The following is a 72,089-nucleotide window of genomic DNA, read 5'->3' on the forward strand; positions in this document are numbered from 1 at the left end:
GATACCGAGCCACAAATCCCACAAATGTCTTTCTTCATTTTCCTCTACCAATAATGCTGTCTCAGATCCTGATACATCTTCGTGACACCCGGATGAATGGAATACCACGAGCTATGGGCCTCTTCTAGAATCAACTCCCAAAGCCCATCCACATTGGGCATACATATCCAGCCATTCATCCTTAATACTCCGTCATCACCAATAGTCACATCTCTAGCATCACTGTGCTGAACTCTGTTCTTTAGGACTATCAAATGAGGATCATCATACTGACGCTCTTTGATGCGATCAAATAAGGAAGACCGAGAAATCACACAAGCCAATACCTGACTAGGCTTCGAAACATCTAACCTCACGAACCAATTGGCCAAGGCCTGAACATCAACTTCAAGAGGTCTCTCCCCAACTGGAATATATGCCAAACTCCCCATACTCACTGCCTTCCAACTCAAGGCATCGACCACCATATTGGCCTTCCCCCAATAGTACAAGATAGTGATATCATAGTCCTTTAGCAGCTCCAACCATCTCCACTGCCTCAAATTGAGATCCTTCTACTTGAACAAGTGTTGGAGGCTACGATGATCGGTAAACACCACACAAGACACACCATACAAATAATGCCTCCAAATCTTCAACGCGTGAACAATGGAAGCCAACTCCAAATCATGAACAGGGTAGTTCTTCTCATGGGGCTTTAACTAATGAGAAGCATAACAATAACTCTACCCTCATGCATCAATGATCAAAGCCTAACCTGCACTACTATTGAGGAGCGAGAGAGGATCGAAGCAGTTTTTACCCGATTTAGGGTTGGGATCGATTTCCATAGAGAGCTAGAAGTTGGATTCAGGTATCTATCTAATTTAGGGTTGTGTATGTGTTCCAAATTACACTTCTAAACATTTTTGGGTTTTTGTTTTACTTCTACTTTTATCAAACTACAATAGTGAATTAAACTAGAATAAGCTAAGAGTAAAATGTTGCAGGTTGCTCAAATGGTTTAAAAGGCCCTAGGGTAGTGACTTCCGCCTAGGTGGTCAATTAACAGATACTTGAGTCGAAGGCATGATTGACATATTTGGGGAGTATGATATAACCGTTGTACGATTTTATCCACTCTACACCTCTCGGTGGTTCGAGTGATTTTTCCCAAATTGACTTTCTCAAGACCAATTGGGTATGCAAAATTGCAAAAGCAATCAAGGTTCAAGTCGGGTATTACTCTCTCTAGGTTTAACCCTTTAATTGGATCTATCAATCTCTCGAGTACGCCCCAATTCCTTGTTGGACCAATTTCAGAGATTCAAGCTCTCTTTCTCAAGAAGATCTCAAGTCAACTAAACACAAACTAGTGTTTGCAACCATTAATTCAACAATTAAACATGAAATTAGCCCAAATATCAAACACCCATAGTCAATCTAGCCCCTAAATACAAGACCCACCAATTACCCATACTAGGGTTGAGCCACAACCCTAGCTTATGGGTTTAGCTACTCATAATTGAAGAAGAAAAGCAAGAAATAGATGAAGAACAACTCATATTAATTAATTACTAAGATAAACAATAAGATTTAATGTTGAAATGTAGATAAAATTTCCCAAAATAGATAAAGACATCGAACCCCCGAGCGTAGCTACAACTAAAAACTATATGATACCCTAAAAATGGGAAAAAAGCTATTTATACTAAGCTAAAAAATCTGGACAAAACTACCCCTGTGGGGCTAGTGCGGATCACACAAAATGGTGTGTGGCCGCACTAAGGCTCTGCACTTGAAAACCCATTCTCTATGAACTCAGGCACTGCAGACCGTAGAGAATGGACTACGGCCGTGGAGGCTTCTAGTGCGGTCCGCATGAAATGGAGCGCGAGCCGCATTGGCTTGAAACTTGGAAGTTGGCAACTCTCTGATCCTTCTTACTGCGGAGTGCACTAAATCGAGTGTGTACGCATTGATCCTAGTCTGGACCGCACAAAACCTAGGGCGGCTGCATTGCCCTTTTTGCCTGAATGCCACCTCTCTGAACCTCCTTGTGTGGACCGCACAGAATGGTGTGTGGCCGCATTGGGCCTGTTTTGCCTAAGCTTTGTCTTGTCTTGGTATTTGTGCAAGTTTCACTCCTTTTGAGCTGATCTTTGACATTTTGTCACTTTGTTGATCAAACTTGCAATCAAGCACAACTTGTGAGCCTTTTGGGACTATTTTATACGAATTTCTAATCAAAACATAAGCAAGAAGGAGTACAAAATGCATCAAAATCCCTAGTTAATCAACTCCCCCAAACTTAAGCTTTTGCTTGTACTCAAGCAAACAAAATATGACCTACTCCTTAAGAGAACAACCAAGAAAATTTCAGCTATCCTAAAGTAACCTCATCTAGCATCAATTGGGACTAAGAATTGCCCTCAATACAAATGAATCATTAACAACTTTTGCTATTTGAAACTCCATGGATTAAGTGCGACACAAGAGCATCAAGAATTGACTCAACACATCAAAGTGCTCTTTCTATTACTTTGGTCATTGTGGAACCCAAACTCACACATCCTGAACTCTCCCTCAGCAAACCTCACTTTTAGAATAGTGGCACTCAGAACGAGGTTATTGGAAATTCACTCATCTCTCTCAAGAAAAATTCACAAGTCCGGCTCTAAGTACCATATGCTTGCTCCTTATATGAGTCACCACTAATGTAAGCTTCATTCAACTCAAGATCATATAGGTCTTTTGTGGAGACATTGTGAAAGCTTTTGGTTCAGGGTAGGAGATGTTTGGTATAAGTAGGTTCCATCTTCCCTTAAACACTTCTTTTGTTTCATTTGACATACATTCACTTCACTCTTTGAGTCATTTCACTTCTTTCTAAGGGGTTAGAGAGACACACTGTCACTCTTTCTTATACATTTCAAACCTTTTCTCCTTTTTTTCAACTTTCCACACCTTTCATTCATTGCTTTTCTTGAGTCCCTTTTTATTCTTTTTCACATTGAACATTCTTTTTGTCTTTTTGCTTTTCTTTCTTTTTCATTGCCTTTCCTTTTCTTCATTTTTGTGATTTTTACCACTTTGTTGCAATCCTCGTCTCTCCCCCCAAACTTATGCTTTTGCTATGTGCTAAAAAGATCGGGTGCCAAGAGAGGGTATCTTTTAGAACAGGTATAGGTTTGTATTATGGGTCTTGAAGGGAAAAGGTCTAAGGCTCAAAAGGGTTGACTAGGGATATTATCATTGGTAGGTTATGGAAGTGTTCAAGCTATCATTTGGACCAAGGAGAGCCTATAATCATGTTTCAAGTCAAAATTCACTTAGGATTTTGCCTCAACAAACATTCAGGGCAAGTTCTAGACTAATAGCTCGAGACTTGGACTTGCAATGCAATTACTCACCACACAAGCTATGGGGTCGCTAAAGACATAGAGTCGGGGGCCCAAAACGATCTTAGATAAGATTTGAGCACACACTGGTCCCGAAAAACCACTTGATGATTATCGGTCAATACAAGAGTCTCAAGGTCACGACTTTCACCATCCTAGACACAACAATTTGTTTTTGACCATAAGATCAAAGGAAAATGTGCTAGGCCCAAGTGAAGCTTTGATTGAGGCACCCTTAACTACTAACTACTAAAAACAAAAAAAGAAAAACGGACTCAAACCCTTAAGAAGGTTGTCACACCATCCATCATTGGGAAGAGCCACCAGGTCACACAAAACTCCACCTTTAGAAAGAACCGTGGCATTAAGAAAACCAAAGGCTTATTGTAAACTTTCAAAACAAGAAGCTACGAATCATAAATAAGAAGCTAAGAACAAAAAGTTGCGGAAAGTAAAATGAATATATACAGGAGGGGATTTGTCGAATATATAATAGATGGGATGAATATGTACAATATAGCACAACTTTATATACAGACCCAAAGTAGAATAAAAGTGCGATAAAATGTAACGAAATGTTAAAATTATATACAACCCAAAGATGAAAAGATAAAGAAAGCATAAAAAGTATCGAATATATATACAATCATCCGAATGAATCCATAAAAGTAGGGCCTACCCCCTCAAATGAAAGTTGGCATTGTCCCCAATGCCAACTAAGCTAAATAAAGCACCAAAAAGAGAAAGGGAAAAAAGATATAGGGAATCCCTATGGCTTGTCTGTTTGCATGGGCTCCTGAGTGGTCCCTGGGTCCTTACTGTGCTCGGGAACCTCAGACTGGTTCCCTGTGGCCTGCTACTGTGCTGTTGGGACCTGGGTCTGGACAGGCTCCTGAGGTGTATCATGTGGCTGACTGAAGAAGGCCTCTGGTGGGTCTGTTAACTGGATGACTGCATCGTCCGCTCTTGGGATCATCCTCTTCCTCTTGGGAGACCTCTGGGGCTGCTCGGGCTGGGGATAAGCTGATGGTGCTGGGTCCTATAGCAATAAGTCCAAAGGCAGATGATTTTCTTTCATTCTGTCAACATCAACCCTCAACGCCTTTACAGACTCCTTGGAAGCCCGCGTCTTTCTCAACTTCTTGTGCTCCTTAGCAAGCTCCTTAGGAGCCTGGCTGTGTGAAGCAACTGCATCTGTGAACACCTTCTGAGTGTCAAGGATTTTCTTTTGGTTAGCTAAAATCTCCTTGAGAGCATCCTCTATGGACTGGGGGACCTGTAGAGGTGGAGGTGCCGACTGAGCCTCTACTGTGGTAGTGAGGGTAGATAACTTGGATGACGCAGTCTGCATCAAGTTATTGATACTGAGAAGAGCCTGGCTCAGTCGGTGGGCAATCACTGGATAGGCAGGGGAAGAAGGGATTTCCGGGTCTGCTGAGGTGGATGGGCCAGGAGGGATATCAGTGGAGGTGGAGGCAGGCTGAGCAAGAGCCACTACCACAACTAGCTCTTCAGCCTTGCCAGTTGGAGCAGTAGTTGTTCCCTTAAAGTTCTTGCTCTTGGAGTTATCATCCCCCTGCATGTTGTACCAAGAAAATGGGGCCTTCGATTTGACGTTGAAGTCGAATGACCTTCTTTAAACTTTTAGGTCTCGGAAGTACATAGTCAGAAAACTAGGGAAATGGTAGTTTCTGTCATGCTCACTGCCCACTATTGTGATTATCCTAGACATAACATTTCCCACATTGATTGGGTACCCGACCATGATCAAAGCCACCAAAAGTGCCCGGTGGAGAGGGAGGGAATTGTCATGAGTCGTGGGGTCCAACCTGCTACATACAAATGTTTCCCACCCCCTTGCCTCAAAGTTTAAACTACGTCTTAGAATCTTGATGCCCACAGTAAACCAGTCGGGGTGGTACCTGGGATTGCCAGATACTGTGCCAGCCAGGGACGGACTTCCTATCCCATTTCCCTCTTTGCCATAAATAATGTCTCATCCTCTTCATCAAAGCCAAGGTAGTCATTTATTATTTTCCCATCAAACAACACCTTTTGATTTCGCACCTTGGTCACTTTTGTGCCCTTTTGATGTGGGCAATATTGATGTAGAATTCCTTGACCAAGTGCTCGTTGGCATTTACACATTCACCCAGAAAGTACTCCCAGTTAATTCTCTCCCTAAACTGCCTCCTTATATTAGGGTTGTGAGGCAGTAGATCTCTATCAACAAAACTACGCTCCGGGATTAATTTCCTCACCGGCCACCATTCCCTGAATTTGTGGTACGCTACCTCACTAACAAACCGGTCTTTCCACACCTTCGGTTTCCTAGTTCTAGCAATACCACCACCACCACTTGAGGTTCACCCCTTTCTCCAACTACTTCTTCTCCTCCTACTTCCTCCTCATCACCTACTACACCCTCTCCAATTAATGAAGCTATGGGAGATGTGGAGTATTCATCCCCACCGCCTTCAGCTGAGCCCTCAGATGACCCAAAAGGCACATTTACTGACGTTTTGGGCAGCATGGGAAGTGGGAGGAGTATCTCTTAGTCTGTTTCTCTCCGGCCAGTCAGGGATGTATTCTGGGATTGAGTCTAAAGATATCTCCCAGGAGGGCTCGTACTCACTCCCAAACATGTCAATGGCCCTATCAGCAACTTTAATCATCTTCCTCATGTTTTTATGTTTTGTCGGGCTTGAACCGTCAATCTTACCATTTTCTGTTTCCCTCCCCGGGAGGATTCTCCTCTGCCTAGTTGTTTAGAGCCTTTACCTCATTGTTTCACCATAGTCTGCAAACACAATCAAATGAGTTTGTTAGTATCAGTAGACAATTGAAAGCAGTGTTACAGAATGAGTTGCAGACTATTGTAGAAACCATACAGTGCGGACCGCATAAAATGGTATGCGGCCGCATATGGGTCAATGCAGACCGCACATAATGGCCATGCCGTCCGCACAGAGGTGGGGTTCAGACTACCCACTCTCTGTATCCAGGCAGTAGGGACCACACAAAAGGTAGTGTGGCCACACAGGGACCACTACGATCCGCACAAAATGTAGTGCGGCCGCAGTCCCCAAAGTTTAGCTTTCAGGACTTTCATCAATGCGGTCCGCATAAAATGTTACTGCAGACCGCACAAAAGCACCACAGACCGCATAGAAGCACCACGGACCGCACTGAGTGCCCAGCTGTGGCACTAAGTTAGGGTACACGAGATTTTGATTTTTAAGCCCAATTTTCACCTAATTAGTGTCCCTACATGTTGCCAAGTGTATTTAACTATAATCTATTTTAATCAATAGATTAACTACCCTAACCTAATCAATAAAGGAAAATAAAGGAAGAAAAGAATAACAGTCAAATAAAACAAAAAGGAAAAGAAAATAACAAAATTAAAATAATTAAAAAGAAATAGATTTACCAGATGTGAGATGAAAAGATGACAGTTAGTTCCGAACAATTAATTACGAGCAAAGGTTTTGATGAACAGTGCTTTAAGGGTTCAAAGAATCAAAGGTTCGAAAAGTGTAAACGCTGGGCCTCAGATACTATTTATAAAAAAAGTTCGAGGGCCTAGATTACCTATCCCAGTGCGGACCGCACAAAATGGACCGCAGTCCCCACTACATAGCCTTTTCAAGTTTTACACAGGCAACCCACTGCGGTCCGCACAAAATGTCATGCGGCCGCAGTGGTCCACCGCGGACCGCACAAAATGCATTGCGGCCGCGGTGGCAATCTTCAGAGAGTTGGACATTTCCTCCTTTACCAGTGCGGTCCGCACTAAATGTAGTGCGGCCGCATCACAACTTCAGAGACCTGAACACTTTTTTCCCACTATGTCCTGCACTCTATCCACACAATCATGTAACATCTCACAACCAGTTAGCCCAAAAATCAATCTAACACTACAATGAAAATCAAATAAAAACAAGAAGAAAAACATATGGGTTGCCTCCCAAGAAGCGCCTGATTTAACGTCGCGGTACGACGCAGGTTACCATCACATCATTTGAAATGAAGAAGGGCCACCACGTGGCTGTCATAAATATTTCTCAAGTAGTGCTTGACCCTATGCCCATTCAATCTAAAAACTTCACCATTTTTGTTCTTTAAATCAAGAGCACCAAACGGAGTCACACACACCACTTCAAAAGGTCCACTCCATTTTGACTTGAGCTTTCCCGAAAACAAACGTAACCGAGAGTTGAACAAGAGATCCAAATCGCCTACTTTGAACTCCTTTCCACGAGCATATTTATCATGAAGGTACTTCATCTTGTCCTTGTAAAAGGACGAATTGGAGTAGGCATGGAATCAGAATTCATCAAGCTGCTTCACACGAAGATTGGCTGCAACATCCCACTCAAGATTTAGCTTCCTCAAAGCCCACATGGCCTTGTGCTCTAACTCGACCGTTAGATGACAAGCTTTCCCAAACACCAATCGATATGGAGACATACCAATAGGAGTCTTGTAAGCAGTCCTATAAGCCCATAGAGCGTCACCCAACTTCTTTGACCAATCGGTCCTATTTGCATTGACCATTTTTGACAATATGCTTTTGATTTCCCTGTTGGAGACTTCAACTTGACCACTTGCTTTAGGATGATAGGGAATAGAAACTTTGTGATTGACACCATACTTTGAACGCAAAGTGTCGAAAGCTCTATTGCAAAAATGAGACCCCCATCACTTATGATTGCACGCAGAGTACCAAACCTTGTAAAAATACTTTTCTTGAGAAATGCAACAACACTCCAGGCCTCATTGTTGGGAAAAGCCACGGTTTCAACCCACTTTGAAACATATCCACCGCCACAAAAATGTAAGTGTTCCCACAATAGCTAACAAATGGGCCCATGAAATCAATGCCCTACACATCAAAAATATCAACCTCAAGGATGGTGTTGAAAGGAATCTCATCTTTCTTTGAAATTCCACCCGCTCTTTGGCATTTATCGCATCTCTTCACAAAATCACCTGCATCTTTGAACAAAATTGGCCAATAAAACCCACAACTAAGCACTTTAGAAGCCGTCTTCGCCCCGCCATGATGGCCACCATAAGGAGAGGAATGACAAGCCTCCAAGATACTCAATTGCTCTTCCTCCGAGACACACCTTCAGATCACCCCATCCGTGCAAATCTTGAACAAGTACGGCTCATCCCAATAGAAATCCAAACTATCCTGCTTGAGCTTCTTCCTTTGGTTAGAAGAGAGCTCACATGGGATTATACCAGTCACAAGGAAATTAGCAACATCGGAAAACCATGGAATATCATTCATCGACACCAAAAGGAGTTGTTAATCGGGAAATGAATCATTGATCTCTAGGCCGTCACGAGGACTCCCCTCTCCCTCCAAGCGGGACAAGTGGTCCACCACTTGGTTCTCACTACCCTTCCGGTCCACAATCTCCAAATCAAACTCTTGAATTAACAAGACCTATCGCATCAGTCTAACTTTGGAATACTTCTTCGTCATCAAGTACCAGAGTACGGCATGGTCGGTATGAATAATAACCTTAGCACCCATAAGATATGGCCGGAATTTTTCCATGGCGAACACAATAGCCAAAAGTTCTTTCTCGGCCACCGTGTAGTTCATTTGAGCATCATTCATTCTCTTGCTCGCATAGTACACCGGATGAAACATTTTGTTCACTCTTTGACCCAAAACTACCCCAACTGCAACATCATTCGCATTACACATGATCTCAAAGGGTAAGCTCCAATTAGACACGGTAATGATAGGAGTGGTGGTCAACTTATGCTTGAGAAGTTCAAAGGCTTGCATACATTTTTAATCAAACACGAACTTAGCATCTTTTTCCAAAAACTTGCACAAGGGATTCACTACCTTCAAAAAGTCTTTGATAAATCTCCGGTAGAACCCTGCATGCCCAAGAAAACTTCGAACTCCCTTGACAGATGTTGGGGGAGGGAGCCTTGAAATCATTTCGATCTTTGCTTTATCCATCTCAATTCCATGCTTCGAAATTTTATGCCCAAGAACAATTCCTTCTTCCACCATAAAGTGGCATTTCTCCCAATTGAGGACAAGATTGGTTTCTTCACAATGGGCCAGAACACTATAAAGATTCTTGAAGAATTCATCAAATGAGTCTCCCACAACACTAAAACCGTCCATGAATACTAGAAAAGGCAAAGGTGCCATATGGACAAGTGAATATGGTCTTCTCTTGATCTTCCGGAGCAATCAAGATTTGGTTATACCCGAAAAAGTCACTCTTAATTCAAATGGCAACCACCAAAGGCTTATACCCTCAAGCTTAACATTGATGGAGATGTTTGTGCTTCTACTAGGGAAGATGGTATATGGGGTATCTTTAGGAACAATAGAGGGGACTGGGTTATGGGCTACATGAAAAGTTTAACTAACACATCTAGTATTGCAGCTGAGCTTCAAGATCTTTGGCAGGGCTTAAGAATTGCTATCAATCGCATGCTCTCTCTAATTGTTATTGATACAGACTCCACTGAGGTAAAAAAATGAAAGTTTGATTCATAACCCTATAATTTATTATTGCAAGTCAATGATCGAGCAGCTTGGAAATAATCGCGACATAGCTGCAGGGACTCCAAGAAACAGTAAAAGACACGCCTAGCAAGTCGATCTAACATCTGATCAAGAAAAGGCAAAAGAAAGTGATCCTTGTGGGTCACTTTGTTAAACTTGCGGTAATCCATGCATACCCTCCAACCGGTGACGGTTCTGGTAGGAATCAGCTCATTTTGTGAATTTGCAACTATGGTCATGCCACCCTTCTTCGGTACACATTGCACCGGTGAAGTCCAAGAGCTATCAAAATGGGATACACAACCCGACATCCAACCACTTGATCACTTCCTTTTTCACAACATTACATTGCCTCATTCAACCTCATTTGATGCTATAAGGAAGGCTTTGCATCACCTTCCAGAATAATCTTGTGCATACAGAATGCGGGGCTTATCCCCGAAATATCAGCTAAAGTCCATCCAATTGCTTTTTTCCGCTTTTGAAGCACCGCCAATATGGCATCAACCTGCAGGTTAGTGAGACAAGAATAAAGAATATCTGGTAAAGTAGAATTTGAGCCTAAGAACTCATACCTGGGGTGTGGAGGCATTGGTTTCAACTCCAACACCGGAGGCTCCTCAATTGAAGGTTTTGTTGGTAGAGTCTTTCTATTCTCGAGGTCCAAAGATAATTTCCTAGGCTTATAAGAATAAGAGCCCATTCCATGTAAAGCATTCACGTACTCCACCCGGCTTGCATCCTCATTGACATCAAGATTCAATAGTGCGGCCTCCCATGGGTCCTCCACATTGATTATTGCACTTGTGTCATAAAATATCACTGTTGTGACGAGGTCAACAAAGAGCACACCTCGGTACTGTTGGGCTGCTTCATCGATTTGCACACATGAAAGACCACCTTTTTTATCACCCACCCGGAAGGTGAGTTCCCCTGCTTCCACGTCAACCAATGCCTTCCCCGTATCTAGGAAAGTTCTTCCCAATATGATAGGAACTTCATAGTCCACCTCGCAGTCCAACATCACAAAGTCAACTGGAAAGATAAATTTGTCCACCCAGACAAACACATCATCAATAATACCCAATGGTCTCTTCATTGTTCTATCTGCCATTTGTAATCTCATAGAAGTCGGCCTCGGGTGCCTGATATCCAAAGTCTTTAAAACGAAATAGGGCATCAAATGATACTAGCCCCCAAATCACATAGAGCTTTAGAAAAATCCGCACTCCCAATGGTGCAAGGAATGGTGAAAGCACCGGGATCTTCAAGCTTTGGGGCCATTGAATGCACTATAGCACTAACTTGGTGAGTCATCTTTATAGTTTCACAATCCATAGAACGCTTCTTTGTAACCAAGTCTTTCATGAATTTTGCATAACCCGGCATTTGTTCAAGTGCCTCCACCAAAGGCACATTAATGGACAAGCTCTTCATCATGTCAATGAACTTTTTAAACTGATTCTCACATTTCTGATTCGCGAGCCTTTGAGGATAAGGTGGAGGTGTCCTTGGTAAACTAGCCTTGGCTTTTGGCACAATCAGCTCCGGCATGTCTATTATGTGTTCCATAAACGGGTTCACATCATTTTGAGTTTCCACCTCGACATCTTGAATATCAATCCTCACTTCTTTGTTCACCTTTTTATCAACGGCATCTTCAACAACCAAAGGGACTTCATCTTCTTGCAACTCAACATCATCATCCAAGATTTGCTTTTGTTTGGAGGCATTCACATCACCGCCTCTCCTACTTCTTGTTGTAACTGCCATAACATGGTTGTTCCCACCATTCGGGTTCACCACTGTATCACTTGGTAGAGAACCCTTATGGCGATTATTTAAAGACTGTGAGATTTGGCCTAACTGCACCACCAAGTTTCTGATAGAGGTATCGTGGGAAGCCAACTGAGCATCCGAGTTTGAATTCTTCTTCATTATTTGTTCGAACATCATTTCAATTCTACCCATATCATTGCTAGAAGAACTAGGACCTTGGGATGGAAATGGGGGTGGATTGTTTGGTTGTTGGTACATTGGGGGCCTTTGAAAGCTTTGCCCCCGGTTTCCTTGGTTTCCGTTGTTCCATCCACCTTGATTGTTATTGCCACCCCAATTGTTGTTATTACAATTCCAATTCCCTTGGTTTCTCTGATTGTTGTTCTGATTGCCCCAGTTGTTGTTTTGGTTGTTGTTCCCCCAATTACCATAGTTTTATTGTTGATTGCCCTAATTGCCTTGAGGTCTCTATTGTTGTTGGTTGGAAGATTTGCCCCGTTGACTTTGATAATTATTTATGTATTGAACCTCTTCACTTTGTTCATCATAACCATCATTTTGAAATCCATCACAGTCATCATCAAATTGCTCAGAATTCTCTTGGTTTTGTTGCCTTCTTTGTCTTCTTTTGTTGACAAGCATATTGACACCCTCCATGGCATTCACTTGGCGAGGATTATGGACTTGTTGCAACTGCGCCTTTGCCAATTGGTTCATAGTAGTTGTCAACTCAGCTATATCTTGCTTGTGATCATGTAATTCCTTGTGCAAATTAGTGACCATGGGGGTCACCTTGAGCCAATCCAATGTCTTCCCCCTAAGTGAAAATGGGAAGAGTCTTAATCAGAGAGCATCCTCGGACACATTAGTTAGTGCTTGCTCCCCTAACATGTATCCATAAACCCCTTGAGATGTTTGTAAGCATTTTGATTTATAGCGCCCTTGAAGTACCCATGTTGCTCTAGTAAAGTCAACATCACATTGGTTATTTGAAAATTGCACGCCCGAATTCGGGGTGGGACAATAGCACTTGCATAGCCTTGGTTTGGAAGCACTCTAGGAGCCACTCTTGGAGGTGGCGGAGGAGGGTATGGAATATTGTTATTATCATTCGCATTGGCCTGGCAGCCTCTACGTTGTCCTTGAGGTACAAGAGGCACCTCATCATCTCCGATATCATCTACCTCATCCCCCGCAATCACATTTCTAAGAGGTTCATTAGCATTGTTCGCTACCATTTGGTACCTGAGTTATGACATAAACAAGTTAGTAACAAAGAAGGAAAGAAGAACAATACACAAAACTAACTAAATAGATAGCCAAAACCGTTAGCTCCCTGGCAACGGCACCAAAAAGTTGATCGAAGCCTACCCTACACTACTATTGAGAAGCGAGAGAGGATCGAAGCAGTTTTTACCCGATTTAGGGTCGGGATCGATTTCCACTGAGAGCTAGAAGTTGGAGTCGGGTATCTATCTAATTAGGGTTGTGTACGTGTTCCAAATTACACTTCTAAACATTTTTGGGTTTTTTTACTTCTACTTTTATCAAACTACAATGATGAATTAAACTAGAATAAGCTAAGAGTAAAATGTTGCGGGTTGCTCAAATGGTTTAAAAGGCACTAGGGTAGTGACTTCCGCCTAGGTGGTCAATTAACAGATACTTGAGTATAAGGCATGATTGAAATATTTGGGGAGTATGATATAACCGTTGTACGATTTTACCCACTCTACACCTCTCGGTGGTTCGAGTGATTTTGCCCGAATTGACTTTCTCAAGACCAATTGGGTATGCAAATTTGCGCAAGCAATCAAGGTTCAAGTTGGGTATTACTCTCTTGAGGTTTAATCTTTTAATTGGAGTTATCAATCTCTTGAGTACGCCCCAATTCCTTGTTGGACTAATTTCACAGACTCAAGCTCTCTTTCTCAAGAAGAGCTCAAGTCAACTAAACACAAACTAGTGTTTGCAACCACTAATTCAACAATTAAACATGAAATTATCCCAAATATCAAACACCCATAGTCAATCTAGCCCTAAAACACAAGACCCATCAATTACCCACACTAGGGTTGCGCCACAACCCTAGTTTATGGGTTTAGCTACTCATAATTGAAGAAGAAAAGCAAGAAATAGATGAAGAACAACTCATATTAATTAATTACTAAGATAAACAATAAGATTCAATGTTGAAATGTAGATAAAATTGCCCAAAATAGCTAAAGACTTTGAACCCACGAGCGTAGCTACAGCTAAAAACTATCTGATACCCTAAAAATGGGAAAAGAAGCTATTTATACTAAGCTAAAAAATCTGGACAAAAGTACCCCTGCGGGGCTAGTGCAGACCGCACAAAATGGTGTGCGGCCACACTAAGGCTCTGCACTTGAAAACCCATCTCTCTGAACTCAGGCACTGCGGACTGCAGAGAATGGACTGCGGCCGTAGAGGCTTCTAGTACGGTCCACATGAAATGGAGCATGGGCCGCATTGGCTTGAAACTCGGAAGTTGGCAACTCTATGATCCTTCTTACTGCAGACCGCACTAAATCGATTGCGGCCGCATTGATCCTAGTGCGGCCGAATTGCCTTTTTTCCTGAAAGCCACCTCTCTGAACCTCCTTTTGCGGACCAAACAGAATGGTGTGCGACCGCATTGGGCCTATTTTGCCTAAGCTTTGTCATGTCTTGGTACTTGTGCAAGTTTCACTCCTTTTTAGCTGATCTTTGATATCTTGCCACTTTGTTGATCAAACCGCAATCAAGCACAACTTGTGAGCCTTTTGGGACTATTTTGTACGAATTTCTAATCAAAACATAAGCAAGAAGGAGTATAAAATGCATCAAAATCCCTAGTTTAATTCAACACACACCCAATACCAACCCTCGAAGCATCACAATACACGGTATATTAACCTGAAGCTGATGGCAAAACTAACACTAGAGCTGTGGTCAAGGCAGTCTTGAGCTTCTGAAAGCTCTCCTCACACTCATTCGACCACCTGAATAGAGCACCCTTTTGAGTCAACTTGGTCAAGGGCGATGCGATAGATAAAAATCCCTGAACAAACCGGTGGTAATAACCCACCAAACCAAGAAAGCTGCAAATCTCTGTGGCTGAGGACGGTCTGGGCCAACTCTGAACCGCCTCTGTCTTCTTTGGATCAACCTGAATACCTTCGTTGGACACCACATGCCCCAAGAAAGCCGCTGAACTAAGCCAAAACTCACACTTGGAGAACTTTGCATAAAACTTCTCCTCCCTCAATCTCGGCAACACCACTCTTAAATGCTCCGCAATCTCCCCCTGACTACGTGAACACACTAGAATATCATCAATAAAAACTATAACAAATGAGTCGAGATAAGGCCGAAACACGCTGTTCATCAAATACATGAATGTTGCTAGCGCATTGGTCAGCCCAAAAGACATTACCAAGAACTCATAATGACCATATCAGGTCCTAAAAGCTGTCTTAAGAATATTCGAGTCCCTGATCTTCAACTTGTGATACCTTGAGCGGAGATTAATCTTGGAGAACACTCTCTCTCCTTGAAGCTAGTCAAACAAATCATCAATGCGAGGCAGAGGATACTTGTTCTTAATTATAACCTTGTTCAACTGCTTGTAATCAATTCACATCCTCATCGTGCCATCCTTCTTATTCACAAATAGAACAGGTGCACCCCAAGGTGACACACTAGGCTGAATAAACCCCTTATTAAGGAGTTCTTAAAGCTGCTCCTTCAACTCCTTCAACTCCACTGGTACCATATGATACGGTGGAATAGAAATGGGCTGAGAGCCCGACACCAGATCAATACCAAAATCAATATCCCTGTCTGGTGGCATGCCTGGCAAGTTTGCAGGAAACACATCGGGAAAATCCCTCACAACAGGAACAGAATCAATACTAGGAATCTCTCCACTGACATCCCTCACAAAGGCTAAGTATGAAAGAAACCCTTTCCCAACCATCCGCTGGGCCTTCAGAAATGAAATCACCCCACTGGGGACAAAATCAGTAGAACCTCGCCACTCCATCTGTGGCACACCCGGCATAGCCAACGTCACTATCTTAGCGTGACAGTCCAATATATCAAGACACAGAGATAGCCAATCCTTGCCCAATATCACATCAAAGTCCACCATATAGAGCAACAATAGATCCACTCAGGTCTACAGACCCCCAATAGTCATCATACACGACAGATACACACGGTCCACAATAATAGTATCGCATACCGGAGTAGATACACGAATAGATAAAACAAGAGACTCACAGGGCGTATCCAAATAATGAGTAAAATATGATGACACATATGAAAAAGTGGAACCGCGATCAAATAACATAGAGGCCTCTCTGCGGCAGACTGAGACAATACCTGTAATCATAACATCTGAAGCAACATTATCTGGTCTAGCTGGGAGTGCATAGAAACGAGCCTGACCACCACCTGATCAACTTCCCCCTCTAGGGTGACCCCTAGCCGAATGACCCCTACCCCTAGCTACCTGAGCAGGTGGTGAAGTAACTGGGGCTGAAGTCGAGGGCTACCCATCTGCTAAAATGGACCCTCAAGAAGACGAGGACACTACCTCCTCATATGCCCAAACTCTCCACACTCATAACAACTCCCCAATGCTGGATACGGGGACTGAAGGGAACCCCTGGCACCGGAATGACCAGTAGAAGGACCTAGTATGGAAGAACCCTGAACTGATGGAGCACGGGACGAACTCTGGGCTGGAAGGGCACTGAGTGATGAATGGCCCTGATGGAAACTATGAGAACCATGACCCGATGATGCCCCATGATAACCTGGGCGAGCTGACTGAGCCTGCCTGAATGGACGGCCTCTACTGTGCTGAAACTGACCCCTCAAAGTAGTGCTACCAAAGCTACCAGATCCCCGAGGCCTCTTGGCCTCCCTCTCCTCTCGACACTAGCGAAGAACTGACTCGATCTCGCGAGCGATGTCAACAACCTCCTCAAAAGTAGCAGCTAACACCCCCTCCTGAGTAATGAAAATCTGAAGCTGATATGTAAGGCCATCAACGAACCTCGTGATCCTCTCTCGATCTGTGGGAACCAACTAGATTACATGACGAGCTAACTTAGAGAACCGCATCTTATACTGTGTCACAGTCATATCTCCCTGACGCAACTGCTCGAACTGCCTACGTAGCTCCTCTCTACGAGACTGTGGCATATACTTCTCTAGAAAGAGAACGGAGAACTGCTGCCAGGTAGGGCCGCTGCACCAACAGGCCTACACCTCTCATAATCCTCCCACCAAGTAAATGCAGCTCCAGAAAACTGAAAGGTAGTAAATGCTACACCACTGGTCTCTAGAATACCTGATGTACAAAGAATCCTCTGACACTTGTAGAATCCATAGACATCCTCGCCCTCAGTACCATTGAAATTCGGAGGTTGAAGTCCACCAAACCTCTACAATCGACGCTGCTCATCGTCAGGCATAACTAGTACCACATACTCCTGAGCTGGTGCAACCGGTTGGGCTGGAGGTGCCCCCGGTGTCTGGAGTCCCTTCACAACCTACTCAGGTGTGCGAGCAATGGGGGTCTGAGTGCCTCCCCCGGCCTGAGAAGTAGTTGCGACCGTAGTAACTGAGACCGCCTGAGCCAAACTAGTGCACACTGATAGAATCTGAGTTACAGCCTCCTGAAGGCCTGGAATCATAATAGGCACAGCCGGTGCCTGAGCTGGTGCTGCTGGAGCATCCGCAATTGGGATCTGATCCTGAACTAGGGCGACTGGTGGATCTGTAGGTGCTGTGCGGGCTACACCTCTGCCCCTACCACGTCCTCGACCGCGTCCTCGGCCTCTAGTGGCCCCAACCGGTGGTACTAGTGGTCGTCCATCCTGACCGGTAGAATGTGTCCTCACCATTTGTGAGAGAATAGAATAACTGAAGTTTAGTACTAGAATCAACAGATTCGCACAATAGGAATTCAAGAATGAGAAATTTTCCTAAAAGGTTCTGCAGCCTCCCGAGGATAAATACAGACGTCTCTGTACCGATCCGCGAGACTCTACTAAACCGGCTCATGGCTCGCGAGACCTATGTAACCTAGGCTCTGATACCAACTTATCACGACCCCCAAATAACTCGGTCGTGATGGTGCATATCACAGTACTAGGCAAGCCAACCCAACAAGTAACCATAGTAAAATTCTTTTTTTTATAAAAACCATTTTCTAAAACTGATTAAGTCTCGAACTTTCATAAGAAACATATAAAATATTGAAACGTGCGGAAAACAGTACAAAATATACCAACACAGCTCAACAATCTGGTGTCACAAGTCTAGAGCCTCTAAATATAACTAGTCTGATTGCTTAATACATAACAAGTATAAAAATGCAGTAAACAAGGATAGGAAGGAGGAAAGTAGGGCTGCGAACGCCGTGCAGCTACTTTGCAGTCTCTGGTAAGCTCTGAAAATGCTGGAGAAACCACTCTGCCGCTCGGGCACCTAGATATGCACAAAAGGTGCAGGGAGTAACATGAGTACGCCAACTCAGTAAGTAACTAAAGTAAATAAGGTATGAGTGCAGTGACGAGCAGAAAAAAATTATATATAGAGTATAGAACAAAGTATCAAATCAAACTCAATAGTTTAAAATCCAATTATTTCGTAAAAACTTTAGTTTCAATTGAAATACTTTGAAATCATTTACTTAGCAATTTTCAACAGAGGCTCGTTATAAAAGAAGAGTGAAAACTAACAAAAATGTCATAAATAGGCCCCTCGGGCAAGGTATTACTCATAAATATAGCCTCTCGAGCAAGCCTCTCAGTCACTCGTGACTTAAATCTCATCACAAAGTACTCACACTCAGCACGTAGGCTCAATAATATCTCATAATAGTAATAATCATAATAACCGCTGCAGCGTGTATCCCGACCCATAGTTTATAATCGACTACACTCATTAGGGGTGTATAGACTCCGGAGGGCCCCCTACAGTCCAAGCGTCATATCGCTGTGGTGCGCAGCCTGGTCCCCCATATATATCGCTACGGCGTGTAGCCCGATCCATATAAGTATCGCTGCGGCGTGCAGCCCGATCCATAATATATACATATAATATTGTTGCGGCGTGCAACCCGATCCATAATATATATATATATATATATATATATATATATATATATATATAATCCTCACCATTAGGTCCTCAACCTCTCTTAGTCATTAACCTCATAGCCACTCGGGCATAACAGTAGAAATCAGGGAAACTTAGTCCAAACAGTTTTCACATTTTAAGAAGTAGAGTGATAAAAATCGGGTTTAAACAATAAACAGGTAAAACATGATTGAGGATATGCTTTCAAACAAATAGAGTGAGGAAAAACAGTAAAAATGCCCATAAGGGTCTCAACAGGTCGGCACAAGGCCCCAAATATGGCATACAACCCATAATATAGTATCAATCAATAAAATTCGTGATATCATAAGATTTCAAATCAAATACGCGGCTTAATAATCTCTACGGGACGAACCAAGTCACAATTTCTACCGGCACGCCCACACGCTCGTCACCTAGCATGTGCGTCACCACATTTATCAAAACAATACGAAATACCGGGGTTTTATACCATCAGTTCCAAATTTACAATGGTTACTTACCTCAAACCGGGTGAAATACTACTCTGCGACGCCTTTGCCTCATGCCTCGGCCTCAACTCGCGCTGAATCTACCCAAAATCAGAATCATAACATATATGTTAAGGAAACGAAGCACATGCGAAAATAATTAAATTATACCAAAAATCCCGAAATTGATCCAAACCCGACCCCCGGGCCCACATCTCAAAATTTTATAAAAATCACATCAATAGAATCCTTATCCTCTCACGAGTCTATTTATATCAAAAGCATCAAAATCGGACCTCAAATGGCCCCTCAAATACCCACTCAAAGCTCTCCAATATCAAGCCCTAATCCATCAATGTTCTTCCTTAATTTCCACTAATTCCATGATTAAAAAATAAAAAATGATCATAAACTCAAGTAATGAAGCTTAGGTAGCTTACCCAATTGACAATCTTCGATTTTCCCTTGAAATCCATTGCCCTAGCTCACTTCCCGTCTTCAAAAATGGAGAACTTAGCAAAAATTCGCGAAGGAAACCTTATATACTTTCTGACCCAGGTATTTTGTACCTGCGCTCCCTTTCTCCGCTTCTACGCTACCGCTTCTGCTGTCAATCTACCGCTTCTGCGGTTTTCACTTAAATCCTGGAACCGCACCTGCGACCTATCTTCTGCATCTGCGGTCACGCAGGTGCGCTCACGATTCTGCACCTGCGATTTCTGGTCCTCTAGCCCCTGGCCACTTCTGCGGCTTGCTTCCGCATCTACGGGAGTCGCACCTGCGGCCTCCCAATCACAGATGCGATTATGACAGCAACCATAAAACTTCAGCTGCCAAACTCTACTCCAAAATCTCCCGTCAACCATCCGAAATCACCCCGAGGCCTCGGGGACATCAACCAAAAGCACGAACTAGTCATATACCAATATCCAAACCTATACAAATCTTCAAAACACCTCAAACGACATCGAATCAACCAAATCACATCGGATTCAAGCCTAAGATTCCAAAATCTTCCAAATTTCGTTTTTGATCAAAAAGTCTATCAAACCACGTCCGAATGACCTGAAATTTTGCATACACATCCCAAATAACACAGCGGACCTACTCCAACTCCTGGAATTCAATTCCGGCCCCTATATCAAAATCTCACTTATCAACCGGAAAACGCCAAAATTCTAATTTCGCCGATTCGAGCCTAAATCTACTCCGGACCTCCAAATCTCATTCTGATCACGCTCCTAAGTCCCAAATCATCTCCCGAAGGTATCTGAACCATAAAAATTGACATCCGAGCCCTTATTCACATAAGTCAACATCCGGTTGACTTTTCCAACTTAAGCTTACTCAAAAGAGACTAAGTGTCTCAAACCTTACCAAAACCATTTCGGATTCGAACCGACTAACCTGATACCACATAACACAGATAAAAAAAGCATAAAAAACAGAAATGGGGGAAACGGAGCGGTAACATATGAAACAACCGGTCGGGTCGTTACAAAAAGATTTTACTCTTAATCTTAATTTAGTATATTTTCAAATTTAAAAATGTGTGGTTTATTGTGAATGTTGGCTTGCCTAGTATTCTATAGGCGCCATCACGGCATGTGAAATTTGGGTTGTGACATTTGGAGTCACCATTAAATTTATACCCACTTTGTACAAAAATTTATAAATTTACCCACTTTAGAATCAACTTCAGACTTATAGGGTATGAAGTTGAAGGAAAAAAAAGTCTGAAGTGCAAAATTCACTTAAGATGCACTTAAAGCCAAATAGGTCTAAAATACAATCAATATTTACATGCATTTAAAGTCAAATAGGTCTGAAGTGCAACCAATATTTATATGTACTTAATGCCAAATAGGTCTGAAGTGTAAGTTGTCGAGAAATAGTAGTTCGTTCTTCAAACTTCAACAATCCAATATACGATTCAACACCTAAATCCGCTCCAAATGATCTCAAATTTGAAACATAACCTCCAAACATCATAAAAAACAAACCCCAATCATCAATTTGTCAAAATAATGATAAATCTAATAAACTCATTTTGCAATTAAGAAGAAACTCTAAGCAATAACAAAGAAAGGAGTGCCACAACAACTTACTACTATAAAATACCTTAACACCTGCTCACAAATACCATATAAGTTCACCATCACCTTTGTTTTTAAAGCGACTAAGAAGAAGGAGGAGGAGGAAGAGAAGGAAAAAGCCTGATCAAGTTGTCTGTACTTTGGGTATTAATTTTTTTTTTAAAATGAGTATAAATTAAATGGGGGCAAACCAAATAGGACGCTTTGGGAATTTTTTTACCTTTGGCATGTTTAAATGTAATTCTACGCATTTATATGTACTTACTGCCAAATAGGTCTGAAGTATAAGTTGTCCAGAAATAGTAATTTGTTCTTCAAATTTCAACAATCCAATATACGATTCAACACCTAAATTCACTCCAAATGATCTCAAATTTGAAACAAAACCTCCAAACATCATAAAAAACAATCTTCAATCATCAATTTGTCAAAATAATAATAAATCTAATAAAACCCATTTTGCAACTAAGAAGAACCTCTAAGCAATTACAAAGAAAGGAGCACCACAACAACTCACTACTATAAAATACCATAAAAATGTTATAAGTGACAATAATTAACAAATTAAAATATTTAAAACACATGAAAAAATCTAGGCAAAAAAATAACTTTAACTTTTAAAATTCAAACACCGCCTATAAATTAGGACATAAAAAGTATATATTAAATCTTTATCTTCTACTATAAAAGATAACGAGTACAATAAACTTCGCATTTACAAAAGACACTAAATCCGTTGCAGCAAAAAGAACAATTAAGAAAACATAACAGAAAAAAAGAAAGAAAGGAAAAGCACGTACGTAGCCTCCTCCCCCTCCAAAGTTTTAAAAAGAGAGAAAGAAAAAAGGAACAAAGTCATTTGCTGAAAGACTAATTCAAAGTTTGTATAGAAAATCTAAATTGTTTAGGATTTTATGTTTGTTAATTTATTTAATTCATATTTATATGACATTTGTACTCAGAATTATATGAGAATAATTTTTTTAGTTTCTAGTTAAAACAGATTTAGTAATATTATAAATAGAGGTGTTATTAAATTATTTTTATGTGTGGAGAATTTGAAAAGAGATTTCATAAATTTATAATAAAATAATTTCTTTCCATCGCCCATGCATTAAAATTTAAAACGTTTAAAAAGCAAAAAGAAAGTAGAAAAAGAACATTTTTCAGCCGCGTAGTCTGCAGTCCAAAACCCATATAAAAGCCTCCCTTTTCCTTTGTTATTCACACCATTCCTCTCATTCATATAATTTGTTATAGTCTCTCTTCAGAAGAATCTTCAGCAACATACAACTCAATTTTATCATCAGTTTTAATGGTAATTCTTCTTCTTTCTCTCTTTCTTTATATATCTTTTAAATTTCAGATTTTAATTTAAAGAACCATTTTACTGTTTAAAATTGATGTATGTAAATTCAAGAAACCCCATTAGAAAATTGATACTCCGGCGTCTTATTTGATATCCACTAGATTTTTCCGGCGAATACTCCGGCGGGACCCCATTTGACTTCGCGCGGTTAAAGATATATTCTCATTCTCTTATCCTTCTTGTTTTATTTCCTTTTCATATTTTGGGAGTTGTCATTCTAGCAAAAAGAGAAGTACAAGCAAATTAAAGTTGGTATATATAATTTTAATAATTCATAATTATTCTTTCCTTTTTAGTTAGGCTACACATAAATATATAGTAGCTGTCACGTCTGAGAGTTTTTCTGTTGTTGTGAAAATATTTATCAAATATTGTCAGAAGAATTCATAGACGTAGTAATCTATGTTGCCTTTTTGTTTGCCATTGTCTATTTGCCTATGTTTGGGTGTAAGTTTAAAATAGTCCCTTAAATATATTCCCAAGTAATTTTAATTCTTTAAATTATACAAAATAAGTGTAGATTTAAAATAGTCCCTTAAACATACTCCTAAGTAATTATAGCTCTTTAAATTTTATAAAGATAAATATTATTAACCTCCATCAAAGATTTAATAGGTTTTGGCAGTTAGATTTGAAACTCGTAGTGTATGAACAGTTTTTTTCCTTATCCTGTTTTTGGGTTCTTTTTCGTGCACGTCTTAGTTTCTCTTTTTTCTTTTCTTTTCTAGTTTTGCGGTTTTGGGTCATTTTATTTTTGGAGAGAAAAGTTTGATTCACTTTTTTGATATTTCAAAAAGTTTGATATATGGCGGTGGGGAAATGCTTTAATTAGCTGAAGTATTGCACAATTTTTCAATATTGGAGAATCTAAGTAATTTTCGTGAAATTAAAGAAAGTGTTCGTTCACAATGCTTTATAGAATGAGGAGTACTGCTTTTCTATTACTACAAACGTAAACATGAAGTAATTGATAAGTAGCCAATTAGCAATTTGAATCAGAATTGGTCCAATTGCTATATATCAGCACTTCACAAGTTATAGAAAAACAGGAAAATATAATTTATTAGTTCAAGAAAGAAGACATAATTTTTGTAGATGAAAATTAAAATCGTAGCGATATTTTTTGTCTTAGTTTTCTAGAAGGAATGTGATGAGTAATGATTGATAACAATAGTCGACGTAGCCAAAATCATGCAGTTACAGAGTAAGGTACAAGTACTAAAGGCCATTACATCCTATGAAAGATTTTAAATTGAAATTAATAATAATAATAATAAGTAATACAGTAGATGTTATGTTTTCAAAGTCGAAATTAGTGACATTTTAGTTGAAAGTTAAATTTGAGAAAGATGATATAAAGAAATAGTGATCGCTTCTTGTGGCTACAAGGAACTTTTCTCGTTTTTATTCCTTGGATGTATCTTTTTACTAGGAATTGTTCTTGTTTCATTGTTAATGACGTTTAGTACTTAATTTTACTTTTAATAATAGATTAGGCATTATTAGTTATTCTTTGTGGTGGAGTTAGTAGTAGTGGTAAGTTAAAATTGAGATGCAAACAAAGAAGCAAGATCCTACTTTCTCTTTATTTCTTATCTTTACTATTTGGCCTTTTGTTATATTTTGCATTTCACTTGTTTTCTGTGTTGGCTTTTTCTCTGTGGAAACTAGCACTAATGCATGTCTTTTTTCAAATGCTAGAGAACTTAGCTTGATTATTATTTGGTAAAAAACAATTGCAATATTGTTCTAGAATATGCTTTACTAAGCATATTGTAAATGATTTTTAATCATTGAACTGTATGTTTAAGTTAAGTCCATATCTAGAATCACTAGGACTTTAATCGATTAAATATATTGTAGCAGGTAATTTATCTCATTTCTCATGTTTAAATTAATTTTATACAGATGCTCATTTGTGGTTATTGTTTAAGTGACCTGATCGTGTCCAAAAAAAATTTAATTGTCAGTCTACAAAAGTTGATCTCCAGCCACAAACAACAATGAGCGCCACTGTAGAGGAGTTATATATATATATATACACTATCAGTAGCTCAAAAGATAAAAAATGGCAGTCCGGTGCACTAAGCTCCCGCTATGCACGAGATTTCGGAAAGAATCGAACCACAAAGGTCTATTGTACTAATTACTTGAAAGATATGACAACCTGCTCGTATAAGGCATGCAAATTACATTAATAGTTCAAAAAAAATCTTTAAATTATCAATGCATATACTTTATGTTCTTATTACATAGACCATGTACACACTAATTTGAACTTCTTTTAAGACAATATTTTTAAAAGTAATATTTTAATGTATAAAAGAATAAAATTTGTATGGGTTTGGTACAGGTCTTAGAAGGAGAGGTGGGGCCAAGGGTAGTTCTAACAGCACCCTTATCATTGGAGGGGGAATCAGATGCTTCTGATTACAAAGCTCCTAATCTGCTACAGCGCATTCTAAGCCTCTTGAGTAATGTACGGCCAGGATCTGATCTCACCCGTATTCAGGCAAGTATTATTTTTACCTTTTATCTCGTGTATAATAAACAATTTTTTTTTAAAAAAAAAGAACAATTGTTTTGATTCTACTGCTAATAAGTAGGAAGATGGAGTTGGAGTTTGATACCGCAAAAAAGTCAAAATTGCAATAATTTAATTGTCCAAATTAAATTAGTTTTATGTTTTTGTTATTTTTAAATATGTTGGTGAGGTAATTCCCACTTTGTCTATTTCAATGATGACTAGGACAGAATCTTTTTAGTTGTTTCAATTCACTAAATTGAACAAAGATATAGGGTGTGTTTGGTACGAAGGATAACATTTTTCGGAAAATGTTTTCTCAGGTTGGCTTAACTGTTTTGAAAAATATTTTCCTTATCAATTCATTTTCCTCCAATTAGAGGAAAATGTTTTCCACCAACCCAACCCAACCCCTTTTAAAAAAAAGGGTTTTTTTTCCTTTTTCAAATTTCAGTTTTTCCGTTACCACCCACCCAACTACCCCTCCATCCCCCGCCGCAAAAAAAAAAAAAAAATATTTTTTTTACTTTTTGCAATTTCAAATTTCTGTTTTTTCATTTTTCTGCACCACCCACCACACACCCCAACCCACCCGCAAAAAAATAATTTACTTTTTTTTTTGTAATTTAAATTTCTGTTTTTTTTTTCGTTTTACTGCCCCCTGCGGTTTTAAAAATTTAGCGGTTCGAAAGTTTATGAAATTTGTAGGTCCGGAAGGTTGTTGGTTTGAAAGTCTATGACTTCATGTTTATTATATCTAAATTATTTATGAATACTCTTGAGAAGTCATTTTCCTTAATTTGTGTACCAAACACCGGAAAATGAATAAGATTATTACTTGTTTTCCAAGAACACATTTCCTTGGAAAACATTTTCCGTTATACCAAACACACCCATAGAATTATCAATTTTTTTAGTTGGTCCCTCAATTTTCTCTTCTTTCTTTCTTTTTCTTCAAGTATCTGTTCAGTTGTATATGTTGAGAATCATTTGTTGGTAGGGAAAGAGGAACATAATATGAAAAAGAAGAAAAAAAGGGGGGGAAGTATTTGCTAGCATAGTGAATATAATCTTGTTAGCTTGACAAAGTAGCTAGAAAATCCATTTTTCTGTTATTCATATACGTTTTTGGGCGAACCAATCTAGTTAAAAAGATTTTAAAATATATATTTATATCACATCCTTTGAGATGCAGCCCTTCCCTGTATCATATGTGAACGCGAGACGCTTTGTGCACCGGACTGGCCCTTTTTATATACTTATTACTTACTCTGCTACGAATATCAATCATAAATGAGTTTGCACCCGTTACTTAAAATTCTAATGAATTCATCTCTGATGAGCACACTAATATTTTTGTTGATAATTAACCTACCCTTTGTTTTCCTTTTTTGAAATGTAATTTCAGCTACCTCCACTATTCAACCTCCCAAAGTCACAGCTACAATGCTATGGGGAATCAGTATATTGCATCAACAGTGACATGTTAAGCAAGTGTGGGAAAGGGGAAACTTCAGTTGAAAGAATGATAGCAGTGGTGGGTTGGAGCATATCCACATTGCGCCCTTTGATGTTTGGTGTGGCTCCTTTTAATCCCATTCTTGGTGAAACTCACCATGTTTCTAGAGCCTCTCTCAATGTCCTCTTGGAACAGGTAAAATATCTCTTCAAAATATTTATATTAAATGTGAACATATTAACTCAAATAGCCTCTAATTCAATTGCTTAAACTAAAAGTAGTTGACAGATCAATAATATATGTATAATCCAAGTATAATACGTCTAAATCATGTATAACCAATGAATATTATATGTATATTGGAGAAAAAAAATAGTGAATCTGATCAATAGAGGTATCACTACTCTTCAAAATATTGATATAGAATGTGAACGCAACAACAACAATAACGATCCAGTGAAATCCCACTACTGAGATTTGGGGATGATAATGTGTACGCAAACCTTACCCCTACCCCGAGGGGTAGAGAGGCTGTTTCCGAAAGACCCTTGCTGAAGAAGACGAAAAGAGGCAATATATCAGTACCATCAATAAAAACCATAGAAAAGAAATATAACAGCATCACAAGAACTAGGAAATAACTAAAAAGCAAAACAATAATCAGTAGATGAAGCTCGACACTAAGAGGAACGAAAGAGTAGTGAGAACTCAACACTAACCACTAGCAGTTTAAGACTAAATTCTGACAGACTAGCCTCACTCTGTTGCGCCATTAAAATATGCCTAACTACCTCCTAACCTACAATTTTAATTCTCGACCTCCACAACTTCCTGTTTAAAGCCATGTACTCGGTAATATAAAGTCACGCTATATCCTACCTGATCACCTTTCCGCAATTACTTATTTTATTTTGTTGGTTATAGTCCCACTAGTCCCTTAATGTTTTTTTAGAGGAGCCGGTGAACATGAGTAAGATTAGAGTCACGTGGATTTGACTGATTGAGCTGATACTATTCAATAGTTGTTCGTACATGATTACCTTTAGTGGTCGTTTGGTAGGTGGGATAAGAGGTGAGATTAAATTTATATCTCCAACCAAATAAGATATAAATTTAATGTCATTTATCCCATCTTATGCCATCAAATATGGTATTATTTTATCCGCATACCAAAAGACCCGTTAGAGATAGAGACAACTTTATGGGGATAGTAATTGCGTAGGAAAAGATTTTATGCTATCAACTCCACTTGCAAAATTGTTTCAAATGTGTGAAACTAATTACAACAAGTGATTTCATTAACTTTATTATATGGAGGCTAGTAAGATGGAGAAATTTTAATTAGGAAAGTTTGGATTAATTGTACATTTTAAGGGAATGTCTTTAGAATATTTAAAAATGGAAAGTTTGGATTAATTATATTTTAAGGGAATGTCTTCAAAACGTTGTATTTCGGGTAAAGTTTTCTTTAAAAATGTAGGGGTACTGGAAAATTTTCATTATCCTGGAGGTGGTGGGCCTTGTCGCGGATGGGCTTAGCCTTTTGTACTTCATGTTGTCTTCAATCTTCATATGAGATGGCTAATGGGCCGATTGCTAACCCAAATTAATCGTACAAATAGTATGAGCTAGCCAGTTTTCGGACTTGTAACTAAAAAATAATCAATGACAGCACGGTGTAACCCTAAAATAAATTTTGTCTCATAAAAAATGACAGCACGGTGCACAAAGCATCTGACGTTCACGCCTAAGGGGTTATGATGTAGGTAGCCTCATCAATGGCTGATTTTATGGGCCGAACCCGTAACTTATAGGTTACACGGAGATTTAACTTTGATGTTTTATGATGTTAGGTTTCCCATCATCCACCAGTGACTGCTCTTCATGCAACTGATGAGAAAGAGAACATTGAAATGATATGGTGCCATAATCCTGTCCCAAAATTCTATGGTACTATTTTTAATTTATGTGACACTTTAGTAAACAATTATTTTTTATTTAGCGATTTTCCATTGATTTCGATTTCAATTGTGTCAGGTACAAAAATAGAAACTGAGGTGCATGGAAAAAGGGAATTGAAGCTTTTAAATAGGCAAGAAACTTATGTGATGAACTCACCAAAGCTAGTAATCAGACTTCTCCCATTTCCTGGTGTTGATTGGGTGGGAAATGTCACAATTAAGTGTGAAGAAACTGGTCTTCAAGCTGATTTATATTACAAAGGAAGTTCTTTCCTAAGCAATAGTGGAATTAGATCTGTTAAAGGCAGGATTTTTATGCCTTCATCTTCAGACACTATCTCTGAGATCAATGGCCATTGGGATAGGTAAACTTTCCCTTATAACTAGACAAATATTTCCTTCCTTTTTCTCCATTTACTGTTTAAACATTTAGATAAATAAATTACAACAAAAAAGATAAAGGATGTGTGTGGTAAATATATTTTTTACAAAGCAAGGTGTTCCAGAAAGACTTTTTTTTTTTTTTTGGTGAAAAATCTAGTAACATGTTTGGTGCTTCAAAATCTCATTTGGTTAAAAAAATCTATACTCTATTCACTTTTACTTGTTCACTATGGACTTTGCTCACTTCTTAAAAAATAATAAATGAAGTGCATAATTTAACATGATACCCATATTAATTGATGCATATTTTTAATGAATTTGATAAAATGATTTGCAATGAGCAATTACTACTGTGGGCAGTGGCGGAGCCACCTTATAGGAAGGGGTGTCAAATGACACCCCTTTGCACGAAAAATATACTGTGTAGGTAGGTAAAAAAAAATAAATTATATGTATATATACTATGTATTGACTCCCTTAATTTTCTGATATATTTACTTTTATATATTTTGACACCCCTTAACGAAAATTCTGGCTCCGCCACTGACTGTGGGTATAACAGGAAAAAAATTTGTATTCCCGTGATATGCTAAAATTAAAGTGACAAGTAAAAGTGAAAATCTATTTTTAGTTTTAATTTCATATTAATCTTGCATATTTACAAAATGTTTTCTTTTTCTAATATTTTTCAATGTTTCAATTTTAATTGTTTTTTTATTGTCCACAGAACTGTTACAGTTAAGGATATAACTACTGGAAAAGTCAATGAGATTTACAATGCAAAGGAAGTACTATCTGGAATGAAGACTCCTATTGTGAAAGATCCAAAGGTATATTTCTTCAATTCTATTAGAAAAATGGACTTTTTTTAATAAAGAAAGCGACGAAAAGTATGGGACTAATATGCATGCACCTCAACTATTTCATTGATACCGACTACCATCAACATAAGTATCGGGTAATACTGCCAGTGAAGGCTCAATGAGAACAAATCATCTACTAGAATTCGAAGCCAGATCTTATTTTTACCTATTTCATTGACTATAAGGTCAAACTCTCGAATGCACTCACATAGGCAGATTTGGGGGATTTAAACAATTCAGCTAGATAAAATTTTATATTCTTCTTCTACTTATAGTATAGCTTATACTATTTGCCTGAATTTATTAGGTTGTTATGCCAAGTGAATCAACAGTGGTATGGGGAGAGCTAAGTCAAGCAATCCTAAGTATAAATTGGGATAAAGCAAAGCAAGCAAAGACAGTAGTAGAAGAAAGGGAAAGAGAACTTGCTAGAGAAAGGAAATCCAAATCTGAAATTTGGGTTCCAAAACATTTTACAATATCCTATAGTAAAGAGTCAGGGTGGGACCCCACACCAAATGAGAAGTGGGTCCCTCCAGCTCCAATTATTGTTCCTACTTGATCAATATGTAAATTGTAACGTGGGAAAATCAAATTTAGGTCATTTTCCTACATTAAATCATATGTTTATTTGTATGTAGGTGTAGTTAGGTAAATTATAAATTGTCAATCAGTTGGCTCTACTTGTCTCCCTCTTAATTGTAATCTGAACTGATAATTAAAGGAGTTAAATTTTGGAATAGAAAGCGCTGACTTTAAAGGGCTTATCCATTGTAAAATAAAATAGCTGGGTGTGGATGAACGAAACAGAAAATCTACTGAAAGCTATTTTTTTTTCTCTATTGACTTTTTATAAATTTGCTTGCAATAGTTAATGAAATAGTTGACTATTTTATATATATATATATATATATATATATATATATATATATATATTACATGTATATAAGTTTTAACTATATTTAATAAATAAAAATGCTTATTGTAGTGTAGTTGATAAATATTTTTAAATTTTTTTTTATAATTTTATCATTTAACGTATTATTTCAAACTTGGACTTATAAGTTTTGAATGCTCCAATAAATTTTTTTTTTTTTTTGAAATAGGTAACTCGAATAAATGCTAAACCAAAATCAAATCAAAATTAATGCTAACAAAAGACATTCAATTCAATTGTACTAGAAATGCCAATAGTGTTGGATAGGGGTGTATATAGGTCGGGTTGGTTCGGATTCTATAATTACCAAACCAAACCAATTGTATAGGATTATTAAATCTAAAGACCAAACCAAACCAAACCAATAAAACTCGCATTTTTCACTCTCGATTTTTCTCGGATTTTCTCGGGTTTTCGGGTTATTCGGATTTTTTCGGGTTCTTTTTCCCGGTAAAATCTTCGTAGAACAAAACATATAAGTTATGCTCAAAATATTTCTTTAATCCTAGTATAATACAGCTATATAAAGTATTTTCCAAGAAAATAATACGAATTATGAAATGTGTCATGACATTATCCTAAAATATTCTATAATAAAGACAATAAAATTATGTAATATGAAAAAAAAGCCATAATAAAAATAAGCATAATCTAAAAGTACTAAGTCATGCTAAAATGAGTAGACTAATAAGAGAGTATTAATTACATGACTAAACGCTAAAGAAAAAATAAAAATAGGTTATGCATTTTTATCTAAATTATTGCAAAACAAAAAAAAAATAGATATTCAATACATTCCCGTTCGTAGTATTGAATTGAATGTCTTTTGTTAGCATTAGTATTGATTTGATTTTGGTTTGGGCTTTTGTTAGCATTATTTAATTTACTAATATTAATGACTATAAAACTTATTGGAACATTCAAAAGTTCTAAGTCCAACCTTGAAATAATACCTTAAAAGATAAAATTATGAATCTTTTTAATAAATATTTATAAATTACATCACAATAAATATATTTATATGTTAAATATATCTAAAATTTCTATATATGTAATGTCGGGTTGGTTTGGTTTCGGTTTGACTTTCTTTAGTTAAAACCAAACCAATTATTGTCGGATTCTTTTTCCAACACGAAACCAAATCAAACCAAACCATAGTCGGATTTTTTTTCTCGGTTTGACTCAGATTATCGGGTTGGTACGGTTTGTCGGTTTTCTTTGTATACCCCTAGTGTTAGATATCTATTTTTTTTTTAGTTTTTTCATGATTTAGATTAAATACACAACTTATTTTTTCCAGTGTTTAGTCATATAAATAATAGTAGTACTTATTAGTCATACTTATTTTAGCAACTTAGTAATTTTAGATTATATTTATTTTTATTATGGCTTATTAAAAATATTTATTTTGTGCAATTTTATTTTTTATATTGTTGAATATTTTAGTATAATGCTATGACATATCTCATATTTTATGTTATTTTCTTGAAAATACCTTATGTAGTTATGTCTTACTAGAATTAAAGAAATATTTGGAGCGCAAATTTTATATTTTGTGCTTGAAAAATTTATGGAAAAAACCCCCGAAAAAAATCGAGATTAAAAAATTTGACTTTTATTGATTTGGTTTGGTCTTTAAATTTAACAACCTGACATAATTAATTTGGTTTGGTAATTAAAAAATCTGAACCAACCTAACCCCTGGTTAATCTCTTCCTACTTCATAGAAGGCAGCATATTTGTTTACTGCTTAGTAGTCTTTGACTAAACACACTAGGAAAGCATCAACCTGACTTGTCTTTGATATTTGTTTACTGCTTAGTAGTTCTTGAACTCTGTTTTAGAAGTTAGAACTGAAACGCCACTTCCAGTAGAGGTGCTCCATTTTAAGTACGTCTACTCTGTTTAGACATTTTTTCTGAAAAATTTAGCTCATAATTATTGCCATTTAAAACTTTTACTTGGAAAAGGAAAACAGAGAAAGCTAAATAAAAAAATAAATAAATGAAAGATTTGGTGACGAGGGCTCCCTCATTCCCCTTAATCACACTAATTATCGAATCCCAATAATATACAAAACACTAAATGTTTAAAAGTTTAAACAGTATAAAATGGTATTACCTTATTTCAGTTTGAATATCTGGAGGGGAAGTATTTATATCATTTAGGAAAAAGTAAATGGACACCATGCATAATAAAATATTAATGTATATATAATGTTTTTATTGTTTTCATTCAACGCCGTTGACCTTCAACAATATGCATCAAACACTTAATTTTCATCATAAACTCAGGCAGCTCAAAAAACACCAAATTTCCATCCTTCAACTGATGTGTTCCTTGACATTCATTTACATAAGGGGAAGCAACGAAAGAGAAGCTTCAACATATTTGCAAGACTGGAGCTAGCCTTTCGGTCGCAAGTTCAGTAACTTTAGTTCAAATACTATATTTATCTTAAAAAACCCATAAATTATAAAATTATTAGTTTAGAACCCTGTAGCTTAGAAGGATTATAAACCGTCAAATTCTTCTAAGCTACTATACTCTTGAAACAATTCTAAAGCAATGAAAGAGCTAAATCACACCTAAATTTTTCTCTTGCACTTCATCTTCATTTCTCTCATCAAACAATATTTGCAGCTCAGACTCCGTTCTCCGATTAAACGATCTTTCTTGTATGGTATCCAAAAGTGGCTTCCATGTTGGTGACTTTGTCCATATTCTTTGTCCCATACCATACACTATTTTTCCCTTCTCCGGCTCAACCCGGCTTGAAAACCGGTTAGGGCTACTAGCCGGTGAGTTCCAAACCGGGCTAGTACAATTCCACGATTTATTCTTCCTGGACTTGTTCTTAGCCATGGGTTTTTTGGCTATGTTACTAAGTTTTCTAGCTATTTGAGCAAAATCTATAGGAGAAACACTAGATTGAAAGGTTGAGTGAGGCAAAAGGAAATAAAAATTGCCTTGTTCCAACATGTAATCAAGATTTAGAGGCATTAAGCAAGTGGATAAGAGTTGGGATTGAGTGAATATAAAGTGGCTATAGGGTTTGCCTATGACTTCACTAACACTAATAGGATGATCAAAATCCTCTACATAGCCATTCAAATGCACCACTCTGATAGTCTTTAATTTATCAGAGGGTTTGAAAGAAAAACAACAATACATTTTTCTTGTTTTTTATTGCTCACTCTTCTCTTTCTATTGTGAAAAGGGGTTGTACGGAAAGTGATTTTGAAGCTAATCCTTTTGTTTTTTGGTCTGAGATTGATATGAAAACTGGCCAACTATATATTTAGACTTGAAAATCTTGGGATATAAATGTTAAGTCTCAATCAGTCTTGTCGTCTAGTAGGCTAGCTAGTTGCCCCATTTGGAAACTAAAATAAACCCACTTGGGACCAGGGCGGACGTAGATTGTTGATGACGGATTCAATTGAACTCATCACTTTTGATGCGCAGAAAAAATTTATATATTCGTTAAAATTACAAAAATTGTAGATATAAACCTATAACTTTAAAAATTTAATGGGTTCAGTGCTAAAACCTTAAAAGTTTTGAACCCATAAAGATTAAATTCTGTCTACTTGGGACCGACTTTAGAACTTGTCATAGCCGTGGGATCAGTTGGGGAAGTCAAGAAATCATAAACAATAATGCCCAAAAAAAGGTGTTACTAATTTTCCTTTCAGCGTTTTAATGACATGTTAATATCTCTGAATTTTCCAGCCATGCTTGTTGATTTAATCATGATTTGTGTGTAAGACAGTTTCATACTCGATCATTATTAATGGGAAGCTAACCAAACCCTTTAAAGTCAGGAAAGGATTAAAGAAGGGGGACCCTTTATCCTTGTATTTGTTTGTATTGGTAATGGAATTTCTCAGCAGGCGGCTAAAGACATTAGCACAACAGCCTAATTTCAACTTTCATCCGAAATGTGCTAAGTTAAAACTGATTAAGCAGGGATTTGCATATGACTTGCTTTTGTTTTGTAGGGGAGATATAACTTATGTGAAAATGCTCTTTGACTGTTTTCAAAGCTTTTCTACAGCTTATGGACTAATAGCAAACTTAAGCAAAAGCTCAGTATTTTTTGGAGGAGTCACACGGGCAGAACAACAAATTTTTTTGGCTATTCTTGGATTCTCTAAAGAGTAACTTCCCATAAGATATTTGGGTGTCCCATTGAGTACAAAAAAGGTCCCAGTGAGGCAATGTCAACCCCTGCTGGATAAAATGTTAGAAAGAATCAAGTCATGGACCAATGGATTCCTCTTCAATGCAGGCAGAACCCAATTGATAAAGTATGTCCTATTTTTCATTTAAGTATACTGGTCCCAGATTTTTGTGCTGCCAAAGAAGGTGATAAAACTTATGGAAGCTAACCGTAGAAGATTCATGACGACCGGAAGTGTTGAACTATCCAAAAAAGCTTTATTGGCCTGGGATAAAATCTGTTTGCCTAGGACTACTAGCCTAAATATACTTGACATCATTGTATGGAATAAAGCTACAATGTGCAAACTGTTATGGAATCTCGGTAGAAGAAAGACAAGCTATGGGTAAAGTGGATTCATGTGTACTATGGGACAATCAGGAATTTCATTGAAGATGTTCCCAACAAGCTTCATGAGTGGACAGAAAATATTAAGAGCCAAAAGATACTATACTTTAAGAAGGTTATGGGTGCGTGATATATACAACATGGAGAGGGCCTATATAAATGAACTTTACAGTACGTTAAGAGGGGAGATATTATGCCCCATTTTCTTTTCGTACGCTAAAGTACGTTATACGTCAATTAATGTAAGCTAAAAAATGAGATCATCTTTGAAAGTACATAAAGTACGTTAATTATGTTACCTTGAAAGTTACAAATATTTAAGATCATGAAATGCAAGTACCAAAAGGTTGAAAGGTTTAGAAGCTAAATGAATCGAAGAAAATAAGTTTCGTCGAAAGTCGACAAGTTGGGAATGCTATCATATACTTTTGGGGTCAGCCGCCTAAGGTACTTAACATGATAAGGAGCTTATGTTATGAGTTATTTTAGTCGTATGATAGTCATGTATTATGTTTTGTAGTCAAGCAATTTGTGTGTGATAACCCGCCATGTCACCATGCTACATAGGCACCATTTGGCATGTATTAATGCTATGTAGAAGATTACATAGGAGGAAGGTTAGCATTTATGAGAAGATTCTAAAGAAGTATGGACATTACCTTAGGAAGATCCTAGATCCCTATAGATTTGCTAGGAAAGTCTTTGGAATTTTCTAGGTTTGGAGAGAGTTCTAGAGAAAGCCCTTATCTTGTAAATACTAAGGACTTGTGTAACAATTAATATTTACACACTAGCCCTAGGAGAATAGTATATAAAAGGGGGTCACTCATTTGTGATTCTCCAAGCAAACAATTCAAATTCTCTCTAATACAAAGCTTCCTTTAACAATTCTCTTGTGTTCTTTCTTCCATTCTCTTAGCGATCTTGAGTGTAGTTAGGCTGACTTGGCATAGTAAGAACGTGAGCAAGTTGTTAAAGATCGTGAGCGAGTTGTCAAGTGTCGCACATGTACTTAGTTATCAACTAAAGACGTGACAATGTGGTATCAGAGCGAAGGTTTCAATTAAGGGAATGGGGAACGACGGAGATATTAATGCTGCCAACACCCAAGCCAACGTTATCCAGGATGCTGCTGGCAAGAGCGGCCGTAGCAAAAAGAGGAATGCCACCAACAAGAACTAGGATGTGCCACCTGAGGTTGTGTCAAACGAAGGGCTTACATCCCAAGAACCATCTGCTACTGAGGCGAGCGAGGATGAAGTAGAGGTCCTTCTAGAGAACGTCTTGCTCGGTAAAGAGTGGGTGATGAAGATGAACGCGGGGATGGACACCGTGGAGATCTTTGGCCAACGCTTGGGGAAGGTGGAAGGCACCCTTAGCATTCTTGAGGGGCACACTCTTGAAGAGATTGAGAGTATCTGAAATGACTTGGAGGGACATACACAGACCGGGATAGAACTAATGCAAACTATCACTCCCTTAGAGTGCAGACTCATGGAGGCTTTGAGTACTATCGATGCTATGAAGGCAAAGATGGAGTCACTCTAAGAGCATGTCGATGCTAGTGTGACCGAGGCAGCTAACAATGTTGTGGTGACGAGGGAGACCAAGATCGAGGCTCCCAAACCCCCACTGTTCGAAGGTGTTCGTGATGTACAAGAAGCGAAAAACTTCTTTTGGAACTTGGAGAACTACTTTAGACATGGGAAAGTAAGGGACGACGAGGCCAAGATTAATACTGCCGTATTATATCTCTCAAAGACTGACATGCTATGGTAGAGAAGGAAGATGGATGACATGGATAAAGGTCTATGTACTATTATTATGTGCGGCCAGTTCAAAGCCGAGTTCAAGCGACAGTTCTTTCCAAACAATGTCTTGTACGAGGCAAGGCGCAAGCTTAGGGAGTTGAAGCAAATAGGGAGCATACGTAACTATGTCAAGGAGTTCACTACCCTTATGCTTCAAATCCCCGACCTGACCAATGATGAATTGTTGTTCCACTTCATGGATGGGTTGCAAAATTGGGCTAAGCAGGAGTTGCAATGTCGACAAGTCACTGATATAGACCAAGCCATAGTGGAGCCGAATCATTGATGAATTTCAGGCATGACAAGCATGACAAAGGCAATGGCAAGGAGTCAAAGGTTAACAATGTCAAAGGTGGGGGAGACCGCGGCAAAGACAAGGAGATACAACAACAATACTCCAAGACTCAAGATCCCAAAAAGTTGAGTGGTCATCAGGGCTACGCCGAGAAGAAGGCACAGGCTGAGAAGAAGGGATGCTACATATACGGAAGGCAGCATGGTTTCAGGAATTGTCCTGACCTCAAGAGCCTCAGTGCCATGGTCCGTGAACGGAAGGAGCAACCGCAAAAAGAGAGTTCGGGAACCGCATAATTGGGTATGATTGGATTATGTGGTGCTGTCACAAAGCAAGCTATCCAACCTCCCAAGAATGGCAATTAGTACGTGGATCTCATCATCAACAACAAGCCCACTTGTGCAATGATGGATACTAGAGCAACTCATAATTTCGTGATTGAGGCTGCCGGAAAGAGACTAAAATTGAAGCTTGCTCCAACCAAATCTCGCGTCAAGACCGTGAATGCTGAGGTACAAAATGCTCGTTGGGTAGCTAATGGAGTTGGTGTCAAATTGGGAACTTGGAAAGGTATGACAAAATTTATCGTAACCGCTATGGATATCTTTGACATCATACAAGGGCAAGAGTTCTTTAGACATTGTCATACTTTGATCGACCCCTACCTCCAACGTCTTTGGTTATGGAGAGATAAAGAGCTTGCATGGTACCTACAGTGACTATGCCACACGGACAGATCCAAGCACAACTCTCAACTATGCAGGTTTTCAAGGGGATCAAGAAGGGGGACCAACGTTCGTGGCAACCATTGCAAGTCTAGAGGAAGACAAGAATTTTCAAGAGATAGTGTCGCCTTGCATAGAGAAGTTGCTTGAGGAAAACAAAGATGTCATGCCCGAGGAGTTGCCTAAGCACTTGCCGCCTAGGCGAGAGGTGGATCACAAGATTGAGTTGGAGCTAGGGGCTAAGCCACCCACATTTGCCCCATATCATATGGCATCGCTCGAGCCAGAGGAGCTCAGGAAACAATTGAAAGAGCTGCTAGATGCTAGTCACATTCGCCCATTAAAGGCACCTTTTGGCGCACCAGTATTGTTCTAGAAGAAGAAGGATGGATCGTTGCGTTTGTGCATAAACTACCGAGCACTTAATAAGGTCACAGTGAAGAATAAGTACCCAATCCCGCTCATTGCTGACTTGTTTGATAGACTTGGACAAGACAAGTACTTTACCAAGGTGGATCTTCGAAAAGGCTACTACCAAGTTAGCATTGTGGAAGGGGATGAGCCAAAGATAGCATGTGTGATGAGATATGGAGCCTTTGAGTAGTTGGTGATGCCCTTCGTCTTAACCAATGCACCTGCCACATTTTGCACCCTTATGAACAAGATTTTCCATCCCTACCTTGATCAGTTCGTGGTAGTCTACCTTGACGATATAATCATCTATAGCAACACCTTGAAGGAGCATATGGAGCACTTAAGGAAGGTTTTCCAAGTCTTGCGGGAGAATGAGCTATACATCAAGAGGGAGAAATGTGAGTTCACACAATCAAAGGTGCACTTCTTGGGCCATGTCATTAGCAATGGCGAGCTACGCATGGACGAGGCTAAGGTACTTGCTATCTAGGAGTGGGAGGCACCTACAAAGGTATCTGAGTTTAGATCCTTCCTTGGCCTTGTTAACTAATATCGTCAGTTCATTATTGGCTACTCAGCAAAGGCCACACCATTAACTGAGTTGCTAAAGAAGAAAAAGCCATGGGTTTGGACGGAGCATTGTTAAAAGGCGTTTGAAGGCCTTAAGGCAGCTGTAACAGAGGAGCCAGTCTTGGCGTTACCTAACTTTGCCAAGACATTTGAGGTGCAAACAGATGCCTCAGACTTCGCCATTGGGGGTGTCTTGATGCATGATAAGCATCTCATAATATTTGAGAGTTGCAAGTTAAATGAGACGGAGCAGCGTTACACGGTGCAAGAGAAGGAAATGACTGCCATTGTGCATTGCCTTCGTACATGGAGACATTATCTGCTTGGGCCGAGGTTCATGGTCAAGACTGATAATGCGGCTACTAGATACTTTCAGACACAGAAGAAGCTCACACCAAAGCAGGCTAGGTGGCAGGATTTCTTGGCCGAGTTTGATTATGCGCTGGAGTATAAGCCAGGCAAAGGTAACATTATAGCTGATGCCTTGAGCCAAAAAGTCGAGCTTGCTGTAATCACTTCAGCGAGATGGGACATTTGAGAGGCTATCAAAGAAGGCATGCAGCATAATCCAGCAGCCAAACAGCTTATCGAGTTAGCCAACAAAGGCAAGACGAGACAGTTTTAGATAGAAGACGTCCTACTACTTACCACAGGTCGGTGGGTCTACGTGCCTAAGTTTGAAGACATTAGATGATGGACCACAAGGGAGAGTCATGACACAATGTGGGCTGGTCATCCAGGTCAACGTTGCACTAGGGCCTTGGTTGAGTCAGTCCACTATTGGCCACGCATGCGAGATGACATAGAGTGCTATGTGGAGACTTGTCTTGTCTGTCAACAAGACAGGGTTGAACAACAACAACCCGGAGGACTTTTAGAGCCACTACCAGTTGCAGAGCGTCCATGGGAGAGCGTGACTATGGACTTTATCACTTGCCTACCTAAGTCTGATGGTTATGGTACTATTATGGTGGTCGTGGATAGATTTTCCAAATATGCCACCTTCATGCCCGTCTCACCGGGTTGCACAGCTAAGGAAGCCGCCAAGCTATTCTTTAAGAACGTGGTAAAGTATTGGGGCTTACCAAAGCATATCATCAGTAATCAAGACCCTCGCTTTACTGGGAACTTGTGGAGAGAGTTTTTCGACATACTTGGCATGGAACTGCATTTTTCTACTAGTTTCCACCCACATACGGATGCACAAACGGAACGGGTCAATGCCTTACGAGAATGCTACTTGAGGAATTATGTAAGCGTGCATCAGAAAGATTGGGCAAGGCTCCTAGACATCTCCCAATTCTCTTATAACTTGCAGCCGAGTGAGTCCACGGGGCGGACACCATTTGAGCTAGCCACAGTCCAACAACCACAAACTCCACATTCATTACCAGACGTATTGGAGGGAAAGAGTTTGGGGGCTTATCATATGGATAAAGGATGGGAGGAGTAGCTCGACACTGCTAAGTCCTACTTGGATAAGGCAGCTAAGAAGATGAAGAAGTTTGTGGACTGTAAGCAACATCCCACAGACTATAGTGTTGGGGACATGGTCATGGTAAAGTTTAACCCAAGACAGTTCAAGGCACTATGAGCATGCATCAAAATCTGATTCACAAGTACGAGGTGCCATTTAAGATGGTCGCCATGGTAGGAAAGATCTCATACAAGCTTGACATGCCATTGTATCTTAAGATCTACCATGTCTTCCATGCCATCATGCTTAATCCATATCATAAAGATAAGGATGATCCGAGTAGGGGCCAATCAAGTCGAGTGCCAATTACTGTGACCGCCTTACATGATCGGGAGATTGAGGCTATCATAGATTACCAGGATAGGCAAAAACAAGGGCAAAAAGCCACCGCTATATTCCTCGTCCATTGGAAAGGGCAATTACCGAAGGAGGCCACGTGGGAACGATATGAAGACTTGTAGAAATTCAAAGATAAGATCTGAGAGATTATGCAGTAGCACTGAGCCGCGGTCGTTGCAATATTGGGTGGGGGAAAGTGTGATGACCTGCCATGTCATCATGACATATAGGCGCCATTTGGCATATATTAATGTTATGTGGAAGATTACATAGGAGGAAGGTTAGCATTTATGAGAAGATTCTAGAGAAGTATGGACATTACCTTAGGAAGATCCTAGATCCATATAGATTTGCTAGGAAAGTCCTTGGAATCTTCTAAGTTTGGAGAGAGTTCTAGAGAAAGCCATTATCTTGTAAATACTAAGGACTTGTGTAACAATTAATATTTACACACTAGCCCCTAGGAGACTAGTATATAAAAAGGGGCCACTTATTTGTAATTCACCAAGCAAACAATTCAAGTTTTCTCTAATACAAAGCTTCCTTTAACAATTCTCTTGTGTTCTTTCTTCCATTCTCTTAGCAATCTTGAGTGTAGTAATGCTGCCTTGGCATAGTAAGAACGTGAGTTGTTTTGCAAGATCGTGAGCGAGTTGTCAAGTGTCGCACGTGTACTTAGTTATCAACTAAGGACGTGACAGGTAGAACAAAAGTTGGCAAAGGTCATCACAAGTTACCTTCGTAAATGTGCTGAAAATTAGGTCAAATATAGCTGAACTTTTCTTCCAATATACTTAAAATTATGGGATGATATACCTACCAAATTGAATATCCCTTCTAGTTTCTAACGCATTAAACCTTTTGTGACATTAGAGTAGAGAGATATTCACATTTTCGTGAGATCGTGCACGCAACCCTGTGATGACCCGGCTAGTCGTCTCATGAGTAACCGCTCTGTTTTCCCCATTTCTACTTCTTTATGCTTCGTTATTCGTGTTTTGTGGTATCGGATTGGTAGGATCGAGTCCGGAATGAGTTTGGCAAAGTTTGAGACACTTAGTCTCTTTTAAGGGAGTTTAAGTTAGAAAAGTCAACCGGATATTGACTTATGTGTTAGAGGGCTCGGATATGAGTTTCGATGGTTCAGTTAGCTTCGGGAGGTGATTTATGACTTAGGAGTGTGATCGGAATGGGTTTTGGAGGTTTGGAGTAGATTTAGGCTTGAATTGGCGAAGTTGATATTTTGGTGATTTCCGGTTGTTAGGCGAGATTTTGATATAGGAGTCGGAATGGAATTCCGAGAGTTGCAATAGTTTCGTTGGGTCATTTGGGATGTGTGTGCAAAATTTTAGGTTATTCAGATGTGGTTTGGTTGTGGTTTGATCAAAAGCGGAATTTAGAAGATTTTAGAAACTTAGGCTTGAATCCGAGGTGTTTTGGTTGTTTTGGTGTTGTTTGAAGTGTTTTGATGATTGGAACAAGTTTGAATAAGGTATATAGTTATGCTTATACTTTTGGTTGAGGTCCCGGGGGCCTCGAGGTAATTTCGGATGGTTGATGGAGGAGTTGAGTTGTTATTGCAGCTGCTAAAGTTTTGCTGCTTCTAGTGTTTTCGCACCTGCGGTTTGGGGACCGCAGGTGCGACGCCGCATATGCGATGAGAGAGGTCGCAGAAGCGGATTCGAAAGGAAAGCCTGGAACTGCATATGCGGTAGTTGGACCGCACCTGCGTAGTCGCAGATGCGGAGAGTAAACCGCAGATGCAGAATTGACTTTTAAGTGATTTCCGCAGAAGCGGTGGATAGACTGCATATGCGGTATCGTAGAATCGGCAAAAGGTGCCGCAGATGCGAAGCAATTGGGCAGATGAATTAAAAGAGTCCTTCGCGAATTTTTGGGTTATTTCACCATTTTTGACTTCGGCTTGAGAGCTTTTAGACGATTTGGAAGAGGGATTTCAAGGGAACTTCGTTAAGGTAAGGATTTTGGACCTAAAACACATTTCTATGGTAGTATTTCATAGATTAAGGCTGAAATTAAAGGAATTAGAGGGCTAAAAATGGAGGATTAGGGCTTGAGTTTAAAAGGCCTTAAATTGAGGATTTGAGGGGTCATTTGGACTCCGATTTTGGTATTATTGATATGCATAGACTCGTGGGAAGATAAGGAATCTATTAGTGTAAAAATTTCTGAATTTCGAGACGTGGGCCTGGGGGTCAGATTTTGGTAATTTCAGGATTTGTGCCCTTTATTGATTGTTTCGCTTGGGCTTCGTTTCCTTAGCATATTTTGACGTCCTCGTTCTAATTTTAGATAGATTCGACGCGTGTGGAGGCCGATTCGAGGGGCAAAGGCATCGCGAGATAGAGATTTAGCTGGTTCGAGGTGAGTAATGATTGTAAATGATGTTCTGAGGGTTTGAAACCTCAGAATTGCACATTGTAGTGCTATATTGAGGTGAGATACACGCTTGATAACGAGCGTGGTGTCGTGCACTATTGGGGATTATGACTTGGTTCGTCCTGATTGATGATTTTACCGCGTATTTGATTGAAAACTATTTGTTATCATCATTATTTGGGCTGAATGTCATATTTGGGTCTAGTGCCAACTATTTGAACCATTCGGGGATTTTTCTTGATATTTCCTCACTGTTTTGACTTTACACTTGAACTCAGTTCTGTTATTTTTCACTATTTTCATACTCAGCCATGTTTACTCAATTTTAAGACTTAAATGATATTTTAAATGATGTTTGGGCTGAGAAACACTGTTTACTATTGCCCGAGGGGCTTGCGAGTATTTTTGACTGAGTAAGGTCGATGGCCTAGTTGTGAGGAAATACTGATACTGATTTGAGGCCGAGGGCCTAAGATATATGCGCCACGAGGTGGCTTGATTGATATGAGGTCGAGGTCCTAGTTTTGATGCCACGAGATGACTTGTTATTGCGCTTGGGCCGTAAGGGGCCCCTCCAGGAGTCTGCATACCCCCAGTGAATGCGGGACCCATTGTGATGTGAGATTGAGCCCGAGGGGCTGATATTATTCTGAGATGTTGCCCAAGGGGCGGAATTTCGGATACTGTGCCCGAGGGGAGAACTTCTATTTGTTTACTTTACATTAATTACCTGTCAATTAATTGTTTACTTGTTGAAAGGAGGATTTTACTTGATTTTTCACTAGTTTACTGTTTTAAATAATCTTACTGCTTCATTATAGAATGCCTTGTGCCCTACGTGTTTCTTACTTTCAGTCGTTATTTATATTTGTTACTCACTGAGTTGAAGTACTCACTTTACTCTCTGCACCCCATGTGCAGATTCAGGCGTAGCGGGTCCCACTCCCGAGTGCTGATTCATTCCAGCTTCAGGCGGATCTTCGAGGAGTCTTTAGGTAGCTGTTGGCGATCGTAGCCTGGAGCTCCTCCCTATCTCTTTTCCTTTATGTCCTTAGTTCAGTATTTACACTCTGTAGTTATATTTGAGGATTCCGTGTTGTTAGATACTCGTGACTTGTGACACCCCGGTTAGGGCTATGTCGGATTGTATTTCCGTACTATTTTCCGCTACTTATTATCATTAAATCATGTTTTAGACTGATTTTATATTGTTTATCTACTTTAACAAGTGAATTTGGTCTAGTTGACTGGCCTTGACTTCACGAGAGGCGCCATCACGATCCGATTCGGGTTTAGGGTCGTGACAAACCCATATAGGTGTCACGACCCAAAATCACATATGCCGTAATGGTGCCTATCGTGATACTAAGCATGCCGACAACTTACAAATAACCACGCATCTTTAAATTTCAAACATATTGAAATAAGCTTAAATAGTAAAAATCTCATAATTTACCGATAAGAAAATACCGTGACTCAATACAAATTTCTCAAAATCCGGATGTCACTGAGTACATGAGCATTTAAATGACAACATAGTATGACTACTAAACATTGTCTAGGAAGATAGAACAATACAAACAAACTAAAAAGAATGAGACTCATGGCTTGAAGACGCCAAGGCAGCTACCTCGATAGTCTCCAACAGAATAAAGTTCCAGGCTAGCAACCGTCATAACGGAAGTACCTAGATCTGCACACGAAGTGCAGAGTATAGCATGAGTATAACCGATTCAATGTACTCAATAAATAACAAGAATAACCTTGGGCCGAAAGCAGTGATGAGCTCACACAGGTATAGTCCAAAACAGATTTAAACAATACCAAAATGTAGACATGCTTTCAAGTTCAACAGTTCAAATTCAACAAGGATAAAATATGCCAAGTGTGACTGATATGAGGAATGATACACAACTATATTTACATGTCAATTATGCATGCCAACTGTAATGCAACACAGTGATAAAATTATATGCATACTCTCAGAGTATCAATTTACTCAGCAAGCTTAATCACTCAGTCTTCCCAATCACTCTGTCCTCCCAGTCAGTCAGTCCTCCCAATCACCCGACACTCGCGCTCAACATTCGCACTCAATAGGTACTTGCATTCGCTTCTGGTATATCAGACTCCTGAGGGGCGGATCCTACCCAAGCGCTAATATAAGCCAATGATCATGACATGAATCAATAAAGGTTGTTGTGGCGTGTATCCTGATCTCATAAATATCATTCTCAATCAGGCCCTTGACCTTACTCAATCATCAATCTCTCCAGTCTCTCAGGCTCATAAATCTCATGAAAATCAGTCCAAACAATGATAATATGATGTATCAGTAAATGAAAATAGTGACTGAGATATGATATGCAAATGATAGATGTGATTGAGTACATAATTGCAAATTAAGCAAGTAATTCAACAGCAACACGAACTCTATGGGTCCCAATAGTACCGACATATAGCCTAAATATGATTTTTAACATGATTCACCGCTCAATTCCTCTAACACATGGAGAGTACATGAATATCAGGATTTAATGACTACATATTTCCACAAAATCGATTGAGTCATAATTTCTACGATGCACGTCCACACGCCCGTCACCTAGCATGTGCGTCACCTTAACGCCAGCTACATAACATGTAATTCAGGGATTCATACTCTCAGAATCAAGTTTAGAAGTGTTACTTACCTCAACCGTGCAAATCTCTACTCCAACAAGCCATTACCTCGCGAATTGACCTCCGAACGACTTGAATCTGGCCACAAACAACTCAATACAATCAACACGAGCTATAGGAATCAATTCCAAATGAATAAGTTAAGTTCTTTAACAAAAGTCAAAAAGTTAACTCAAAAAGTTAACCCCGAGCCCACGTCTCGAAATCCAACATTATTAACAAAATTCGAACACCCATTCAATCACGAGTCTAACCATACCAAAATTACCAAATACCGATATCAAATCATCACTCAAATCTCCAAATCTCACTCTCCAATTCCTAGTTCAAAATTCCTAAAATTCCATCTTAAAGACACATAAACTAGGTGGTAAATTAAGTGGGTATTTAATATTAATGAATAAAAATAATCAAAAGTGACTTACCTCTTGAAACGTAGTGAAATCCCCTTCAAACATCGCCTTAATCCGAGATCCCAAAGTCCAAAAATGAATAAATCACGAAACCCTTCGAATTTAAGTCACTGCCATGATTTTCGCTTTTGCAGATCATTTAGCCGCTTCTGTGGTAGCGCTTTTGCAGTTAAAAATCTGCACCTGGGGAATTACATTAGACACCCTACCTCGCGCACCTGCGGTCCCCTCTTCGCACCCGCAGGACTATATCTGCGGACTAAACTTTCGCTTCTGCGATTACCAGCCACACTGCCCAACACCACTTCTATGGACCCTCGTGTACAGAAGTGCATGCACTCCTGCGGCTTTCCTTCCGCACCTACGCCCCCAGGTCTCCTCTCCAGGCCTCGCACATGCATGCGCCTCCACTCTCCGCATCTGCGAACTCACATGTGCGGATAAAACCCACGCACCTGCGACCACTGCCCAACTCCTTCCAAACCGCACCTGCGATCACTGGCTTGTGATCTGCGATCACGCACCTGCTACAAATCCTCCATATGTGCAAGAACACCAGACATCAGCAGCCTAGAAATTCTACTAAGTCAAATTCCAATCCTATATCCATCCAAATCATCCCCGAGGCCCCCAGGACTCCATCAAAACATACCAACTCGTCCTAAAATATCATACAAACTTAGTAGAGGCCTCAAATCACATCATACAATATCAAAAACACGAATAATGTTATTATTGCTCACATTCATTATCATTTGGTCAAATATGCATATTATCCGTCATAAAACCGATAACCTTATCTTTTGGATATTATTATTAGTTAAGATTGACTTTTTTTTATTTAAATTTAATTGATTGAACCAAAATCTATATTTTTGGTTAAACATCCTTTAATGTCAAATGATGTAAAATCCCCACTCCGTTGCGATTACGCCTTGATCAGTCAAACCAAGAAACTACTGATTAGTATATATATATATAATAGTATTTGAAATAAGAATAATAATTGATTATATATCTCCTCAGAAAATTTAAAAAATAAAATAAAAGATGACTTGTAATATGATGATGAAAATAATTAAATATGTCTTATTATAATTTGGAATTATGAAGTCTGAAGGCAAAGTATTAATCTATATATTAGAGAAAACGTTAATTAAGGATTAAATTAGGTAAATCTATTAGGTTTGATCTCTATTTAAGCGAAAGAATTTTAACGATGAGTAGAGGTAGGCATAGGCTGGGCAAATCTGAATTTTTTGGATTTTTGGATTACGAATTGAATTTGGATTTAACATAACTTCTTATCACAAGAATAGTGAACTAGAAATAAGATTTTGATTGGTTTGAGGCCCTATTGTTCCGATGGAGAGAAGAACCTATGATTAGCTTTAATTTTTTAAAAAATTAGATTTTGGATTGGATATTAGATTTGGTACTTCGGATTTTTGGATATCTAAAAATCCAAAATTTTTATACTTTATATTTAGTCCATTATTCATATGCCAATAGTAATAATTTCAATACCCTACCCATTAGATATTATCTCATACATTCAATATTATTTACTAAATTATTGTCAGAGTACTTTCTATTTATACATGATTTTACTTTTGCTACTTCTTATCCGCCGTATTAATATCTCTGTTGTATTTTTTAATAATAACTTTATTTTTTGAATACTTTATTTGGATGATTGCGGCAAGAATAAAGAACTTTTATAGCAATTTAACCTGAATACTTCATTTGGATATTTACTTTTGTAAAAAGTAGAAACATCTCAACTTATATGCTCAAAACCGAAAATCCATAATACAAAAACTGATTAATCCGAAATCGAACTTAAAAAATCCAATCCAATCTAAACTTATTTGAATTGGATTCGGATTGTCATTTCTTCAATCCGAAAACCAAAATTCCGAATTGCTCGAACGCCCAACTCTAACGATGAGTGAAAGTTTGACAAAACGTACTACTAAGTCCTAACTGCCAAAAATTAATAATTTAATAATAGTGAGATAAGTTTTATTTTAGGTATATATATATAGAGAGAGAATATTAGCATATAATTAAAACGTTCAAAGAAACAATTAAACATTTTGTTTGCATTATTGTTTATGATATGTTGACTTCTCCAACTCCCACAGATGACAAGTTCTAAAGTTCTAATCTCCAAATGGGTAACTAGCCTACTAGATGACAAGGCTGATTGAGACTACATATTATATAATCCAATATTTCCAAGTCTAAATATAAAGTTGGTCTCAGAACCCAAGAAAAAAAGGATTAGTTTCCAAGTTTCTTTCCTTACAACCCCTTTTTCAAAATAGAGAGTTGGAAAAAGAAAAGAAAATGTATTGGTGTTTCTGTTTCAAATCCTCAGAAAAATTAAAGATTATAAGAGTGGTGCATTTGAATGGTTACGTAGAGGATTTTGATCATTCTATTAGTGTTAGTGAAGTCATAGGCAAACACCAAAACCACTTTATGTTCACTCAATCCCAACTTTTATCCACTTGTTTAAAGCCTCTCAATCTTGATTACATGTTGGAGCAAGGCTATATTTACTTCTTGCTACCTCATTCAACTTTTCAATCTAGTGTTTCTCCTATAGATTTTGCTCAAATAGTTAGAAATCTCAGTAGCATAGCGAGAAATCCCATGGCGTACAAGAACAAGTCCAAGAAGAAAAAATCGTCGAATGGTACTAGCCCGGTTTGTAATTCACCGGCTAGTAGCCCTAACCGGTTTTCAGGCCAAGGTATTAGGGTTGAGCCGGAGAATGGAGTTATAGCCTATGGTATCAGACAGAGATCGGAAAAATCACCAACGTGGAAGCCACTTTTGGCCACCATTCAAGAAAGATCGTTTAATCGAGGAAGTGAGTCTGATCTACAAGAGAAAAATTTAGAAGGTGCGAAGTATATATAGCTCATGAAGAAAAGGGTTTTCTTTTTATGTTCAAATATACAATATTCTTGGGAACTATTTCTGTATTCTTGTTAACCACATAATAAGGGTTGGGTGGTTATTGTTCAGCAAACTTGTAGCTCTTTCATTGCTTTAGAATTATTCAAAGAATATATATGAATTTTTGATGTATATAGTTTTCTTTAGTGTTCTGGCTAGTTAACCAAATATATAGGTTACTGGGGGTTGTTATTCTGTAAATTCGTAGATCTTTCGCTGCTTCCCTTTTTGTAAATATATGAACTATGAAGAAATGTGGTGTTTCTTGAGTTACATGTGTTTCTGATGAAAATTAGCTATTTGATGCATACTGTTGAAAGTCAATGGTGATGCATGAAGACAACATTGACATTAATTTACTTTACTTGATGACCTACTTGAGTTTTTAGAGGCCATGTTCCGAAATTATCTAGTAAAGTTTTACTTAGCTATGCTAAGTCCACTCACCCAAATTTCTCTAACTTCTGATGACCAAATGCCTATTTTACCTTTTAATTTATCATCGTTTGTCTTTTTTTTTTTTTTTTTTTCCTAACCTCTACAAATTGCGAAGTAGTAGTCAAGCCTTTCTTCTTCAACTTTTCCTGCTGCGCTATTTTGAAACTCTCGCACTTCAACTTTTCTTAACCACGGAAATAACCTCCTCAAGCATGCATCATCTTGCTCTCTACACCTGTAGGTTCTTCTACTTTTGATACGATTGTAGATACGCAATAATTTCTTAGTAGACTCTAAGACACAAGCCATACCATATTAGTTTTAAGAATTCAACTTGATGTATGCCTGTTTGTGAACGAATCTCTTACTATTAGCTCCCTCTCTTACCGCTTGCCAAAAAATGCAACATTGTAACACCATATAGAAAAAATACAAGCAAAAATGAACTTTACCTTTATAAAAAGCGAGGAATGATTTGAGCAAATGACATACCAAGCCCAACTTGAACTGTTGAGCAAGCTTAAATTTGTTCTACTGATACACAGGGACGTTGTAGATGATAAAAGAACATAATGAAAGAACCAGGTCCCTGAAAATGCTGATCAGAAATTGGAAGCTTATTCCTACTGCAAGTCGGTTGAGCTGGAATTAATCTTTGCAATTTGGACTCCTTGAAAGACTTATTGCGTGGGCTGAAACTATGGTAATAATTGGAGGAATTCGTGATCAACAAGAATTCATTAATTACGAGAATAATTGCATAGAAAGGAAAAGCATGTGAAGGAGTCTTTTAAAGCACGTTAAATCCTAATGCAAGTCAGATTCCTTGAAGAGTTAAATTCCTTGACTAAAAGAAAAATATTGGATGGAAGGTTCGTGTTCGAAAAGGATTCAACAATTATGGAAATACTTGCATTAAAGGAAAAAGTTTGCGAAGTTTGAAACAAATAAGGAAATCAAATCCTAAAAGGATTGTTTTCTTTAACCGATTTCTTTTAGGTTTTGGAGTAAAAATTGGAGAAGGATTTCGTCCAACCTCATGCCTATATAAAATATCACGTTGATGCTATTGAAGCCAATGTTATTTCGCACAAATACAAAGAATCATCCCACGTAAATAACATTCATAGCAAGAAAGTGCTTTTAAGATTTTCAAACTGCACAATTAATGAACCTGGTTTAGAAGATGAAGTTATTTTAGTTCTTTAGTTGTTGAGTCTTGATTCATTATTCGTAGGTCATCAATTTGTAAGCTTTGAGTTGATTGAAGAGTAAAGGTACTAAAGTTCGTCTCCTTGGTTATCGAGTTGTAACCTAAAGGTTACCTAAAATTGGGTTGATCGTAGAGGAAGAGTGCAATTGGGTTGATTCCCCAATTTGTACCTAAATGTAGTTTCTTCATTTTGTATTTTGTCCAATTTTTTTGCATCAAATTCACAAATAGCCACTTGTCGGTGCAAATTGAAAATAAGCCACAATTTCAAAACTAATTAAAATCTAGCTACTTATTCATTCGAAAATAAAGTATGAACAAAAATATCCCAATTTAAAAAGCAACAATGACTTTTCTATTTTTCCAACTCTAGGATACTATCCTGGAGTTCAATTTTTGCAACTTAAAATTCTAGAATAGTGTCCTGAAGTTGGAACATAGAATAAAAAGGCCAGGACATTATCCTGAATTTCTGAGTTGCTAACACTTGAGTTCCAGGACAACGTCCTGGAATTCGTGCAGAAGTTGACTTAAGAATACAACAAATACTATCATAAATTTGTCTAGAAATTGACTACTTCAAAAGCATAGTGTAATTTGGGATTCTCTCATATAAATTTCTAGCAAAGAAATTGTAGACCCAAATCAATGAATTAAACTGAGGCTTCATCTAGCTAAATTACTTTGCTAAATTTGACTTTTTTTTTTTTCAATTACCAATCTAAAAACTGACAAGCTCGCACTATTTTTACCAAATTTTTCTCCATTTAATTCACAATCAACCCAACGCCCATTTAATTTGCACTAGTATAGGCCTAAAGCCTCTTTTCTTCCTTTCTTTAATTCTGATCATACTCCCCTACGGCTGATCTATATATTGGACAGCCTATGTCCCAATTTTGAAATCAACATTTTAACATGCTAATTCAGGATATCAATGATATAAACACAGAAATGACGAAAAACACTAAGTTCAAGCAATTAACAAGCACATCAAAAACAGAATACAATTAATCATATAACTATACACATACATTAATAGACAAAATGATGTAAGAACTGGACCTTCCAATTAAGTTCCGCAATTCTCAAAGAACAGAGGACCTGAATGCAAACCAGAAAACTTGAACGGCCATCTCCAACCCCTGTGTGATGTGCATTATGAGAGAATGAGAGTGGAAATTTGTGCGGGGATGTGTATTTGACGTGCAGCTATTATTCTAAGGGTGTTTATCGGGCGGGCTGGGACGGGCTGAACGGGAAAAACCCCAGCCCGTTCGGTTAGCGGGCGGGTTGTTAGCGGGCTGGGGTTAACGGGCTGTTATAGGGCTGTGATTTTTCGGGTTTTCGTGGGCCCATACGGGTTAGGGCTCACACGGGCTCGGGCGGGCCGGGCTCATTTTTTTTTTTTAATTTAAATTTTATTTTTCTTATTCAATGTTATTGATAGTTAAGTATTTGCAAACTTTTAAGGGTTAGAATTAAACTTTGAAGTTTAAAGTTTAAAGTTTTAAATTTGAAATTTGTATTTTATAATTATAAAATTGAAATTGGAAAGTAAGTGGCTACAAAAAATTATTTAATAAGAGTATAAGACCAATAGGCAAATGTAAGGAACAAACTCCGAAGGCTTTCATTTATATTTTTAATATTTCAAATTAATTTGCAAGTTCTTTTTTGATTTTTTTTATTTTTGAACTTGCAAATTAAAACTTAAAAGTTTACAATAATTATAAAAAATAAGAAATAGTACATCACATGCTTTGCATCATTTTTGTAAGTTCTTCCATGTCAACATGAGGTTCTTGGTTTCCGGGATTGGTTGAATCGGAACCATAAACCATTATATCTCCAATTTCTTGGTCCTCCTCTTCGTCTAATTTAATTAAAAAAAAAAATTCAAACGGAAACCGGGTTGCTAACGGGCTGCAGCCCGTGTTCAGCCCGTTAAGGAAAGTCGGGCTTAACGGGTTCGGGGCACCGTTAGTCTAAACGTGAACGTACACAACCCGGTCCCCGTCCCAACCCGCCCCAACGTGAATAGTAGCGGGCTGACCCGGGCTGAAGCGCGCTGAAAATGGGTCAGTCCGGCCCGATAAACAGGTATATATTATTCTTTTTGTCTGTGAAGGAGAAGGTGAGAAATGGTAACTGTGTGAATGTATGTGTGCTGGTGTATATGTGCAGTGGTGCGTACGTGAGAGTAGAATTGTGTGAGTAATAAAACTAAAAAGTGATCCAAAATAATATAACACTAGATAATAAAGTTAGTACTCTACTTAATATGGAGTAATAAAAATTCAATATTCTAGAAACAAGTGACTTTTTTATGATTTTTCAATTTTCCAAAACAAAAAATAAACTCAAAAATCAAAAGTGAGGAAGTAGGAAAAAAGAAATGGTTAAAAACCAAAAAATGGTGTAAAAATAACAAAAAGCCCAAAAACAACCGAAATGTCAAAAAATTACATGTCTACGCTTTTTCCAAGGAGATACATGTTAGAGAAGGTAAGTTTAAATTTTAATTAAACTAACTTCTGAGACACGTTGTTTACCCGTAAAACAGTACAATTGAATTTATACGCGGTTTCTAGACAAGTGAACTAACTCGATCCTGAAAATAATAAAATAAGTAAAGAATTAAGCAATACTTAGCCTTAGAATGTGGACAAAACAGCAGAGATGGCAGTTTCGGGAACAATGTTTCCGGGCATAGCAAAGATGAAATCGAAAAGTAAGAAAGTAAAATTGTATTAAGCTTTGTATAGAATGTAATGTAAGTTTGCTAGAAAATTTATGTCCTTTACAATAATAACTAAGCTCACTATTTATAGGCGTGTCTAGGGAAGGAGGTCCTAGGATCGTGACCTCTTTTAATGTCAATTATGAGGGTCATTGATGAAGATGTAATTGTGGACATAAATGCCAAATTTCCTGTAACGGGTCGTTACTCTTAATGCTGCAGAATATTCCTTATTAAATTGTGACGACCCGACCCGTCGTCTCGTGAGTTACCGCCCCGTTTTTTCCATTTCCTATTTCTTTATGCTTCATTATCAGTGTTGGGTGTGAACGAGTTGATTTGGATTGGTTTTAGTAGGAAATGAGACACTTAGTCTCTTTAAGGAAGGTTTGTTTTGGAAAAGTCAACTAGACGTTGACTTATGTGTTATAGGGCTCGGATTTGAATCCCGATGATTCGGTTAGCTTCGGACGATGATTTGTGACTTAGGAGTGTGATCGGAAGTAATTTTGGAGGTCCGGTGTAGAATTAGGCTTGAATTGGCGAAGTTAGTATTTTGGCGAATTCCGGTTGATAGGTGAGATTTTGATCCGAGAGTCGGAATGGAATTCCGAGAGTTGCTGTAGCTTCATTAGGTGATTTGGGATATGTGTGCAAAATTTCAGGTCATTCGGCCGTGGTTTGGTCGGGTTTTTGATCGAAAGTGTATTTCAGAAGTTTTTAGAAAATTAGGCTTGAATTCGATGAGTTTTGGGTAATTTGATGTTGTTTGAGGTGTTTTGATGATTGGAAGAGGTTTGAATAATGTTATGAATTATGTTGGCATAATTGGTCGGGGTCCCATGAGGCTCGGATAAGTTTTGGAAGAGTTTTTGGAAGATTTTTGTCGTTTGAGCATAAGCATGTAATGATCCAAAGGTTCATTTTTAGTTCTAGAGATCGAAATTTTATTTCGAGATTTCCAGAATTTAAATAATGAATTATAGGAGTGATCTGAAAAGTTTGGTCTAATTTCATCAAGTCGCGATTGGGTTTTTGACACGAAACATGAGTTAATTGTTTAACGAGCGAAATGGATATCGCACTGAGCAAACAAGCTCCGAATTGAGTTTTGATTGAAGGACTATATTCGTATCATTATTTGTGACTCATAGGAACAAGAATCATCGAATTCCGAGTTCGTATGATGGAGTTAGAGCCATTTTAGTAAAAAGAAAAGTGCTGCAATTTCTTTGGTTGCTGCTGTACTTTTTTTAGCAGCGTGAACAGTAACCGCGCGTGAATAGTAACAGCGCATGTGAACAATGACCGCGCGCGTGAACAGTAACAACGCGGGTGAACAGTACTTCCGAAAAGTTTGAGTTTACAAAATAAATCATCCGCGATTTTGGGTCATTTTTCCTCCATAGTTGATCATTTTGAGAGCTTCTTGGTGGAGATTAAAAAGGGATTCAAGGGGGAACGACTTGAGATAAGTTTCTTGGACTTAGAACTCATTTTTATTGTGAATTCCACCTAGAGATTCATGAAATATAAGCATACAAATCAAGAACTAGGGCTTGAATTTTAAAACCAAACAATTAGGATTTGATGGGTCATTTGAACTCGGATTTGGGGTTCTTGGTATGTATAGACTCGTGGCAAGACAAGGAATCCGGTGATGTTAATTTTATGATTTTTCGAGACGTGGGCCCGGGGCTCGGGTTTTGTCAAATTCGTGAATTTTGATATTTTTCGATTGCTTTCGATTGGGTATTGTCTCTTTAGCATAATGCGACATATTCGTTGTGATTTTGGGCAGATTCGTCGCACGAGGAGGGTAATTTGAGAGGCAAAGGCATAGCGAGTTAGACTTTGACCGTCTTGAGGTGAGTAATTGATGTAAATGATGTCGTGAGGGTTTGAAACCCCGGAATTTCACATCGTAACGCTATATTGAGGTGACTTGCACGCCGGATAACGGGCGTGGGGTAGAGCACCGTTGGGGATTGTGACTTGGTCCGTCCCGAAAGTTGTTTTTACCATATTTTCTACTTGAACTAAATTGAGAATCATCCTTACTTGGATTTAATTGTTATATTTGGGCTTCTTGCCAATTATTTGAATCCTTTAGGGATTGATATCACTGCTTTCGCATATTTTGCATATCATTTGACCTCAGTCCAAGGTTTTAAATACTGTTTTGCAAACTCAGCCATCTTTCTAAGATTTGAAAACTTAAATGATATTTCTAAATGATATTTCGGGCTGAGAACTACTGTTTTACAAATGCCCAAGGGGCTTATGATGATTTCTGGACTGAGCATGGATCGGGTTGCGCGCCGCAGCAGTGTTATATTGATATTGAGGCCGAGGGCCTGGTTGATTACATTGATATTGAGGCCGAGAGCCTGGTTGATTACATTGATATTGAGGCCAAGAGCCTGGGTGATTAAACTGAGATTGATATGAGGCCGAGGGCCTAAATTTGATGCTACGAGATGGCTTGATATTGCGCTTGGGCTGAAGGCCCCCCCTTCGGAGTCTGTACACACCCCCAGTGAGCGCCGTCGATGATAAATAAATGGATGACTCGGGCTGCATGCCGCAGTGAGTACTAGAGTGTACCATCATATGCATTGCATTGCACTCATGCGTTTGTTTTTATCTGTTATACCTGTCTCAGTATTTGGTACTCTGACTTAATTGACTTGTTGCTTCACTATTTGTTGTTCTAAACTGCCAGTTATAGTTTACTTTGTATTTTTCCATGATTTCTTATTCTCAGCCTTTATTTATGTTTATTACTCACTGGGTCAGAGTACTCACATTACTCCCTGCACCTTGCGGGCAGATCCAGGTACACCACAGGCTAAGTGAGGAATTGTTTAGCTGAGCAGGCAGTATCCGGGAGTATTGAGGTAGCTGCATGGCATTCGCAGCCTTGATCTCTCCCCTCTATCTCTATCTTTTATTCCGTATTTTTCCTAGACAGACTTGTAATATGTGGATATTCTGTATTAGAGGCTTATATTCGTGACACCGGATTCTGTTGGGCTATGGTGTGGTATTTTAATTGAACTTCCGCAAATTTTATTATTAATTATACACTTGAATGAAATGACTTAGTAAATTCTCTGTGATATTTATCTATAATCTGAATAAGAATTTGGGATAATGTTGTTGAATGGTCGGGCTTGCCTAGCAGTGTGTTGGGCGCCATCATGACCGGGGTTGGGGTCGTGACAAGTTGGTATCAGAGCCTAGGTTAATTGGTCTCGCGAGTCATGAGCCGGTTTAGTAGAGTCTCGCGAATCGGTACGGAGACGTCTGTATTTATCCTTAAAAGGCTGCAAAACCTTTAGGAAAACTTCACATTCTTGAATTCTTATCGTGCGTCCTTGATTCATCTTGAAAAGAAACTTTTGAAATTCCTTCCACGCGTTCGTATGCACGCATGGGCGCTCAGTATCAGATGTGCCTCGATTACTTGTGATTCCCCGATCGAGGGGCAAGGTGTTATCTCTGTGAGTTTATGGTGGGTCAGTTTGGAGGACTTGAGGTTGGATCTTTGCCTATGGCGGGAGCGCCGAGGTGTTGATTGTGTGAACAAGTATTTTTGAACTTATATGTTCGGTAGTGTCCTTGTTAGTGGAAATGATGGTTGTGGCTATGTGATGAGTATGTTAGTACTGCGAGGCGTATCTATATGATTTGGAAGCGACAAGAAAGGTCTGCTGAATGATGAAAGAACTAATAGATGCTTGAAGTCCATCGTGATTCAAGTTATAGCCCGAGTTATGGGCGTGTGAAGAATCTTTTCATGTCTCCTAGTTCGGAGTGAAGTAAATTTCATGTTGCGGTATGAGTACAGACTCAGGAAGATCAAGTGACTACGTAATGCTTATGGCGGTGGAAGGTATGCAGAAATGTTAGTTGGGGGCAAAGCAGGTGGGTCATCTCCTGCGGGGTGTTCTAAAGTTGTGTTATCCTTATGTTATCTATTAGAAGACCTCAATTGCAAGTGAATAAAATGTGTTGAAATCTAAATTGGATCGCCTAGAGAGTGGGCTTAACTGTTGTGTGAGTGAATGCGAAATTTGCAGAAGAGTTAAAAATTCTAAATGATTTGTGTTTCCACAAGCTTATGAAGGATCGAGTTTAATCTCACTATTGTATTGAGGCAACAATGGAGTATATGCGTTATGAGTATAGTATGTTGTGATCTATGTCTTCGAGCCAAGTTGGGGAGCTTGCTATTGGTTAGCGGATTGTGCGGTTATGTACTATGTTAGTTCCAATTTGATGCATTCTGGTGAATCAGTTCTGGTTGTGGAAATTGGGCCGAGAATGGCACGAGTGAAGGAAATTTTTTGACAAGATGTCATGAGGTCGGATGAGCAGGAGATAAGTTTCGATGTTTACGGTAAGTTGGTATTGTCTTCAGCGTCACCTAAGATCGGTGTTTTGTAAAAAGGGTTTTGCGTCATTGTTAATAATTCTTGATCGCTCTTTACCGTTAGTGCGACCGGTGGTTTGGATGTACGCTCCAGATATTGTTGTGGTAGGTTGTGGGAGTGTGTCCCACGGGAAGATTATATAAGTGTGGCATGTGATCACTTGATTGATTAAAGATGTAAACCAAGTATGAAGTTTGCAACAGTGTGATGTTGAGTATAGTTTTCTATATGCTATTTTGTATGCCTTGCTTCCTATTTTCTAAGGAAAGTCCGTATTAGTGCGTGGGATTGGTAATTCCTTCTAGAGTTCGTTTTCTTTTTTTGAGTTCGAATTGGTAGCCTGTTGGCATATTGGGGCATCATATGCGGCTTTTGATTATGTTTGGGGTGACTTATTGCCTGAGCAGTTCGTAATGGGTGAGACGAGATCATTGAATTCGAGATCAGTGCAATCTAAGTATATGAAGTAAATTAAGGGGTTAAGACCATTGTTTGGTTCAGAATGAGGTGATAGTTCTTGCCAGAAGTATAGACCCAATGAATTGTTGATTCGGCGGTGTTATGAATTTATATAGATCTCATCCGTCGAACCGGTATTGTAAGAATTTGAACAAGACCTATGTATGTCATGCAGAGCATGGGATGTGTAATGATTTTTCTTCTAGATGGGATCAATGGAAGTTCTTGACTAGTTGAGTACGTAAACGTTCATGGTTCGGAAAGGAGGTGAAGTCCTCATGTTACCTTAGGATGGTATGGTATATACGATATGTTGTGAAGGGTTGAGATTTGCATGTGTAAGGTTACAATTCAGTTCTGAATGGAAATTCATAATATTCTTAGGCGATACGGGCAGCTTTAGGTGATTAGAGAAATGAGCTTCAGATGATTAGGGTGAATGATCTTCAGATGATTAAGGAAATGGTATTGCTAATTGGAAGTGATTTGATGAGAGTATATGTCTCAGAAAAAGGTAATGTGATTAAACTGATGATATTTCGGTAGTATTGCGGCATGTTCTTGGTGGGTCCACTGGTGGTATTCGAGTTTGCTTGGTAGCACAGGGAAATTTTGAGTATCTGTCGTGGAATGATTGGGTATGAAAGGTGTGCATGTATTCGCACGGTGGAAACTAGAATTAGGTATGATGATTTGTGTGCCATATGGAGTTGGAGACTGAGAGTTCTCATGTACAGGCTAGGTTGTGGTGGTGGATCGTGTGTATTCGGCACCGTTTAGCAGCAATCGGGATTTGGAGGCTCGAGTGGATCTTTGTTTGTTGGTATGTTAGATTTTGGATGTGATGTCAGAATTCAGACTGGTTGTCTTAGTGTTGAGTGATTTTGAACTATTGTGCTACGGGCAATACCGAAAATGCCACGGGTTGAGTGATGAAGTGCATTGGATTATGTTCTAGTAGAGTGATTTATATTTCAAAGGACCAGCGGACGGTTGGGAAGGATTGCTTTATTAATTGGGCATTCATGATGGATGTCAGTGCAAATGTTGCTATCATTAATTCAGTTCCGGTATTGGGGGACTTTTCAGATGAGTTTCATATGGCTAGGCATATCGACGGGCGAGGTTGTTGATTTCGGTATTAATTTGGTGTCGGGCACCGGATTGTCTGGCTCCGATAGGAGTTGTAGTAGTGGAAGTCGAGCGGGATGAGTAATTGGGTGTTGCTCGGTGAATAACGTACCGGTTATGTTCTATCAGGTTTGCGTGGTATGTGTTATTTGTTTCACCATGAGTGTAATGATTTGCTTTGGCTCCAGACATCAATTGAGCATGGTTGTCGATTTCAAGCATAGTGACTTGAGGTGTTTCCTGTGGAGTAGTATTTGGATAGGAACGCGCGTTGCAGCAAAGCTATGTGGAAACATGACATTGCGGGTCAAATTTGTGTGTCCTGTTTCTATGATGTGAGACAGGGTCTCAGCCTTGTGTTGTGGCAGTACTGGTGAGTTTGAGGTACAACTCTCTCATTTGAGTCATTTTCATGAATTGAGTATGTTCGGACCGTTTCTTATTGGTGCACGTATTATGCAAGTTGTGGCTTAGGCATGTATTGATGTGTCATGTCACCTGAGTAGTGTGTTTTGTCAGAAGAGATCGTTGAAATCATTAATGAATGCGAACGGATTTGATTTCAGTATGTGTGATGGGTAAATATTGAGGTTCGATTAAAAATTTGCTATGGTAATTACCAGGAGAGAAATGACTTCATGAATGGTTGACATAGGAAATGGTTATGATTTATTGCGTGTTTCCTTTATCATTGGCAGTATGTGAAAGTGTTGGAATAAGGCTTTAGTTGTTAAGAGGTTTTCTATCGATATTTGATTATTATGTGCAGCTACTGTGAATAGAAATTATCGTTCCGAGTGTTTGAGTTATGTGGTATATCAGATAATTGCATCTGATGTTGCAAGTATGGGTTATTACAGCTGGTTCGGGCTTATTTTGAGTATGGATGTGAAGTTCTAATCTTGTGTATGATTTCGGAAGGTGCAATGTGGTTCTATGGTTTATGGACTAGATGGATTGTGAAATTTCAGCTATGTTGTGTTATCGGACCTATGCGAGATAGGGTAGTGTGGGATCACCCATAGGTATATTCTTGGTAAAGTCGTTCAGCTATTGGTTGGCTTCTAGGACAACTCTGGGTACGCTCGAGAACGAGCATTTGTATAAGTTGGGGAGGATGTGATGACCCGACCCGTCATTTCATGAGTTACCGCCCCGTTTTCCCCATTTCCTATTTCTTTATGCTTCATTATCAGTGTTGGGTGTGAACGAGTTGATTTGGATTGGTTTTAGTAGGAAATGAGACACTTAGTCTCTTTAAGGAAGGTTTGTTTTGGAAAAGTTAACTGGACGTTGACTTATGTGTTAGAGGGCTCGGATTTGAATCTCGATGATTCGGTTAGCTTCGGGGGATGATTTGTGACTTAGGAGTGTGATCGGAAGTAATTTTGGAGGTCCGGTGTAGAATTAGGCTTGAATTGGCGAAGTTAGTATTTTGGCGAATTCCGGTTGATAGGTGAGATTTTGATCCGAGAGTCGGAATGGAATTCCGAGAGTTGCTGTAGCTTTGTTAGGTGATTTGGGATATGTGTGCAAAATTTTAGGTCATTCGGACGTGGTTTGGTCGGGTTTTTGATCGAAAGTGTATTTCAGAAGTTTTTAAAAAATTAGGCTTGAATTCGATGAGTTTTGGGTAATTTGATGTTGTTTGAGGTGTTTTGATGATTGGAAGATGTTTGAATAATGTTATGAATTATGTTGGCATGTTTGGTCGGGGTCCCATGAGGCTCGGATAAGTTTTGGAAGAGTTATTGGAAGATTTTTGCCGTTTGAGCATAAGCATGTAATGATCCAAAGGTCCATTTTTAGTTCTAGAGATCGAAATTTTATTTTGAGATTTCCAGAATTTAAATAATGAATTATAGGAGTGATCTGGAAAGTTTGGTCTAATTTCATCAAGTTGCGATTGGGTTTTTGACATGAAACATGAGTTAATTGTTTAACGAGCGAAATGGATATCGCACTGAGCAAACGAGCTCCGAATTGAGTTTCGATTGAAGGACTATGTTTGTATCATTATTTGTGACTCATAGGAATAAGAATCATCGAATTCCGAGTTCGTATGATGGAGTTAGAGCCATTTTAGTAAAAAGAAAAGTGCTGCAATTTCTTTGGCTGCTGCTGTACTTTTTTTAGCAGCGTGAACAGTAACCGCGCTGGGGAACAGTGACCACACGGGTGAACAGTACTTCCGAAAAATTTGAGTTTACAAAACAAATCATCCGCTATTTTGGGTCATTTTTCCTCCATGGTTGATCATTTTGAGAGCTTCTTGGTGGAGATTAAAGAGGGATTCAAGGGGGAACGACTTGAGGTAAGTTTCTTGGACTTAGAACTCGTTTTTATTGTGAATTCCACCTAGAGATTCATGAAATATAAGCCTACAAATCAAGAACTAGGGCTTGAATTTTGAAACCAAACTATTAGGATTTGATGGGTCATTTGAACTCGGATTTGGGTGTTCTTGGTATGTATAGACTCGTGGCAAGACAAGAAATCCGGTGATGTTAATCTTTTGATTTTTCGAGATGTGCGCCCGTGGCTCAGGTTTTGTCAAATTCGTGAATTTTGATATTTTTCGATTGCTGTCGATTGAGTATTGTCTCTTTAGCATAATGTGATATATTTGTTGTGATTTTGGGCAGATTCGTCGCACGAGGAGGGTAATTTGAGAGGCAAGGGCATAGCGAGCTAGACTTTGACCGTCTTGAGGTGAGTAATTGATGTAAATGATGTCCTGAGGGTTTGAAACCCCGGAATTTCACATCGTAACGCTATATTGAGGTGACCTGCACGCCGGATAACGGGCGTGGGGTAGAGCACCGTTGGGGATTGTGACTTGGTCCGTCCTGAAAGTTGTTTTTACCGTGTTTTCTACTTGAACTAAATTGAGAATCATCCTTACTTGGATTTAATTGTTACATTTGGGCTTCTTGCCAATTATTTGAATCCTTCAGGGATTGATATCACTGCTTTCACATATTTTGTATATCATTTGACCTCAGTCCAAGGTTTTAAATACATTTTTGCAAACTCAGCCATCTTTCTAAGATTTGAAAACTTAAATGATATTTCTAAATGATATTTCGGGCTGAGAACTACTGTTTTACAAATGCCCATGGGGCTTATGATGATTTCTGGATTGAGCATGGACCGGGTTGCACGCCGCAGCAGTGTTATATTGATATTGAGGCCGGGAGCCTGCTTGATTACATTGATATTGAGGCCGAGAGCCTAGTTGATTACATTGATATTGAGGCCGAGAGCCTAGGTGATTATACTGAGATTGATATGAGGCCGAGGGCCTAGATTTGATGCCACGAGATGGCTTGATATTGCGCTTGGGTTGTAGGAGCCCCTCCGGAGTCTGCACACACCCCCAGTGAGCGCCGTTGACGATAAATAAATGGATGGCTCGGGCTGCACGCCGCAGTGGGTACTAGAGTGTACCATCATATGCATTGCATTGCACTCATGCATTTGTTTTTATCTGTTATACCTGTCTCAGTATTTGGTACTCTGACTTAATTGACTTGTTGCTTCACTATTTGTTGTTCTAAACTGCCAGTTATAGTTTACTTTGTATTTTTCCATGATTTCTTATTCTCAGCCTTTATTTATGTTTATTACTCACTGGGTCGGAGTACTCACATTACTCCCTGCACCTTGCGTGCAGATCCAGGTACACCACAGGCTAAGTGAGGAATTGTTTAGCTGAGCAGGCAGTATCCGGGAGTATTGAGGCAGCTGCATGGCGTTTGCAGCCTTGATCTCTCCCTTCTATCTCTATCTTTAATTCCGTATTTTTCCTAGACAGACTTGTAATAGGTGGATATTCTGTATTAGAGGCTCATATTCGTGACACCGGATTTTGTTGGGCTATGGTGTGGTATTTTAATTGAACTTCCGCAGATTTTATTATTAATTATACACTTGAATGAAATGACTTAGTAAATTCTCTGTGATATTTATCTATAATCTGAATAAGAATTTGGGATAATGTTGTTGAATGGTCGGGCTTGCCTAGCAGTGTGTTGGGCGCCATCATGACCAGGGTTGGGGTCGTGACATAAATGCTACCGGGCACAAGGCATTTAACACACTTCTATGAACGTTATCCCTTCCGGTGACAAGCGGAATATCTATGTTCGGTCTTGGGCCATCCTCGGCATGAGTTCCATGTGTCCTTTCTTTAGATGACCACGTATCATATCATATACCTATACAGATAGTCCCTCTACTTTCCGGTGACATAATTTTGTGTTATCAGAAAGTTGGTAGAAACACTCTTTTGGCGGGACCTATAACTCCTTTATAGGCTTCTGACGATTGATTAGACGCATGTCTTTCCGTATTTAATACCTTGAACATGCGTCATCCCACGATTCAACAGCACTTTTTTCGATTAATGAGGTAATCATGGCCATGAATTTAGCCGCCAAAATTTTACTTATACACATCATCCTTTTCCCTTGCACTTCATAATTTTTCAAGCTTTTGATTTGCACATTTATTCTTCATATTTTCTCTAACGCTCTTCAAACAAAAAAACTTTTCATCATTTCACATAATGGTTTCTTCCTCAAAGCACACCAGTTCTTTAAAGAACAAGAAAAAGGCTGAGGATTCTGTTCCTCTAACAGACTCCATCATCCCTAGAAGTCTTATTACCACAAAAGAACATGAGGAAAAATTCCCTACTGCTAACTCTTGTACATGGGCCGTCAATAGATACCCTTATTCCATACGTCCTTTCAGCATTCCTGTTATGAAGGAAGACTGCAGTTGCCATGAGTTGGATATTATCACTCCTGATCTATTGGAGCAAGTGAGTCACGACCCAAATCCTAACCCATCATGATGGCCCCTATTGTGGTACTAGGCAAGCCGACATTTTCAAAATACTTCCAATATTTAATAAAAAATAAATTAAGATATTTTGAATAACAAGAGTTTTCATAAAAACAGGGTAACAACCCAAACACAAGTGTGGAAACATATCTCCCAAATCAGGACGTTACTGAGCTCATGAGAATCTATACAACCAGTCTAGAAAGAAGGGTCTACAAGAGCCTCTATCAAAATACAAATAAAGAAAAGACAAGGAAGGAGAAACAAGGACTACGAACGCCGGGCAGCTACCTCGTAAATCTCCGACAATCAACCGTGAATAAGATCAACGCCCACCGTGTCCGAAAATACCTGAATCTGCACACGAAGCGCAGGATGTAGCGTGAGTACAACCAACTTAATAAGTAATAGTAATAAATAAGAAACTAAAAGATAGTGACGAGCTACACAGTTAAAATATAATTTTATTTTCAGTAATTTCAGCAAGAAAGTAGACATGCTTTCAAATCCGGCAAATTAAGTCAAATTAGTTTAGTCATTACCAAGTTCAAGCAAAACCGGATACAATATCTTCAAGAAATTTCAAAACAGTGACATATAGCATCTAAGTGCAGCAACAAATGAAAGCAAGTACAACCTCTTAGGGCAACAATCACTCAACCTTTCTAAATAGCTCAATCACTCAGATCTCAGCCCTCAACACTCACACTCAATAGGTACCTGCGCTCATTGGGGGTGTACATACTCCAAAAGAGCTCCTTCATCCCAAGCACTATATCGCAGCGGCATGCAGCCCTATCCATAATATATAAATAGCCATAAGGCGCAATGCGGCGTGCAACCTAATCCACATACATACAACCCTCAGGATCGTTGTGGCGTGCAACCCGATCCAAATATATTAATATCGCTCATAGCTTGGCACTCAGGCCCTAACTCAGTCACCAATCTCTCCAGTCGCTTGGGCTCTCAAAAATCATACAAATCATCCCAAAAAGAGATAATAATATGTATCAACAAGAAACAAGAAGAGACTGAGATATGATACGCAAGTAAAACTGTAACCTAGTACAAGACAACGAATAACAGATAATTCAACAAGTACACGACCTCTACAGGTCTCAACCGTGTCATCATATAGCCTAAGCATGAGTTGCAGTCAAATTTCTATAACACAGGGAGAGCGTATAGCTAACAACAAGTTTTTCAACTTTACAGTTCCACGGAATGGACCAAGTCTCAATTCCTACGGTGCACGCCCACACGCCTATCACCTAGGATATGCATCACCTCCAAACCAATCACATAACGTATAATCTAGGGTTTCATACCTTCAGGACAAGATTTAAAACTGTTACTTACCTTAATCCGAGCAAAACTCTACTTCAAAATGCCTTTGCCTCGCGAATCAGCCTCCAAATGACTTGAATCTAGCCACAAGTAGTACAATACAATCAATATAGGCTAGAGGAAACAATTCCACAAGAAAAAAATATAAAATTTAACCAAAATTCGAAATTGTTTCAAACCTAGCCCCGGGCCCACGTTTCGAAATCTAACAAAAGTCACAAAACCCGAAATCTCACTCACTCACGGGTCTAACCATACAAAATTTACTCAAATCCGACAACAAAATCCCATTCAAAACCCCAAAATTTTAGCCTAAGAACTCTTCCTCTTTTTCCCTAATTTTTCACCCCAAATCACAAATTAGATAATGGAATTAAAGGCATAATCATGGAATTTGACCAAAATTAGATAGAAATCACTTACCCCAAGCACTCACGCAAGAATCTCTCCAAAAATCGCCTTCTACTGAGCTCCCACTTCAATTTTATGATATGAACTCGAAACCCTCATTTGAATATTTTAAATATGCTCAGATATACCTTCATCGTGATCACAGAAATAGCCTCATGATCGTGAAGCACACATTAGTCTACCCCTCAGCTTATCTTACGCAAACGTAGAGACCTCCACGCGAACCCGTACTTCTGCTTCCTGCAACCTACCGATCGCTTTCTTCCTCACACGAATGAACAGAACAAAGCGTGCGCTCTACTGTTGCTTCACTTCCCCTATCCGAACGTGGACCTTACCACGCGTCCGCGATGCCCAGACTCACCAGCTTTCATGATCGTGTGCCTCAACTGGAGATAGCATAGAACAAAATCCCATCTTCTCCCAAAAGACCTACGCGATCGCGGACCCTCTCATGCTATCGCGTACAAGGAAACCAGGTACAAACACCAGAAAACTTGAGCACATTCCCAAGTCCTAAAATTGATCCGTTAAACATCCGAAACTCATTTGAGGCACACGGAAACATACCATCAAGTCCCAAAATATCATACGAACTTAGTCGAATCCTCAAATTACCTCAAACAACATCGAAAACACGAATTGCACATGGATTCAAGCCTAATGAACTTTGAAATTTCCAAATTCTACAAACGATGTCGTAACCTATTAAATTATGTCCGATTGACCTCGAATTTTGCACACACGTCATAAATGACACTATAAACCTACTCCAACTTCCAGAAATCCAATTCTACCCCGATATCAAAAAGTCCACTCACCGATCAAACTTTCCAAAATTCCAACTTTCGTCATTTCAAGCCTTATTCTACTACGGACCTCCAAATCATATTTCGGACGCGCTTCTAAGTCTAAAATAATCTAAGGAGCTAACGGAACCATCAAAATTTAAATCTGAGGCCGTTTACACACAAGTCAACATCCGGTGAACTTTTCCAACTTAAGCTTTCAATTAAGAGACTAAGTGTCTCAATTTACTCTGAAATCTCTCCGGACCCAAAACAAAAAAACCCAGTAAGTCATATAATAGTTGTAGAACATAAAATGAGCAGTAAATGGGGGAACGGGCTACAACTCTCAAAACGACCTGTCGGGGTCGTTACATCCTCTCCCTCATAAACAAACGTTCATCCTCGAACGGGTCTAGAAACATACCTGGAGTCCCAAATAAGTGTGGATATCTACTCCGCATCTCCCGCTCGGTCTCCCAAGTAGCCTCCTGCACAGCCTGACCTTTGCACTGCACCTTCACTGAAGATATATCCTTTGACCTCAACTTTCAAGCCTGCCGATCCAAAATGGCCACCAGCTCCATATTATAAGTCAAATCACCATCCAGCTGAACTATGATGAAATCTAAAACATGAGACGGATCGCCGATGTACTTCTGGAGAATAGAAACATGAAATACTGGAGGCACACTCGACAAACTATGTGGTAAGGCAAGCTTGTAAGTCACCTCCCCAATCCTCTAAAGTACCTCAAAAGGCCCAATGAATTGAGGGCTCAACTTGCCCTTCTTCCCGAACCTCATAACACCCTCCATGGGTGAAACTTTTAGCACAACCTTCTCCCTAACCATGTACGTCACATCACGGACCTTCCTGTCGGCATAGCTCTTCTGTCTACACTGCATCGTGCGAAGCCGCTCCTAAATCAATTTCACCTTGTCTAATGCATCCTAAACCAAGTCTGTACCCAGTAGCCTAGCCTCACCCGGCTCAAACCAAACCACCGGAGATCTACACCGCCTCACATATAAATCCTTATATAGAGCCATCTTAATGCTCGACTGATAACTGTTGTTGTAAGCAAACTCCACGAGTGGTAGAAACTGGTCCCATGAACCCCCAAAATCAATGATATAAGCGCGTAGCATATCCTCCCGTATCTGAATATTGCACTCGGAATGTCCTTCCATCTGAGGGTGAAATGTTATACTCAACTCAACCTGAGTGCCTAACTCTCGTTGTACGGCTCTCAAAAACTACGATATAAATTGCGTGCCTCTATCTGAAATGATGGAAACTCGCACACCGTGAAGTCGAACAATCTCTATAATGTAAATCTCAGCCAACCGATTTGAAGAATAAGTAGTACCAACTAGAATGAAGCGCGCGGACTTGGTCAACTGATCCATAACCACCCAAATAGCATCGAACTTCCTCGAAGTCAGTGGGAGCCCAACTACGAAATCCATGGTGATCCTCTCCCACTTCCACTCTAGAATCTCTATCCTCTGAAGCAAGCCACCCAATATTTGATGCTCATATTTTACCTACTAACAGTTGAGACACCAAGCTACAAACCCAACTATATCCTTCTTCATTCTCCTCCACCAATAGTACTGCCTCAGGTCCTGATACATCTTCACGGCACCTAGATGGATGGAATACTGCGAGCTGTAGGCCTCTTCAAGAATCAACTCCCGTAGCCCATCTACATTGGGTACACATATCCGACCCTGCATCCTCAACACCCCATTATCTCCCATAGTCACATCTCTGGCATCATCATGCCGAACCTTGTCATTGAGGACAAGCAAATGAGAATCATCATACTGGCGCTCTCTGATGCAATCAAATAAGGAAGGTCGAGATACCATATAGGCTAGAACCCAACTGGGCTCCAAAACATCTAATCTCACGAACAGGTTGGCCAAGGCCTGAACATCAACTGCAAGAGGTCTCTCCCCAACAGGAATGAATGCAAGACTACCCATAATCAATGCCTTCCTATTCAAGTCATCGGCCACCACATTGGCCTTTTCTGGATGATATAGAATAGTGATATCATAATCCTTTAGCAACTCCAACCATCTATGCTGCCTCAAATTTAGATCCTTCTATTTGAACAAATGCTGGAGGCTACGATGATCAGTAAATACCTCACAAGACATACCATAGAGATAGTGCCTCAAAATCTTTAACACATGAACAATGGCAGCCAACTCCAACTCCTAAACAAGGTAGTTCTTCTCATGAGGCTTCAACTGGCGCGAAGCATAAGAAATTACTCTACCCTCCTGCATCAAAACACACCTAATACCGATCCGAGAAGCATCACAATATACTGTATAAGAAGCAGAAGTTGCTGGTAAAATTAGAACTAGAGTTGTGGTCAAGGAAATCTTGAGCTTCTGAAGATCTCCTCATGCTTATTTAGCACCTGAAAAAGCACTCTTTTAGGTTAATTTGGTCAAGGGTGATGCAATAGATGAGAAACCCTGCACGAAGCGACAGTAATAACCAGCCAACCCTAGAAAGCTCTGAATTTCCGTAGCTAAGGACGATCTGGTCCAACTCTGGACCGCCTCCATCTTCTTTGGATCCACCTGAATACCCTTACTGGACACCACATGCCCCAAGAACGCCACTAAACTAAGCCAAAACTCACACTTGGAGAACTTGGCATAAAACGTCTCCTCCCTCAATCGCTGCAACACAATCCTCAAATGGTAGGCATGCTCCTCCTAGATACGAGTGTAATCCAGGATATCATCAATGAATATAATGACAAACGAGTCGAGATAAGGCTGAAATACGTTGTTCATCAGATGAATGAACATTGCTGGGGCACTGGTCAACCCAAAAGGCATCACAAGGAACTCATAATGACCATAACGGGTCTTGAAAGCTGTCTTAAGAATATCCGAGTCTTAAATCTTCAGCTGGTGATACCCCAATCTCAAATCAATCTTGGAGAACACCCTCGCTCCCTGAAGCTGGTCAAATAGATCATTAATACGTGACAAAGGATACTTGTTCTTGATTGTGACTTTGTTCAACAGCCTATAATCAATGCACATTCTCATAGTGCCATCCTTCTTCTTCGCAAACAGAACAGGTGCACCCCAAGGTGGCACACTAGGCCTGATAAACCCCTTATCAAGGAGTTCCTGAAGTTGTTCCTTCAACTCAGCTAGTGCTATATGGTACGGAGGAATAGAAATGGGTTGAGTGCCCGGAACCAAGTCAATACCAAAGACAAAATCTCTGTCGGGCGACATGCCTGGCAGGCCTGTAGGAAACCTATCCGAAAAATCGCGCACCACCGGAACAAAATCAATAGTAGGGGTATCAGCACCGACATCTCTCCCAAAAGACAAATAAGATAAACAACCCTTCCCAACCATCCAATGTGCCCTCAAGTATGAAATTACTCTACTGGGAACATAGTCTAAAGAACCTCGCCACTAAATCCGTGGCAACCTCGGTATCGCAAATGTCACAGTCTTAGCGTGACAATTCAAAATAGCATGACTTGGAGACAACCAATCCATACCCAATATCACGTCAAAATCAACCATATTAAACAGTAAGAGATCAACTCTAGTCTCTAATCCCCTAATAGTCACTACACACGATGGGTACATACGGTACACAATAATAGTATCACCCACCAGCGTAGATAAATAAATCAATAAAGCTAAAGACTCACGGGGCATATCTAGATAATGAGCAAAATATGATGATACATATGAATAGGTGGAAAAAAGATCAAATAATACAGAAGCATCTCGGCGACATACTAAGACAATACATGTGATCACTATGTCTAAAGCAATAACATCTGGTCTAGCAGGGAGTGTATAGAATCGGGCCTGGCTACCGCCTAATCGGCCTCCCCCTCTAGGGCGACCACTAGTTGATTGAGCTCCAACCCAAGCTGGCTGGGTGGGTGGTGAAGTAACTGATGCTGATGTCGTAGGCTGGCTCCTCTCCTGATCTGGACCTCCCACTAAGTGGGGACACTGAATCCTGATATGACCAAACTCTTCATACTCATTGAAACTCCCCGGTGTAGGTGGTGGGGACTGAAGGGAGCTGCGAGCACCGGTATAACTAGTAGAAGGACCTGACATAGATGAGCCCTAAACCGGTGGAGCACAAGATGAACTCTGAGCTGGAAGGGCACTGAGGGATAAGTGACCCTGATGAGAACTGTGTGAACCATGGCCAGATGATGCACCATGGTGAACCAGACGAGCTGTATGAGCATGCCTATAGGGGCGACCCTTGCCGTGGTGGAACTGACCTCCAGAAGGAATACCACTAAAACCATCTGATCCATGAGACCTCTTGGCCTCCCTCTCAACCCACTCCTAGCTGTGGACCATCTCTATCTGACGAGCAATGTCAACAATCTTATCAAAAGTAGCACCAGATACCCTCTTTTGGGTCATAAGCAACTGCAGCTGAAATGTGAGGCCATCAATGAACCTCCTGATCCTCTCCCTATTAGTGGGAACTAACCAAACCGCATGACAAGCCAACTCAAAAAGCCTCATCTCGTACTGCATCATAGACATATTAAACTGAAGTAACTGCTCAAATTGTCTGTGCAGCTCCTCTCTTCGAGACTGCGGCACGAACTTCTCCAAGAA

The 72,089-nt window shown here is 39.3% G+C and overlaps 1 protein-coding gene across 2 annotated transcripts; it reads left to right on the forward strand.

Annotated features, from left to right (window-relative positions):
* The first annotated feature begins 22,603 nt into the window (after nt 1-22,603).
* On the forward strand, nt 22,604-30,616 carry LOC107812186 (oxysterol-binding protein-related protein 4C). Of its 2 annotated transcripts, none has more exons than XM_016637222.2 (7): nt 22,604-22,760; nt 25,165-25,323; nt 26,744-26,989; nt 28,648-28,744; nt 28,832-29,120; nt 29,867-29,969; nt 30,310-30,616. In XM_016637222.2, the coding sequence occupies exons 1-7, from the start codon at nt 22,758-22,760 to the stop codon at nt 30,562-30,564; spliced, it is 1,152 nt and encodes a 383-aa protein (XP_016492708.1). In that variant the 5' UTR covers nt 22,604-22,757; the 3' UTR covers nt 30,565-30,616. The 2 variants fall into 2 exon arrangements, with proteins under 2 accessions (XP_016492708.1, XP_075092836.1); XM_075236735.1 differs by lacking the exon at nt 22,604-22,760 and adding an exon at nt 24,699-24,943.
* Nucleotides 30,617-72,089: the final 41,473 nt, after the last annotated feature.

Source organism: Nicotiana tabacum, chromosome 18, assembly GCF_000715075.1.
Source record: "Nicotiana tabacum cultivar K326 chromosome 18, ASM71507v2, whole genome shotgun sequence".
NCBI lineage: Eukaryota > Viridiplantae > Streptophyta > Magnoliopsida > Solanales > Solanaceae > Nicotiana > Nicotiana tabacum.

What these genes read in the sequence shown, in the direction of transcription:
- LOC107812186 (XM_075236735.1), top strand. Translation starts at nt 24,815, where the DNA reads ATGAGCGCCACTGTAGAGGAGTTATATATATATATATACACTATCAGT. An exon ending in TCAATGTCCTCTTGGAACAG is followed by an intron (nt 26,990 to 28,647) that starts GTAAAATATCTC and finishes TTATGATGTTAG; the next exon opens with GTTTCCCATCATCCACCAGT. An exon ending in CTATTGTGAAAGATCCAAAG is followed by an intron (nt 29,970 to 30,309) that starts GTATATTTCTTC and finishes TGAATTTATTAG; the next exon opens with GTTGTTATGCCAAGTGAATC.